Raw genomic sequence first — 71838 nt, 5'->3', positions numbered from 1 at the left:
ACTGGGTACGTCTTTTTATAAAATTTGTATGTGTAAGGAACACGTACTACTAAAAAATGGTTGTTTGCCGAGTGTGACAAGGTTTGCCTAGTGTTTTTATGCGGCACTCGGCAAACAACATCTTGCCCGAGTGGTACGCGAAAAAAACTCGGCAAAATAAAGGCACTGGGCAAAGTAGTTGTTTGCCGAGTGTTTTTTTTTTGCACTATTGGCAAACAAGCTCTTTGCCGAGTGTTTGAAACTCCTAACTTACAAGCAGATTGGATTTTACAGTTTTCTAAAACAACCAATTAGCATATGCATGTTTTGCAAAAGAAGTTGGGAGACTAGGGCACGATGGAGAGGGGGAAAAAAGGAAATGAGTGGAAAAGTGGGTTTAGTTTTACCAAAAAGAAAATCTTATTTGGAGAGAAACCTCAGGATCAGGGTCTGCTACTGCATGCAACTTTGGAATCCGTGTGAGCAAGGTGATGGCAGCTTTTAGCTAGAAACAGATTATATGAATTAGAACTAAATCGTATATATACTTAAACTTGACTCGATGAAGATATAGAGACATACAGCTTATTGCTCCTATGTCAATATTATATCACATACAAGTTCAATAGAGATATCACAAGAGAACATTCTAGATAGATGTGTGGAGTCGTGGCTGCATGACTAGAGATCCACACCCATAATATGGTTCAAAACCTGATCTACACTTATTTATTAGATGCTGTAAGTTTAATGGTTGTGTGCATCCCTATCTAGTTAGGGGAGACAGAATTTTACATGTTTCCTTCACTGAAAAAAGGCACTTGCTTCCTCACTATCTGGAATTAGTAATAGCCGATTGTGTTTTGCAAATTATAAAACCCTTTAGAGAGAAGATTCAGTTAATCAATGTTCCTGCTAGATTTTCTTTGTAATGACTGTAAACAAGTTATTTTGGAGGTTAGTTACATTCATGTTGGTGGAGAGTGCCTCCGGAGCGGCCAGATACTACAACAGCTTCGGATAGCATAACAGTGAACTCAAGATACAGCAATCGGACAGGCGTCCAGCAACCAATTAACTCATTATTCGATGTCCCGTCAATGGATGGTTACACGAGTATTTATAGGCTACTGCTCAACTACCCTAACCAATAATTACACCTTTATATCCCACAACGAATATATTTCCCAAATATTCTAGGGGCTTCTGGTAATTTCATATCCAGACCCATCTTTACAACTCAGCTCAACTTTACCGCGCTACTTTCTCTCGGACTCTTCAGTCCTCCACCGAAGATGCCTCCTGTCGAAGCCAAGCTGAACTTGCTTTCTTTTGCCTTCACCGGCCATCTTTGGTTATCCGGATGTACAACTATTTAGTGAATCCTCCGAAGTCCTGCCTTGGTTGTTGCACGTCCTTGGGTCTCCATCCGTCATCGCCGGTCTTTGACTCTAACCCTTCGGTCAGCTGCCGAAGGGCCGAAGCTGGGTTCCCCAACAATTCATGTGTGCAATGTTATATTATGATTTTGTATGAATCTGGTATGGTACTAGAGTTTGGTCTGAATTTTGTGTATATATAAGTAAGAATACGTACATAGTTCATAGAGTTTTGTTTTTTTCCTTTACAAATATGATTAATATGTCCTCCTTAAGCCCTATATGTTTTACAGACAAGATTCATGTCTTATCTTTCAAGAAGTATTTATCTAAACCACATGCATGCAGCACCTCTACTTTGGTCACTTGTGAAATAAAAACAATAAGTGTATATAGGACTATCGGTAATGCCGGAGAAACTGAACAGTGATCAAGTGGATGGTATGGACAGAAACTAAGTTTTCTTCAGCACAAGAGAATAACACAATTCCAAAAGTGTAAATAGATTCACTACCGGAATTCTCTAATTCGCCGTGTGCCCCAAGCACACGGCGAAGCCTAGTAGGCACACGACGAAGACTTCGCCGTCAGTGGCCGACGGCGAACCCCCGACGACAGCGCTAGGCACGGCAGAGGCCTAGTTTGCCGTGTGCCATCTATCGTACACACGGCAAACACATTCGCCGTATGTATCCAAGGGCACACGGCAAAAAAAAGGCCAGACGTCGTGACGCCGCCGGCCTAACGGCGTGACAGAGGATTTCGCCGTGTACCAGGAATCAGGCACACGGCGAAATTTCCCACTTTGCCGTGTGCCCTTGGCTTTGGCACACGGCAAAGTATTCAGGTTCGCCGTGTGCCCCTGGCTTTGGCACACGGCGAACTATGGTCAGTTCACCGTGTGCCCGGTCTAGGCACACGGCGAACTTGGTGTTCAGGGCTGGCCAAATGGTCACTTTGCCGTGTGCCCCTGTCACACGGCAAAGTGACCAAACAAATCCTATTTTTTTTGGTTTTTCACTTAAAAAGGACCCCATATCACAACATATATATCACAGGCATTACATATCATAACAAACGTCACAGACATTATATATCACAATATATATATATCACAACTAGCCACAAATAACATCAAACACATACAGAAGTCCAATGCAAAGTCCTGCAAGTTCACAAAATATCCAGAAGTTCACAAATACATATCCAGAAGTTCAAGTCCATAAAATATTGAAATAAACAAGTTTATGGCAGTGGGGGTTCGTCGAACGGTGGGGCGCCGCCGAACTGAGGCGGGAACAACTGCTGTGGGAGCGTCGGTGAGATGCCCGGCGACAATTCTGGCGTATTCGATGCCGCCGATAGATTCTACAAAAAAAAGTAAGACAGTAAATTGCAGGTGAGACAAAAACCAAGTTCTCAAGTTATAATTCATGAGAGGAGATATGCTACACTCGTTTACTGAAATGCATTGGGACAGACAGAACAGAAGTTCAAACTTTCATTGAAATACCTGATTTCGAATTCCTATGATAATGCATCTTGTAATTCGAGCTTGAAACTTCAGTTTCGAATTTGATTTGCATAACTAGATCGACCAAATTACCGTAAACAAATCCATGAACCTCTTCTATGAAGAAACCTTCGCCAATGACTTTATTTACAAATCAATTTCAACATTTCTATATGTAGTTTGGGATAGTTTAGCCAGTAACTTTTTTTCAAAATGGAACCTACTTTAAATTTTCTACGAACTCGGATATCCAAATTGAAATTTAGACACACTAGCGCTATTGCAAATGCTTTCCATTTCGCTTACTTATTTTGCCAATAAATAGAGCACTAAAGGATGAGATGTAGGTCCCCTAAATCGTTAAGTGAGTAATGTAAGTCACAATCTCTAAGTCTAAAGTTCTCTAAGTATCTAATACTTCAAAACACACTAAAGGGTTTTCAAGATACTCACCGGAGGAGTAGTAGGAGGAGGAGCCACAGGGAATTGCATGGCTGGGATGAGATTACCCATTTGGACAGAAAGACTTTGAATATAGTTGTACATCTGGGCCATCTCGGCCACCTGCTTCTGCTCGTTCTCTTGTCGTATCCTCCTCTCTTCGGCCAGTGCCGCCTCGTACGCCGCCTGTTGCGCTTGCATTCGATGCTACAATAGTTCATGACAATGTTACAATGCGAAGCAAATATATGTACAAAACGAATGAACTATGAATAAATAACCTGAAGTTCCTGCACTTGGAGCTGCGACGCAGACAGCCGTGGGCGTATGGCCGGGCTATTGGCCGTGCTCCTCGCTCGAATCTGGGAGAGGGTGGGAGTGCTGGCCGTGTCTACAAGGCCATCGCCAATGTAGTAGCGCCCATGTTTCTTGCCTCCTCCTACCCTCATAATGACTTCTCCATCAAAGGGCTGGGAGCTCGGATCCCAGTCTGGCCCATGGACCTGTCTTCCCATCTCTGTGTACGCCTGGATATGACTGTAGACGGACGGGTTGCTGTACGCCGAGGGCGGGTCGTCAGGGTTGTAGGTGATGTTGGATGTCGCCTTGCCCTTGCGGGCCAGAGCCCATCCCACGAACGGGTTGCACTCCTAGCCTTCATGTGAGGACGACTGCGAAAAAGGAAGAAGTTGATTACAAATTATGCTGAATTGAATGTTAGATTGGAGAAATGAGTCTGTGTACTGTGTACCCATCTAGCCCTGTACTCGTCGTTGTTGAGGCTGCCTTGATGGTGCGCTGGACCTGGCATCAGCAATCGCCGCTGCCGGCTAGCGTCGTGCAAAGACTACCTCTCCGGGTCGAACCACTTGTCCACTATGCGCTCCCAGCACACAGTGTCATTACGACACCACCACGCAGGAACCTACACGTGATCAAATGCATGACATGTAAGAAAAGAGACATTTAACGATCTTTTTCATCTTATAATAAATTTGAACTTACCTGTAAATATTGCTCTCGGGTCAGCTTCAAATCCCTCGCCTTAGACTTCCCGATCTTCTGCTTTAGAAAATGTGCACAATAGTTGATGACACACTGGACTTGCGCCTCATAATGCATGTCCTTCACGAGTTTAACGCATCGATTATGAGCCACAATCGCCGCCCGCTCCTCGTATCCCTCATCACACCTATAAAAATCCTGCATATAAAGACGATGGATCATGTCATCATTAACAAAATATTCAATAAATGTGATGTATTCACCATTTTTTGCCGGGAAAAACTTACCCAGAGATCACCCTTTACCCGCTCCGCCTTGTTCTCAAAGGCTTTGCCGCTCCGATCCAACTGATCGTTGTTGGCGGTGATGTAGTAGTCCTACGTCCAGGCTGGCTCGTACCGTCCTTGATAGTGGACCAGGCCTGGGAAGTGCTCCCTGCACAAAAGACCCAGGATGCCATTGACCTTGCATTTGTGAGCACCGCCACTGAGGACAGTCCAACTCCTGCAAAAGTGATTAAGAGAAAATATTAGTTTGTACCTTGATTTTCGAGTTAGGAAATGAAAAGGTAGTAATAACATGTCAAATTACTTACATATCCCCGCACGGTTGAATCAGCGGGCGCAAGGCAATAGGTATCGGCCTATCTGGGAGTCGCGAGGGACCTCGCAACCAGACAGCCGGCGTAGAGGTATCCTCGGCTGTGTCCTCCTCCTCAGACGACTCCCCCTCCTCCTCCTGCGCGTCCGCCTGCCACTCCTCCTCCCGCTCCTGCTCCTGGTCCTGGGCAGGATCCTCTTCCTCCTCCTCCTCATACGGCGGTACAGGCGAAGGCTCTCGATGCCTCCTGCCTACACCCTTCCCTCCACCCCTCTTGGGTCCACCCTTCCCTCGACCCTTGCCTCGCCCCAACTCAGAACCCCTATCGGAGCCCTCACCAGCATCCGAGTGTGGCATCATTCTTCTATACAGTGAGGCGAACGATCGTTGAAGTCCGCCGCCCGGCATATTTCTTCAATCACCTGCAATTAAAAATAGTAAACCAATCAGCTCATATATACAAAACGATCTTATAAAGAGAAAGAAAATAAATGCGACATAATTAAAAAGTAACATAATTAAAGAAAATAAATCAATTAGTACGGATCATACATGTATTAGAAATAATCATCTTCATCGGGATTAGCTGGATCATATGTCTCATCATCACTATCACGCAAGTCGAGAAGTTCAAGCCCGTGCTCTAAAGGTGGAATTTCATCCTCATTATCATCGCCTAATTGTAATCGCTCAAGTAATTCTAGGTCATTCGCATTATGAACCTCCTCACCAGCGTCCTCGTTATCAACCATTTCATCATCGTGTACTTCCATTTCGATCACTCCGGTTAAGTCTATCTCAAAATGCCCTTCAAGCCCATCTTCTTGAAAGAACTCCCCGTCATATGTGTTTGGGTCTATGTTGTAATCCTCATTATTTGGAATAGGTACTTTACCGTGTGGTGATACATTGTACACAACGTCCCAACCCATAAGGCGATCGTCGGTTTTGCACGGATATGAGAGATAATAAACTTGCGTGGCTTGTTGAGCCACAATATAGACATCGTCTCCTAGATACACTGATGACTGGCGAATTTTGACTAGGCCGATATGAGGGGTCCGTCGCACTTCGTTAGGATCAAAACAATGGCTTTTGAATATGACAGGCTTAAGAGGTTTGCAACCATGAAATGTGAGTTCATAGATTTCTTCAATTATGCCATAATACTCGACCCCATCAAGGCCTGTCGTACAAACTCCGGAATTTGTTGTTCTTCGATTGGGTCGACTCTACTCATGGCTTTTTGTGTGAAAGCGATATCCATTTACATCATATCCGGAGTATGATAAGACCCTATAGGCACAACCATTGGCAACCTGTCTCAACTCGGGACACATAGACACATCATTTTGGGCCTGCAGGTAGAAGCATGATGGTTTGTCATACTATTTGCACGGAAAAGGAACTTCAAATGTCTAACAAGCATGATGGTTTGTTATACCTTGTGCTTGAACCAAGAAATGAAATCGGGGGCTCTTTGTCCCGCACCCGACTTAAGAAGGGCGTCAAGTTCCTGCGGGGTTGGAACTCTTCGGCGACGCCAGAATTGTTGAGTAAATTCCCTATATAAATGAGAGGTAACGGGGGTTGGATACAGAATAGTTAATACTCGAGGAAATAGTTTGTTGAGAACTTACTATATATACGGCTCGACTTCCACTAGGTTCGTCAACACATACATCATGATAGTGCGCAACTCTTCATTGACCAAGGCCTTAGGAGTCGTACCACTTGCACTTCCAAGTTGCCCTTTGAAGAGGCTGAGGTTCGTTTCATTTTTGCCTTCATTGTAACGAGTGGGTGGATTATGCACGCTTGGAAGGGTTTCACCGTAGTATTTTGTTGTATAGTTGGAGACCTCGTCTAGAATGTATGCTTCTGCAATGGAAGCTTCTATTTTGCATTTATTTTTACATTTGGTTCGAAGGATCTTTTGTTGTCTCTCAATTGAGTAGCACCAATGGCCCTGAACAGGCCCCCCCATCCGTGCCTCATACGGGAGGTGCAAAATCATATGCTGCATTGGATTGAAGAAGCTGGGTGGAAAGATTTTCTCCAACTTACAAAGCAACACAGGGGCCAATTTTTCCATTTGTTCAACCACAGTCCGAGACAACTCCTTAGCACATAGCTGGCGGAAGAAATTGCTTAACTCCGCCAGGACTTGCCAGACATGGTCAGGGAGATAGCCTCGAACCATCACCGGAAGAAGCCGCTCAATCCATATGTGGTAGTCATGACTCTTCAGCCCATTGATTCGCATAGTAGATAAATTCACCCCTCTCCTTAGATTCGCTGCATACCCATCGGGAAACATTAACGTTTGGAACCATTCTAGTACTTCTTTCCTTTGGTGCTTCTTCAGGATGAATTCATCGCATAAACTAGCTTGATCCACTCGGGCCTTAACATTGTCCTTTGTTTTATCAAGAATGTCCATGATTGTACCCCATAGTGCCTCAGCGATATTCTTTTCCGAGTGCATCATATCAATGTTATGAGGAAGAAGAAGATCATCCATGTAGGGGGCCTCCACAGGCCCGACATCTGAGTCCAGGCATGTTCTTCACCATAACCCACAAAACCACCGCCTTCTTTAACCTTCAACGACTATAACCACTCACGGACCGCGGCACCTGACATCATCTGCGGTGGAGGGTCATCAACCACGACACCTTTCGTAAAGTTCTTGATGTCACGTCGGAATGGATGGTCAATAGAGAGGAATTGTCGGTGCTTGTCGAACGAATAATACTTGCCACCCTTCGCCAACTAGATAAACCTCATAGCTGCCTTGCATACTGGGCAAGGGAACTTCCCGTGCACACACCAGCCGCAGAATATCGCATACACTGGCAAGTCATGCAGTGAGTGCATGTACCACACTCGCATTTTGAAATTTGTCTTTGTAGCTCGGTCATATGTCCATACACCTTCCTCTCAAGCATTAAGCAAATCATCAATAAGAGGCTCCATATACACACTCATATTATGTTCTCCAAATACTCTACTACTATCCGAGACAGAATTTCGGCAGCACCTCCCCGCTGTTCTCCAAATACACGTCCCAACAGGGAGATTGTGTATCCAGAGAACAACAGAGAGATGATACTGATACTCTATCTCGAATCGTAGTAGAGCATGGAAAGTAACCACATCAACACATCCTCGGACTGTCCCAAAAACGGGGACAATTCGAAACACATACGGTTCCATATATGCAAAGAGCTGCATATTTCGAACCGTATCTCTTTCGAACGGGAGACGCCTAGGTTACGTGAAGCACAAACAAGATAAGTAAATGAAAGTCTGTGACGACTCACCTAACTGTCCTGCAAAGTGCACTAGTACAAATGTGCTTTTCTATGACGTATTGAAAGTGATGTTTCTGCAATTCGTCATTGAACATTATTTTCAATGACGAAATTTATTACTTCGTCACAGATGACGAGTGACGCAGCCAACCCGCTTGAAAATAATGACAAAATGAAGACGAGCGTCATAGAAGGCACAAACGATTCGTCATAGATGCATCATGCCACTGCTGAACGTGGGGAGACAACGACGAACAAAAATGGGCGTCACAAAACAACAACCTGTTCGTCACAAAACAATAAAGGCCATGGTACAACAGCGATTTAGTCCCACATGTAAGTGTGGTTGAGACCGTGGGTCCCACATGCAGATCATGGTACTATGTCCACGTGGTGACACGGACCCCACCACCTGGGTCACATGACGCAGTGGCCCACCGCCACGTGGCACGGACCCCACCACCCCAGCCCGGTCCCACTGCCACGTGGCACGGACCCATCACCGTGGTGGGTCCATGACCACATGGCGACGTGGACCCCATCACCTCAGCCCGGTCCCACTGCCAGGTGGCATTCTACAGCAACCGTGGTCCCGCCTGACAGAACCGGCGGGTCCCATCTTGTCCACGTGGCAACGTGGGTCCCACTTGACAGAACCGGCGGGTCCCGTGTCCACGCGGGCCCTCTACTCCGGCACGGTCCCACGACCAGGTGGCACTCCACGTCAACGTCGGTCCCTACGATCCCGGTTCCACTCAACTGAGTATAACACACGCGGCACAGCACTACGTCCGAGCAGCCTCGCGCGGCCCAGCAACATCAGCCTCGCGCGGCCATCGAACGTTCCCAGGTTTAATCGGCAAAAAACCTGCGTTTCCCAGGATTCGAACCGCGTACCGGACGGAAGCCAAGAGAAAGCATTACCACTACACCATCGAACGTTCTTGTGAAAGGAGACTTATATTTTTTATTTGTTTAATTAGCGAATGGTTTCCATATGTTCTTCCACTGCGCCATCGAACCCTACAGACACAAATCGAATCTTGCGGGTCGAGTCGGGCGCACAGTGGCGGCGTCCACGGCGCACGGCGGCGGATCCGCGGCGTTGTCCCCGGCGCACGGGCATTGTCCCTGGCAAACGGTGGCGGGACCACGGTAGTGCCGCCGGCGCATGGCGGAGGGAGCACAGCGGCATCCCCGGCGGGCGCACAGCGGCGGCAGCACGGCAGTGTCCCCGCGGCGGCTTCCCCGGTTGACGGCGGCGGCAAGGTGACTTCTTTGACCAAATATCTCAAGCTTTTTCCTTTTCTCGTTGTGCTGGTAGTGTATGCTGTTACTGTGCTGTTTCAAGATTCTAGGGTTCGGTAGATTAGACTAGTGTCACTTCTGGTAATGATGTGCATTCATCCAGTAAGGATTTAGGGGCCCAAATGATATGACCAGTTACTATTTTTTCAGTATGTTAATTAGTAAATCATTTTCTGTTAAGTTGTATTTGAGGTTCCATTATAGTATTTTGCCTCTGATTTTGCACATGTATGCTAAAACAGATGGATCGAAGTTGGATTCATGGGAGACGTTTCACACCTGCCTACATGGACAGAGTGGAACAGTTCATGGAATTTGTTAGAGGTCAGTTCCCTGCAGACAGCGAGATACATTGTCCCTGCCGCAAATGTCTTAATCAAGCTTTACGGCCTCAGCATGAAGTGAATGACCATATACACATCTTTGGAATGTCACTTTTGTACACTCGTTGGGTTCATCATGGAGAGTCTCCAGATGGCCAATTTGCTGAGTTCAGAGAGGAGGAGGTGCAGCATGATGAATATGATGATGGTGGAGGATGACCAAGATCATGACCAAGCTGATGACCAAGATGATGATCACGGAGTCACAGAGATGATATCAAATTTGTACACAGCAGTAGAGGAAGATGGAGGGACTCCAAGTTTTTCCAAAGTTCTTGCCGATGCCAAGCGGTCACTTTGCCCGGGATCAGCGCATTCTAGATTCTCCTTTCTAGTGAGACTTCTCTATATGAAGTCTCGCTATCGACTTGGCAATAACTTTTTTACTGCATTGTTGAAGTTATTGTCCGATGCATTCCCTCAGTGTCAATTTCCAAAGTCGTATGATGAGGCGAAGAAGTATCTTCGTGAATTGGGCATTGCATATGAATCAATCCATGTGTGCAAGAACAATTGTGTTTTGTTTCGTAAGTCTGAGGTGTTTGACACGGATTATGCCAACCTAGAAGCGTGCCCAGTTTGTGATGAATCTAGATGGGAAGGTGGTGAGAGTGGTAGGCGGGTTCCTCATAAGGTCTTGAGGCACTTTCAACTTATACCAAGACTGAAGAGGATGTTTGCCATGAAACGAACTGCTGAGGAGGCCCAGTGGCACAAGGTGGATAGGAAGCCAGTCGCCAATGAAATGAGCCATCCAGCAGATGGGGAGGCATGGAAGGACTTTGATAGGAATTATCAATCTTTTGCAGCGGATGCAAGGAACTTGAGGCTTTCCCTAGCTACAGATGGTTTCAACCCTTTTGGCAACATGAGCACTCAATATAGCATGTGGCCAGTGCTTGTGACACCTATGAACCTACCACCATGGGAATGTGTCAATTCAGCCAACTGTTTTATGTCTTTGCTCATCCCGGGTCCATCATCTCCTGGAAAAGATTTTGACTTGTTTCTCGAGCCTCTAATTGAAGAATTGCTTGCTCTTTGGAAAGGAGTGTCCACTTCTGATGCTGTTAGTGGTAAAAAGTTTGATCTTCGTGCCGCTGTGTTGTGGTGCATACATGATTATCCAGCCTTGAGCACCTTGTCGGGGAGAACCACAAAAGGTTATTATGCATGTAACCACTGTGACAAAAATCCTTTGCCACAGGCACTGAGGGGTAAGATTGCTTACATTGGCCATCGTCGTTTTCTTCCAAAGGATCATGAGTGGTGGAAAAGCTTGGCTTTTGATGGCCGTCGTGAAACCAGGGATGCGCCGGGCAAATTCAGTAGTAAAGAGGTTCAAGCGGAACTAGAGAAGGTGAAAGATGTGAGGCCAGGAAAGCATCCCGCACCAGCACCCAGGAAAAGGAAGCGTGGGGAGAAAAGCAGCCCCAAAATTTGGAGTCGCAAAGTTGGGTTGTGGAAGCTACCATATTGGAAGGACTTGTTGCTGCCACACAATCTCGATGTTATGCACATAGAGAAGAACATTTGTGATGCCCTCCTTGGCATATTACTCAAAATTGAGGGCAAGAACAAGGACACCGAAAATGCAAGGTTGGATTTGTATGATATGGGCATTAGACACGAATTTCACTTGCGAGAGGATGGAGATGGGTGTAGGATGCCAGAGGCTTTCTATGTATTAAACAAGGAAAATAGAACTAGATTCTGCAAGTTCCTCAAAGGTGTGAAGTTTCCACATGGTTATGCCGTCAACCTAGGCAGATTCATAAGTGCAGATGGTACCAAGTTGTAGGGGCGGCTGAAAACTCATTGTTGCCATGTACTACTGCAAAAGATCATGCCTGCTGGATTAAGAGGATTGGTGAGGAAAGATGTGTATGAAGCAATTGCGGAGCTTGGGGACTTTTTCAGAGAATTGTGTAGTAGAAATCTGAAGATAGATGTTGTGAAAGGACTAAAGGAGAAAATCCCAGTTATCCTTTGCAAGCTTGAGAAAATTTTCCCTCCAGCCTTTTTTGATGTCATGGTGCACCTAGCTGTGCATCTACCTGATGAGGCATTGCTTAGAGGCCCTGTTCAGTATGGATGGATGTACCCAATAGAGAGGAGATTGGGTACTTTGAAGAATTTTGTGAGTAATAGGGCGAGGCCTGAAGGATCAATTGCGGAGGCCTATGGCGCAAGTGACACCTTGACATTTTGTTCGAGGTATATGGCGGATGTCGACACCAAATTCAACAGTAATGATGCCATCAATGTAGATGAACCATTAGATAGTGACCCTAAAATTTTTAAGCATGGTGTCAAACTCGTAGGAGCCGACAGGAGGACATACATCGATGATAAGATGTATTTCAGACTAGTTTGGTATGTTCTAAACAATTGTACAGAAGCTGAGCCATATGTGGAGTAAGTATCGTTTTTATTTATTTGCAAAATTGTCTTATCCTGAATTGCAAGTGAAGCTTTGCTGATGGTTATGCTTTTCTGGACAGCATCTACAGGGCAGAGTTATTGCAAGAAGGGCCACATGATGTTGAAAAAAGGCTTGAAAATGGTTTTCCTAACTGGTTTAGGAGCCATGTAAGTGTCCTGCAGTACTTGTATTCTTTGTTTGAACCCAGATCGCCAAGAAGCGCACAGATCGTCCAGAAGAGGTTACTGATGGATTGTATGCTTTGTCTTGTTTTCCTGATCTTCGAGTGGGGTTTTGGTCTGCTTGCATTGTCAATGGAGTCAGGTATAACACAGTGCACCGTGAGAAATACTTGCAGACTCAGAACAGTGGTGTAATGACTCCAGGTACTCATGGTGATGCTGAAATTGATTTTTATGGTGTCCTTAATGAGATTATTGAGCTGCAGTATAACGCCACTGCACCAGCCACTCGGTCTGTGGTTCTCTTTGGATGTGATTGGTACAATCAAGTAGTAGGCAAGACAACAGGCATCAGAGATGATGGACATTTCAAATCCATTAACATTCAGTCATTGTGGTACAAGTCTGACCCTTACATTTTGGCAACTCAATCCAAAAAGGTATTCTACATGGAAGACACGGCTTTGGGAAAGAATTGGCGAGTAGTGCAGAAATTTGAGCATAGGGACGTGTATAATGTGCCTGAAAAAAGTGACCTTATTTACCAAGAAGACTGCTGTTCTCATATAGTGCAGCAAGGTGAGGCTGATGGCGAAGTGCAGCAAGGTGATGGTGATGAGGTTGAGGTCAATAATCAGGATGGCGAATATACTAGAATTGATGGTCGTTTACATGAACTTATAAGAAACAAGAAGGGAGCCAACATTTCTGTAGATGCAGAGGAGGCGGAAGATGACAGTGTGATGGAATATTTTAGTGATAATGGCAATGAAAACGCTGAAGATGAAGATGAGGAGGTAGATGGAGATGATCCCTGAAATTGCTAGAACCAACAAAAGGTGAGGAACACTTCACCGCTGTGTTGTGCCTAGATGCTTAGTATGTAAATATTTGCACTGAACATGCTATTTCTATGTAAATGCTGAGATCTGATTTTTTCCCCATACAGTTCAAGCACTTGCCATAACATTAGGTATAATTACTGATTCACAATCCTATCATTGTTTTGGAATATATGCAGTTTGCTAGTTATAAGCATATTTACTTACATCTGCACTGCTGATTTAGGTACATGAGATTTTGACCATGATTTAGTTAGCAGTGGCTTTTCCATTCTTGATGCATTGATGTAGTTTTTCTGACAGGAAAGAGAATTAAGACTCTTCGTTTTAACCATTCAACAGGGACCTATAAAGTTCAAGGGACGAGCAGGGAGGAAGCACAATTGCAGCTGGACATCAATGCCAAGTTTTGAGAAGGAAAGGTGAGCAAACTACTGCCGAGGGGTGCTATTGAAGGAAATGTTAGAAGCTTCTGGGAAAAATTGTTTCTACAAAAAAAATGATCTCATTCAACCAAAGGTAGTATACATGCTAAATTTTGCATTGGCTGTCTTTTATTTGTTTGAGTGTATCTTTAATATTTAGCAAACAGGCAGTCAACCACTTATTTGTTAGAAGCTGACATATAGATATCAACTCAGCTTCAGGTATTCAAGGATATTTCTTACTGATATAAATCTTGATTTTAGTGTATCTTTTGCTCCATTTATTTATTTTTGGTTAAGTCGGTTTGGTATTGTCTGAGCTCTAGGCTCCCATCAATTTTTCTCTGTTATGCTAATGAACTGATATAGCTAGAGAAGTTGTTGAGTTTCAGCATTTTTATTCTTGTTGCTAGATTAGACCAAGCTTTAATGCTTGTTTTGTGCTGTTGCATGGTAATAGTCACAACCATTCTGTATGCAAAGGCAAAGGCCAAATCTCAGTAACTAAAATATCAACCTTGGCTGTATTTCACAGCCAGCACCAGCATTTGATTAGTTTAGTGGCAAGTATCATTCGTCAGTTATTAGTACTACAGACGATTTCTAGCCCACAATTTGCCAAAATGGCTTGTGGTTATAGAGCTGTAATGGCATTGATCAATAACCATAAGACAACCTTGTCCATGAGGCTCAAGGAAATACATGTTACTGTGCCATCCAACAAATGCCAGTTTCTGTTGGAATGCCATTACACGAACTGGCACGGGGCAACTTCTGTTCAGAAAATGGCAACTCCTAGTACAGGTTTTAAATGGGCTTTACAACCATTGGTTCTTTCTACAGAAACTAATTGATAGTTTTTTGCCCCTATCTCTCCTCGAAATCTCTACTTCTTTCTGTCTATTATAAACTAACATGTACTATTATAAACTCACTAGTTTTATGCAAGCTTTTCCAGAACCCATACTGAAGGATGCAGGTGCCCCAATCCAGACCCGAATGAATGGGTCGACCAAGAAAACATCTGTGAATGGGTAACCACAACATTTACAGATTCTCTTTTACTTCTTGCCTTTTTTGTTGGAACTTGCATTTATGTAACTGACATCCTTTGGTCAGTCCTGGAGGAGGGAGAGCTGAGCAATGTACCACCGTTGGGCAGTCCTGCAGCTCGTGGACAGCATCAAAGGACGGAAGACAAGCTACCTGCTGTGAAACCTGAAGCGGACTCCCAGTGCGGACAGCCAGACGACTCACGTCCTGCAGCCAGGCATAATGCTAGAACTCTTCCACCAAGAAATTCCTTCCCGGGACTGCACCTCCGGCCTTGATGCAATGCCTCACGTCAGTTCCTATCGCAAGGCATGGGCCATCCGGCTGTCCATCAAGGGCTGTCAAATGGTTGGATCAAAGATGATGATTATTAGATTAACAAGAAAAAAGATAGGCCTCTTCTGCTTGGGTGATTGACCTGCCTGTGATATGGTTGCTGTGTAGTGTAGGTGATAGCTGCTAATGTGCCTGTGATATTGTCGCGTTGCACTTTTTTTATAACTGTGGCCTTCATGTCCTGATTTTTCTTTGGACAGTTTCGTGTCCTGGTTGCTTGAGCTGGCGAGTGGTAACTGTGTCTGAGAAAACATTTTACCATGAACATGATTGCTGTGAACCTGAGACAGCAAAAATGAGAAAATCAGTTCTTTTGGACAGTTTTATCTTTACTGAGAATCCCTGATGGCTGGTTCCATGTGATTAGTAGTATAATAATGCATTTTTCTGTTTGATTTACTTGTCCATCAATCTTATGAGGATGGTGGTGAATAGTGATCATGATGAATTTGCCATACTGTCTTTGTCACAGCAGATTGTGCAGATGGTGCAGACACGAGTTCAGGTGATCCCTGCACTAACCACACTGCTGTAAACAAAAAAACACCTGCTAACTGCTAGTCAAATGAGGAAGAATAGGAGCCACCATCAGCCTGTAATAAAAACATTTTACTGCAACAGCCTTTATTTGGTAATAATTAATCAAGCCCCAAACCTGTATGCCACAAAACGACAAGACTATCCAACCACACTTTTGGTTCAAGCATATGGAGACCCAACATCAACAACTATGAGAATCTAACGGTCACTGATTGGCACTGTCTTCTTAAGAAAAAAAGCTGATTATACCAATTTTGGGGGACTAAGTAATTTCAAACGAAAAAGTGATGAATAACAAGATTGTATAACTCATCGAGACCGACAAACTTTATTTGGGTCATTTGTTCATTTGAATTAGTTTCGATGGGTTGACTTTTGAATTTTTGAATGTTACATATTCAAACAAAATTTTGGGGACTAAGTAATTTCAAATGAAAAAGTCATGAATAACAAGATTGTATAACTCATCGAGACAGACAAACTTTATTTGGGTCATTTGTTCATTTGAATTAGTTTCGACGGGTAGACTTTTGAATTTTTGAATGTTACATATTCAAACAAAATTTTGGGGGACTAAGTAATTTCAAATGAAAAAGTCATGAATAACAAGATTGTATAACTCATCGAGACCGACAAACTTTATTTAGGTCATTTGTTCATCCGACGAAGTGATACTAAAGTTGTTCACAAATCCTACACATCACCCTCATAGTGTAAGGAGCTATGTTAGGGGTTTGTCAGATTTGTACTGCATATTGTAACGACTTTCTCAAATAAAAAATGATCTAAATAAAGTTTGTAGAGCTTGTTGAGTTACAAAACTTTGGTATTCATTCCTTTTTGATTTGACATCATTTAGTGTTAAAAAACTTGAATCTACTTGTCATTTTTTGAAATTCAAATTTCAATTTGTTCAAACAAAGTCGGATGGAGAATTAACCAAAATAAAGTTTGTACATCTTGACTAGTTCTGCAAGTTTGGTTTTATTGACTTTTCCATTTGAATTCATTTACTCACTCAAATTGTTGTTACAAATTGTCAAATTTTGAATTTCAAAATTTGAATCATTAAAAAAGACTCGGACGGAGAAATGCCAAAAATGAAAGTTGTAGATTTTGATGAGTTATACAATTGTCTAGTTGATGACTTTTTAATTTGAAATCGTTTAGTATTTGAAAATGTTGTTTGAAGCTATCTAGCTCTAATTTCAAAACTGGGGCCACCTGCCAGTGAGCCATCTCCCTCTCGGCGGCAAGCCAAATATCCTCCCACCCTCTCCCGCTGCTAACCTCCCGCTCTAATTTCACTTTTTTTATCTCTCCCGATCTAATTTCATTCCTGGGGCCACCTGCCAGTCGCGCGACACCCCGGCCGGCTCTAGATAAATCCTCTCTCCCTCATTTTGTCACTCTCTCTTTCTCATTTCGTCCCTCTCTCTCTCCCTCTCTCCCTCTCCCCCTCTAAACCCTAGCCGCCGCCGCGGCTGTCTCTTCGTCGACGCCCACCGCGCCGGCCAGATCCGCACTCGACGACGCCCGACAAGCCGGCCGGGTCCGCACCTCGCCGACGCGCGACACCCCGGCCGGTCCGCACCTCGATGACGACGACACACGACGCCCACCGGAAGCAGCTCTGCTTCCTCGCCGTCGCCGACCTGGTCTGCTACCTTACCTCACCACCGGAACCGGCTCTGCTTCATCGCCTTCGCCGACCTGATCTGCTACCTCACCTCGCCACTGGAACCTTGCGGATCTACTACGCCGACGCCGCCGCCGACCGGATCCCGTTAGCTCTTCAACGAAGTATGGTAAAGACTAGACGCGGTGCAGTAGCAGGTAAGCCAAATACCTACACCCTCGATGATGGTTCCAGTTCTTAGGGTTTGGAGCTCGAGTTGGATTAGGGTTCGGAGCTCGAGCTGGACGAGAATTAGTTGGATTAGGATTTGTATCTCGAGCGGGATTAGAATTTGGACCAATTCGTGAATGATGTTTCAGGATTAGGGTTCGGATTTGTGAATGATGTTTCTGTATATGTACCTCCAAAATTATACTACTACTGTCGTGATTAAATGAATCAAATTAATCTAGATATGATTAGCAGGTGATGGGTTAACTTCTGCATTACAAGATCTGTGTTAACTACTGCTGTGTTGATAGATATGATTAACTACTGCTATGTGACAATATGATTAACTACTTCTGTGTTTAGATATAATTATCTACTGCTGTGTTTACATATGATTATCTACTACTGTGTTTATATATGATTATCTACTGCTATGTTTAGATATGATTATCTACTGCTGTGTTAAATCATTATACATGTGTTAAAATGCATTACAGTTCATGTATATTGCTCAGATCACACCAGGTGCTATTTTTTCATTGTATGCTTCCTGCCTTACACCAGGTGCTGTGTAGAATATATGATTCTTGATATGCATTGTTGTTAAGGATTTAGAACCATACTTGGTTTGTGTCACCAACCAGCATTAGGCAATTAGAATTGAGGTAGTCAATATGTTATGAATAATTAGAATTTCTATGAATGCAACATCCTCACCTGTCGTATTATGTGTTTACGCGTGTAAGAAACTGCAAAAACTGATTACGAGAGGCAGCGGGACAAGAACATAGCAGAGAATAATGCAAGATTTGAAGCACTTGGCCTCAACAAATTTTCAGCAACTGTAAATTCATTTGCAAATGCATCTGCAAGTTCAACGGGAATAAGGGAAGGGGAACAGGGTAGTCGTCCTGGAGATACATATGATTCAGATTATCTCCCTGAAACTACGGAGCAGGTTCAGGGAGACACCGATGATGATATGTCATTAGACGAGGAGCTAGTCGACGAGCCTGTTCCTCTAATGATTATTGAGGTACCTGGGGATGTGATGAACACTTGCATTTCTTACTTCTGGTAGCAGTTCATTATTTGACTTGTTTTTCTAATTCATTCATGTGCTAACAAGATCTTTTCTCTCCTACTATAGCCTCCTAAACATTTTCGAAAGAAAATCAATGCAAGGCGCCGAAAAAGGAACTGTAGAAATGCCACCTGGAGGTGCAAGAAAGAGTAAGCGATTGAGGTCTCAAGCTCCAAATTAGAGACCTGCTGAAGCTGAAGATGTAGCTGTTCAAGGAGGAACCCAGGGTAAGAGAATCAGGCCAAGTCCTTCCAATGAGAGGCCTCCAGGTGTGGCAACAAAATCCTCCTCCACAAGGCAACAGCCAACTCAACCAAGTGATGAAGATCAGCAAGGGCGCCAACAGCCAACACAACCAAGTGATGAAGATCAGCAAGGGTTAACTCCAATGTCAGAAGATCACGGTGTTGTCTGGTCCTACTATGGGGCTTATGAGAATGATGGTTTTGGTGGTGAAGGAGAGCAGCCTGAGGGAGAAGAAGAGGTGCACCCTGAAGAAACGACACAAGCAGGAGCTGAAGGCAAGTGGCATTTGCTAACACTGCCTCTTTTTTTACTGTTGCTGCTATGTCACATGTTGCTGATGCTGCTATGTTACTGTTGCTACCTCTTTTGTTGTTGCTGCTGCTATATTACATGTTATATGTTGCTGATGGCTCTTTTTTATATTGTTGATACATATGATTAGCAGGTGTTGTATTAACTTGTGCATTACAAGATCTGTGTTAACTACTGTTGTTTATCATTTATGTGTCACATGTTACTGCTGCTGCTATGTTACATCTTGTCATTTTATTAGTACTAACATTCTCAATTGGTTGGTCTTTTGTAGAGCCTGCCCCAAGAAAGGCTAGGACACGAACAAAAGGGATATTGCTTGACAAGATGACACGATCGATGAAGAGCAAGTTGCCTATAACTGTTGCAGATGGATTCAAAAGACCCCATGACCCGGTTCAAGCGGCGAAATTTGCTTCCAAAGCTGGTGTCGTTGTTAGAGATCATGTTCCTGTCTTCACCCATTGGAAACATAACAAGGAAAAGGAGAGTAAACCCATTTTTGATAACTTCATAGGAAAGCTAGGAGTAAGTTCCTTTATACTCAGTACATGTTGCATTTGACTATAACAGTGTTCATCTTTTGCTGCTAATGACAGATCTCTCTAAAAATGTTTCAGTTAAGGCTGCGTGTGGACACCAGAGAAAAGGCAGTTGAGGAGGCTTGCTACAGTGTGTTCCAATCTTCTATAAGACAGAAGCGCTACAGGCTAAAGAAAAAAAATACTTCACTGGGATTCCAATTGATCAGATCAGAAGAACATCACCTGTCTCCTACATGACTGATGAAATGTGGAACAAACTGGTTGAAAAGTGGATGAATCCCAAAAACTTGGTATGTTATCTTAGTGCAATTCTTTAGTTCTCGTGTACATGTTCTTGCAGCTATGTTGGATGAATTATAAATTTATTCATTCATATGTGACCTGTTGTAGCAAACAGCAGAGAAGAACACGCAAAACCGTGGCGAAGTCAAGTTCCACCAGACAACGGGTTCTCGTTGCTATGTTGCACAGCTGCATGAATATGTATGAGGAGGGTCACTTTTTTTACTGCTGCTGCTATGTTAGATGTTTCTGCTGCTGTTATGTTATTACTGCTTCATTTTCTTTCGTGTGTCACACATGTTGCTGCTGGTACATTGTTACATGTTGTTGCTGCTGCTATGTTACTGCTGCTACTATTTCGTTCTTGTGTCACTTGCTACTGCTGGTGCTATGTTACTTCTTAACTCCACTGCCTCTGTGCTACTCATTTTAACTACTTCGTGCATTCCATGCCGAACAGACACAAAAGAAAATGGCTGCAGCACGTGCAAATCAAGAAGATGCTATTGGAGAACTTGAAGACCCCGCTGATGGGGACCAAGAAGATGCCTCTGATGAAGAACTTGATGTAGTGGAGGTCTTCAAAGAATGCCATACCAGCCGCAAGAAAGGACTGAGTGAAACTGCAAAAGAAGCAGTAGTAAGTACAATATGACTATACTAATAAGGCAACTTGGCTTATGCTGTTAGTAGGCATGAATTCTTCATCTTCCAATGTTAACACATAAATTTGCAGCAGGCCAGTGTAGTTGAGGCTCTGCCATGCTTGTAGATTGCATTTTCTGACTGTTTGCAAGAACACAGGGGAGAAATATCTCATAGTGCTGCATTTGGTAAATCTATGAGTCTTTTTAGGCTAGCACAGTCGTTTGCTAGGTAAATGGACTATTTTATGGTTGTAGCATAATCTGATTTGTTGTTAGTATTTCCTTCAGTTCTGTATGCCATTGCTCCTGCTGCTACGTTACTTATGATTTGTTGGCATTGGTGCATTTTAACTATTCGTTCCTGCATTGAATAGCAGCCAACTAATTGACATTTGGTTTTAGATTATGTCAGGCTGACATGGAAGCCCTTAAGGCCATGCCTCCTGCCGAAGGCAATGCAGTAGTCTCAAGTGCAGAGGTCGTCTCCAAGGTGCTCCCCAAGAATAGCAGCAACATCTTCCTGAAGAACATTGGTGTGCAGCCCATAAGCCCGACAAAAGCACCCACAGCCAAAGAAAGGGTGCTCGAGGCACAGCTATCAGCTGAAAGACAAGGTTCTGCACTTCTCCAAGAGGAAGTGATTGTGCTAAAGGAAAAATCTCAGAGCACAGACGAAGCGCTTGAGAAGACCCGAAGAGAGTTGGAAGAATACAAGCGGCAAGTGGAAGAGAACAAGAAGGCGACGGAGGAAACCAATGCGCTGATGCACCGGTTTTTTATGATCAACAGTGGAGCCAATAGTGGTCCTTCAGTTTGATGAGCTGCAGTCTGGTGGGTTGGATTTTGTCTGGTGAACTTCTCTGGTGATGGGTGTATGGTGAACTTGTGTCTGGTGGGTGCTGGGTCACGTTCGGTGGGTTCTGGGTGAAGCACTTGGTGCTGGTTAAACACTTTGATGCCTGTGTGAACTTTGTGATGAATAGTGTTTGAACTCTGTGATGAATAGTGTTTGTGTGATGAACTAGACATGATCAGCTGTTATTTTGTGCTATATTTTGGTGTCTGTTATTCTGTACATCTTTAAGAATTGCCTCTGTGTGGTGCGTGTCGCAACAGGAAGCGTCCACGTGGAGCAACTAGAAGCTACCACGTGGAGCGAACAGAAAGCGACATGTGGCACGACCAGAATAAAACATGTGGCGCGACCAGAATACAACACGTGGTGCAAAAAAGAACAGGACAAGTGGCTAGACCAGAATAGAACACGTGGCTCGACCTGAAGTAGACACATGGCGCCACCGGAACACGACACGTGGCACGACCAGAAGCAGACACGTGGCGCCGCTGGAAGCAGACACGTGGCATCCCGGGAAGGCGACACGTGGCTCTGCCAGCGTGGCAGCTCGTTACGTCAGCTGCCAGCATGGCGTGTGCCACGTGGCAGCGTCTTCCATGACGAAATTAATGACGCCTTGCATTAGTCATAGAACGAAAGCAGTTCCATGACGAATAACCAGTTCGTCACTAAAAAAACAGTTCTATGACGAATTTGGCCGCTTCGTCACGAAAAATCAAATGTGACGCTCCCATAGTGACGATTTCAAATTCGTCATTAATTCGTCACAAAACACTTTCTGTGACGAAAACGGTGTTTTCCATGACGAATATTGTTTGTCATAGAAAAGAGGTTCTGTACTAGTGGTGATGAGTCAAGAACGGTGCCACAACCTCTCCTACAAACAAAAAACAACTACATAGTATCAATAATTGAACATTTCAGTTTGAAATTCTGCAAAGATAAAACAGCACAGTGGTCGACAACCAACAAACATGCCTTAGATATGTTCCCTTTCATTTGACCTTGAACTTGAAGCATAAGAAACCTATAATAAATTCATGACCGTCATTAAACCATGAGACACATCCAGCCCAATCTTAACATCATCGCACCCGAGTTGTTGCTTGGGCATGGATGTGTCACATGGTTTCATGACAACCATGATAAGCATATCCATAGAACAGAAATAACACACTTCGACAAACACTCATGCTCAAGCTCAAGGTCAATATATATAGCATATATCATCACAGGCAATACAATTTTCTATCCAAAATACTCTCCAGCGATGGCAAGAGCGGCAAAGTGAGATACAACTACCTACTAGGCAATCGAGTTTTCTATCTAAACTAGTGACATACAACTACCTACCAACAAACTAATTAAAAGCACTACCAAAATATAGGATGTGAAATTTTTGTTCAAGTCCTCACCTCGAAGCTTAACGGCGAGCGACCTTCTTCTTCTCCTGCAAGACGCCGTGGGGCAGGGCCGCGACGGAGCCGGGGCGCCGGCAGGGCGGGGCGGTGCGGGGGGGCACTGGGCCTGGGCGGCACCGGGGCAAGGCAGGGCGAGGCCGGCGGAGCCGCACCGGGCCGGGGCGGGCCGGGGCGCACCGGGCCTGGGCCGCGCCGGGGCAGGGCCATGGCGGAGGGGCGGTGCCGGGGCGGGCCGGGGCCGCGCCGGCGAGGCGGGGCCTGTAACATCCCAAAAACTCACCAAAATAAATCATGCGCTAAAGTTGTTTTTGTCGTTGAGCTCGACTCAAACCCTGAACCTTAATTCCCAGAACCTCTCCCGAACAACCCGACATCCGATTTCAATCCGCGTCCCATCCTTTCCCATCAAACGCAACGCGTCGTAACCGGCCACCGCGAATCCCGCCCCCTCTTTTTCCCCTCTCCTTTTTCCTCTCTTCCTGCCGACCGCGTGCCCCACCTTCCGCGGCCCGCACGCCGCGCGTGGCCGACCGCGGCCGCGATCGCCGCTGGCGCGCACTGCCTCCCCTCCCTTCTTTTTCTTTTCCCTCCCTCCCATTTTCTTTCCCTCTATTTCTTTTTCCTTTTTCCCATTTCTTCTTTTTCTTTTCCCTTTCTCTTTTTCCTTTCTCTCCCTCCCTCCTTCCTTTCTTCCCCCTCCCCTCACTCCCTGCTCCCTCTCCGGCCTGCCCCGGCCCTCCCTGGCCACGACGCCGCCCGCCCGCTCACGTTCCACTCACTCCCCGCGCGCACACGCCGCTCCCCACGCACGCCCACGCGTGCGCACCCGCGCGCACCCGCACGCGCTCGCCGCACCGCGGCACACCGAGCGGCGCACGCCGTCGCACACGCGCGCGCGCCCCGCACCCCGGCCACCTCCACCACGCCACGCACGCTGCCTGGCCGCACGCGCACCAGCGCTGCGTCGCCTGGCCGCGCGTGCCCGCTGCACCAAAGCAGCCGCTGGCGCTGCCCCGGCCCCGCGCACGCCGCTGGCCCCAGCGTCGCTCGCGCGCACGCGCCGCACCGCCCTTGCCCCGCGCGCCACGACGCGGCCGCCTGACCAGCGCCCCACCATCACCGCCCCGCCATCACCGCCCGCCACTGGCACCTCGCCCCGGCCCTGCTCAGCCCGCACGCGCCCACGTGCGCCCGCCGCGCCGCTCGCCGTGCCCTACCTCGCCACTCGCGCCACCGCTGTGCCCAACAGCACTCCCCCACATGCTCGACGATGGCCTCGGCGCCCACACCCTCGCCGCACGCCGCGTCGCGACACAAGCACGCCATTAATGGCCGCCGCAGAACTTGCGACGCCGGCCACCTACCCCGCCGCACCACCGACCTAATCCAGCTATAAAAGGGCCCCCACGGTGTCGCCGTCGCTCCCCAATCCCGGCCGCCACCCCCAGCACCCTTCCCTGCTTCCCTAGCACCGCCGCCAGAGCTGCCTAGCGCCGCCGCCACCTGCCCTCGTGAAGCCGCCGCCTCGCTCCACCATAGCCCGAGCTAGGTAGGGGAATCGGAGCTCCTCCCTCCCCTCTCCCTTCCCCCTCTCTCCCCGGTCGCCGCCGTCGCCCAGGCTGCCCGAATCGGGCCGGCGCCGGCGAGCCGACGCCCCTCCCCTGTTCTGCGATGGGAGGAAGGGGATGGGTGGCTGTTTTGCGTTTAGGCCCTCCCTCTCCTCCCATTCTATTACAGACCCTTTTCCATTATAACCCTTTTTCTAAAAACACCCTCCCTGTTCTCGTATTTTACAAACAAACCCTCCGTTATTTAAACTTAATAATAACCAGACCCCTACACCATTCTAATAAGCCCAAATATTCTTAGGAATTATAACCAGGCCCTTTCTATCCCAGAAAAATTTACAAACAAGTCCCTGAACTACTGACTGAACCCTAACCACCTCGTTGCCCTATCATTTTATGTACCAAACAAACTCTGCTCGACCCGAAACTTTACCATGCCTGTTATAACTCAACTTCAGCCGTGCCATTAAGAAACCACTCAAAAAAATGCCACTTCTATCTCCATATTTTATGTGTCCCCGATTCGAGCTCAACGATGAATCTTTGTATTGATTGGACGCTTGTTTGTGTGTGTTGTAGACCGCGGAGTGAACGAAGGAGAGCCCGCCATCGAGCAGTACTGCGAGCAAGGGAACGAGGATCAGTTCCACGACCCCGAGCCCGAAGGACAGGACTTTCCCGAAGGCTACGAAGACGGCAAGTTCAATCCCATCCTTTGATGCATGTTTCTGTCCTAGTTTTTATGAACACAACCCAATGGCCCGTTTTATAAAGTTGCATATGTTTTGCTTGCATGAAAACACGGTTGGATAGCCACCCCTTGATTTGTTATAACCAATCCTTGACCACCTAGATTAATGTCTGATTCTGTTTGGACGTTAATCGCTGCTAGAACGCTTAGGACCTCATACTCATTACAACTTGTTTTTATAAAGAAAATGCGTGTGTGTGGGAAGGGATAAAATGTGGATTTTCAAAGGATGAGTATGGACGGGATGGACGGCATTTCTGTGTGAATTGCCGATTGGTGTGCTTATGCCTGTGTGGCAGGGCAAAGAAGGGAGATATCCATCTTGTCGTGACTAAGGACCGAGTTGGTGTGTCATCTCACCTAACTCCACTATCGTGCAAACCACTCGACCGTTGAATGGGCAACGGCGTAGCATAAATCCCACTAGTTGGTGTGGTAGCCATCAGGAGAGCTAAGAGCAACGGGTGACTAAGGAAAAGGGATAAGCCCCGAGTGACTTATGCCCGGTTATACCAAAGTGAACGGTCGATGACCCCCTTGGTACATCCCGTGATGGCTAGTCAGGCTTAGCTATGGTGGGTAATGGCTATGTTGGGATCTACACCGACACGACGGTGTTCGAGTTGTGGTATCCTACTTGTGGGTAAAGTTGCACACCTCTGCAGAGTTAAGAATCTATTCGAATAGTCCGTGCCCACGGTATTGGGAGAGTTATGGTGTGGTCACATAACTAGTGTTTCATTGGGTTGGGCTAGTGTGAGTTGTTTTGGAATTGTGTCCGGCAGTTGTGCCGTGTGCTACGACGGACGGGGAGTCCGGTAGCAGTTTAAAACCTGGACTCTGTGTTACTGCAAAAACTGATTTCTAAAAAGGTTTTCCGTAAAATAAACCCCTGCATAAAATGTCGTTTTTCTGCAAATTAAACCATAACCTTATCCTTGATTTATCCATGCATATTATTCTGTTATAACCCCTCCGCGGGTGTGGTTGGACTTGCTGAGTACGTTTGTACTCACCCCACTCTTGCTTTTTACAGAAGAAGACCCAGACTTCATTCCGGACGACGCCGAGTAGGGTTATCGTTCTACACCCAACCTTGCCTGTGGTACCGGCCCTGTCGAGATGCCTCCGCTGTCGCAATACTCTGAGCCCGTGGTAGACCCTATGTGGTTTGCGGTCTGGTGTTACGTTGTAGCTTGGTTAATTATTATTATCATCTGTATCGAGTGTCCTCCAAGGTTTGTACGGTTTTGAACCATCTGATGTAATAAATGTGGCATCAGCCTCCTGGGACTGGTGCTTTGTATCACATTTAAGTCTTCTCTTATGAGGGGACGCTTCAGGTGGTATCAGAGCCGTAGGTTGGCCGTAGGACGTGACCCTAGGAGCGAAACCCGTTTTTAGACCCTTTACCTTAGGATTTTTCTATCCTTAATCCTTTCCTCACACAAACACTTACCTTTGGTTCTTGCCCTGTTCCAGATGGCTGACAATGGATGGATTGGCGGAATCTGTTTCGCAGAGCCCGGCCTTCCCAAGTTGTTGATACTCAGCCTGGAACGCATCGGAGTTGTGGATCCACCAGAGTTTCTCTATCGGGAGTACGACTCCAAGGGTACTCTTCGGTGTGACCTGATGATCTTCATAGCAAGAAGCACCCGCTATCCTGATGTGGACCCTTGGTTCATCTCCACCACTGGATTCCGTTTCCCGGACACCTATCGGAAAGCCGCCCGTAATGCCCTGCGACGGCTCCGAGTGATCTACAAGCATCACCTTCAGCGGACTCCTATGGGGTTCTTCCCGCCAACTGAAGGAAGAGGACGCACCTAGATTGCCCGGATGAGAGGACTCGGAATGGAAGAAGAAGATCTGGAAGACACTGTATCCCACCTGTCCATCTATCTCACCGGCCTGGATGAGCTCTACCGCGAGCAAGCAGCACAGCTAAAGCAACAAGTCCACAGAGCAGAAAAGGCAACCCAGGAGCTGGAAGAACAACAGACGAGGACCGTACACGCCGAATATTCCCTGGCTGCCCTCCAAGTCCAAATGGATGAAAAAGAGGCAGAACTGGAAGAGCAGCGGACAAGGGCCGCACGTGCCGAGAACTCGCTAGCCGCTCTCCAAGCTCAGATGCGGAGGTACGAGGCTCGCTGGGGAATAGGTGGATGGATAGAGGAAGATGAAGAAGAAGAACCCATGGAAACCCATTGGGACGTAGGTACTCAGACAGAGGAAGAAGAGCCCGAGGAAACCCATTGGGATAAGGGTACTCAGACCGATGATACCACGGATCAGTATCTTCCACTAAAGAAGCGCTCCCTTAGGATTGAGGAAGAATCCCCATGATAGGAGTAGTCTCTAAGCTAGAACCTTTGCTCTAATAATCATGTACCCATGAAGTTGTACCCCACCATGATGCCATAAATAAAAACCATCTACCCCCTTTGTGTACCTCAAATAATTGTCCAAGTTTTTCACCATATCTTTGTTTTCAGATGGCTGAGGAAGGTTGGACCCAGGGCGACTGCCAAGCTGCACCTGGCTTCCCCAGCCTATTGATCAACGCCCTGGAGAGCCTTGGCGTTACGGAGCGCCCAAGGTACTACAGCAGAGAGTACGAGCATCATGGCACTCTCCGCTGCAGGGTGATCATAGTCATCGCCAGAAGTGATCGCTACCCCGATATCCAATCCTAGCGAGTGACCGCTACGGGATTTAGGCACCATGACACCTACCCCTTGGCTATCAGGAAGACACTCCGCTACCTGTGCCGGATTTTCGAAGAACACCTAGCACCCACACCAATGAGGTTCTTCCCGCCGGCCATCAGAACCCCCGTTTGGGAAGCTCGCATGAGGAGTCTGGAACGACGCCGCCATGAAGAGGACCCTCTGTACCAAGTGGCTAACTACCTTGCCGCTTTGGATCAACTCTTCGATGAGCAGGCCCACCTGCTGAGGGAGCAGACCCATCGTGCTGAGCAAGCTGAACTCGCAGTGAGACTCCAACAGGTCCGAGCAGCCCAAGCCGAGGCAAGAGCCGCGGCCGCGATCAGCAGTGAGGCAGTTGCACAGGAGAGTCTCAGACAAGCCCGCGACCGGCGCATGCGAGAATGGACCAGAGGTGGGACCCCAGTTCCGGCCATCGGAGAAGACCATGTTCTACTTGGGACACCCATCATAGGATGGGGAACGCTCTTTGGAAGCCCTCGAGCTCCACCCGAGAACCCCGAAGGGTCTGCTGCTGTCAGAGAAAGAGAAGTTGCTGCTCAGCCCCAAGTGAACGGGAACCCGGAGGACGACGAGTCGTTTGTTTCCCCGGAAGCACGTACCACCCCAGAAGAAGACTCGCCCCGCGAGTAGAGTGTCCAACCCTACCCTGTTGTTGTACCCTTCTAGCCCTTCCAGTTTAAGTTGTATTCCTAGTTTGAACCTATACCCGGACGTGTAGTACGCGTTCTAGTCTTGTTCCTGTGTTGTACCCTACCTCGCTTTAGTAAAAGTTGCTTGTTTGCCTTGTTGTGTGCTTGTTGTGTGTGTGCCTTTCGGCAGAAGGTTAATTCTGCCTTTTTCAAAAATATGAATTAAATAACTTAAACATCACCTAATCCCAATCTCACAAAAACCCTACCAAATCTGTAGATGGTTTCCCGAAGCGTCACGAGGGCCTCCCGTGTCAGGGACCCTGCAGCTGCTGATGCAGGAGTACGCCTTAACGGGCAAAACCATCCTCAGGAAGAACAAGAAGTGAGTCAGGGCAGAGGAGAAAATCAGGATGCACAGCTACCACCACCACCACCCTTCGTGGACCTGGCACAAGTGATCCATAACCAGACTCTCATACTGGAGACACTGGCCAATGCTCTAATGAACAGGCAGCCACGAGAGCAGACCTTCAACGACAAGCTAACAGCTTTTCTGAGGGCCAAGCCACCCACTTTTGCCGGATCCAGCAACCCCTTGGATGCAGATGATTGGCTTCGCGTGATCCAGAGGAAGCTCGAGCCGTTTGGGTGCCAGGATCGAGATAAAGTCCTCCTGGCAGCACATCAACTCACCGGGACTGCCTTAGCCTGGTGGGAAAATTACTACGCTGCTGCCAGAGATGCCACCACCATCACCTGGAATGAATTCGTGAGGGAGTTCCGCCGTTATCACATCCCCTCGGCCACCATGAAGCGCAAGGCAGATGAGTTCCGCGCACTTCAACAAGGGAGTATGTCGGTGGAGGAGTACACCCACCAGTTTATGGAGTTGGCTCGCTATGCACCCGAAGAAGTGAACAACGACGAGAAAAAGCAAGATATGTTCAAAAAGGGACTAAACCCAGAACTCAGGACCCTGCTCACCCCTCATATCTATCCTGACTTCAACACCTTGATGAACAAGGCAATCCTTACAGAGAAGGCCAAGATTGATGAAAGAAAGGATAACAAGCGCAAGTTCCTGGAGAGCAAGTCACGCCAGCAGGATCGTTTCCAGAAGCCCAGAAGCTTCAGCTATAACGCACCAAGGTCCCAAGCCTCAATGCAGTACAGAACTCAGTCTCAAGTGACAGGACCACGGGCCCCTAACACCCAGCCCAGAAGCCAGAACACCATGAGGGCCCCTCAGAGTAATGCAAGCCAGGTCACCAACAACAATAGCAATGTAAGGGCCTATTTCAACTGTCGGGAGACGGGTCATTTCATCGCCGACTGTCCTTATGCCAAGAACAAGCCAGCTACGTCAGCTTTCTCCAACACAGTGAACGGACCCAAGCCTGTGCTGACCGGTGCCAACCGAGTGCCCCTCCGCGGCAACGCCAACAACAGCAACCAGCAGAGGCAACCCCGGCAGTCTTTTGGACGAGCCCGCGTCAACCACATCGACGCGCAGGAAGCTCAAGGAGCTCAGGGCATAGTGCTTGGTGAGTACCTAGTCAGCTCAACTCTTGCAACAGTACTGTTTGATTCCGGAGCATCACACTCATTTATATCCTCGAATTTTGTGGAGAAACATAAAATACCTACAGTACTACTAAAAACACCCCTATTAACCCGGACGCCCAGAGGAGACATCAGGTGTCAACTGGGTTGTCTACGGGTGAGGATCAATTTAAGTGCGGTAGAGTTTCTAGCAGATCTAGTAGTACTTAAGTCAGAAGGGATAGATGTGATCCTTGGTATGGACTGGCTGAGCAAACACAATGGCCTCATAGGTTGTACGGATAAGGTAGTGCATCTAACAAACCCAGAGGGAGTCCGAGTGACCTGTCATACCCGAGAAGGTGGAGCAAACCCGATGGTATTCAGCAAGGAAGCCAAGTCCTTGGAAGAAGTCCCAGTAGTGAACGAGTTTCCAGATGTTTTCCCGGAAGAACTTCCTAGTATGCCACCAGATAGGGATGTAGAGTTTGTTATTGACCTTGTCCCTGGAACTGCCCCTATAGCCAAGAGACCTTATAGAATGGCAGCCTCCGAGCTGGCGGAGTTAAAGAAACAACTGGAGGAGTTGCAACGGATTGGCTTCATCAGGCCAAGTTCGTCGCCTTGGGGAGCCCCGGTTCTATTCGTCAAGAAGAAGGACGGAAGTATGAGGTTATGTGTAGATTACCGGGCACTAAACGAAGTCACTATCAAAAACAAGTACCCTCTTCCCAGAATCGATGACCTTTTTGACCAGCTAAAAGGAGCCAGGTACTTTTCCAAGATTGACCTAAGGTCCGGATATTTTCAGCTCAAGATTAGGGAAAGCGACATTCCGAAGACAGCCTTTGTCACCCGATACGGACAGTTTGAGTTCACAGTAATGTCTTTTGGACTGACAAATGCACCTGCCTATTTCATGAACCTCATGCACAAAGTGTTTATGGACGAGCTAGATAAGTTTGTCGTAGTCTTCATTGACGAAATACTTATTTACTCGAAGAGTATTCAGGAGCACGAGCAGCACCTGAGGGTAGTTTTGGAAAAGCTAAGAATGCATAGGCTATACGCCAAATTCAGCAAGTGTGAGTTCTGGCTGGAGAAAGTAGCTTTCCTTGGTCATATCTTGACCGCGGAAGGAGTAGCGGTGGATCCCGAGAAGGTTGAAGCAGTCTCCAATTGGCAGCAACCAACTAATGTCAGTGAGATCAGAAGTTTCCTCGGATTAGCTGGGTATTATCGGAGATTCATTGAGGGATTTTCTAAGATAGCCCGGCCCATGACAGAGCTGCTCAAGAAAGAAAAGAAGTTCACCTGGACGGAGTCGTGTGAAAGAAGCTTCTAGGAGTTGAAGCAAAGATTGACGACAGCCCCAGTGCTAACCCTGCCGGATATTCATCGGGATTTTGTCATCTATTGTGATGCGTCCCGACAAGGATTGGGTTGTGTGCTGATGCAAGATGGGAAAGTCGTTGCATATGCTTCCCGTCAGCTCAGGACCCATGAGCAAAACTACCCAACTCATGATTTGGAACTTGCAGCCGTAGTGCACGCACTTAAGATTTGGAGGCATTATTTAATTGGAAATAAGTGCGAAATCTTTACCGATCATAAAAGTCTGAAGTATATCTTCAGCCAACCGGACTTAAATCTGAGGCAGAGAAGATGGCTAGAATTAGTCAAGGATTATAATTTGGAAATTCATTACCACCCGGGAAAGGCAAATGTAGTAGCTGATGCCTTGAGTCGGAAATCCTATGGGCCCAAGAATGACCATTTACAAGAGGAAATGGCGCGATTAAACGTGCACATTGTCCCTCGAGGCTCCAGCCAAGTGCTGAACGTTCAATCCACTCTAGAAGAATGAATCAGGAAAGCCCAGAGAGCGGACAAGGGACTGATGGAAATCCGGAGGCAGACCGGAGAAAATAAGGCACCAGACTTTAGAGTGGATAATAGGGGAACGTTGTGGTATAAAGATAGAATTTGTGTGCCCCAGAAAGGGGATTTCAGGCAAACAATCATGGATGAAGCCCACAACTCGGCCTACTCCCTTCACCCAGGATCCACTAAAATGTATATGGACTTAAAACAGAAATATTGGTGGAAAGGGATGAAGGCAGATATTGCACGATTCGTCGCCCATTGCGATACTTGCCATAGAATCAAAGCGGAACACCAGAAGCCGGCAGGATTGTTGCAACCCCTACCCATTCCGATTTGGAAATGGGATGAAGTAGGAATGGATTTTGTGGTAGGGCTGCCCAGAACCCAGAAGGGACATGATTCCATATGGGTAATAGTGGATCGACTCACTAAAGCGGCTCACTTCATACCCGTACGGACCAACTACGGCGGAGAGAAGCTAGCCAAGCTCTATGTGGAGAATATAGTGAAGCTGCATGGTGTGCCCAGTCGAATTGTTTCAGATAGAGGGACCCAGTTCACATCTAGATTTTGGAAAAGCTTGCATAAAGCCATGGGCACCAAGCTGGACTTTAGCTCCGCTTATCACCCACAGACAGATGGTCAGACAGAAAGAGTGAATCAGATTATGGAAGATATGTTGAGAGCATGTGTTCTCACCTATGGCAAGGATTGGGAACAGAGTCTACCCTATGCCGAGTTCTCATACAACAACGGGTACCAAGCAAGCTTGGGCATGTCGCCGTTCGAGGCTCTCTACGGAAGGAAATGCAGAACCCCTCTGATGTGGTCAGAAGTTGGAGAACGTGCTCTAGTCGGACCCGCACTCATAAAGGAAGCAGAAGAAAGAGTTGCCGAGATTAGAGAAAAGCTGAAAGCAGCCCAGTCCCGACAGAAGAGTTACGCCGACAAGAAAAGACGAGAAATAAGCTTCAACCTAGGAGATTTCGTGTATCTCAAGGTATCACCCATTCGAGGAACCCGAAGATTTCAGGTACAAGGAAAGTTGGCCCCTCGGTACATTGGACCATACCGAGTTCTGAAGAAAGTTGGAGCAGTAGCATACCGTTTACACCTACCAGAAGAAATGTTCGATATACATCCAGTCTTCCACGTCTCGCAGCTTAGAAGATGTTTGAGGGTACCCGAGGCAGAGCATGTGCCAGTAGAAACGATAGATCTACAGCCAGACCTACGATATCAGGAAGTTCCGGTCAAGATTCTAGACACTGTCACTAGGAGAACAAGAAACTCCGAAGTACGGATTTGCAGAGTTCAGTGGAGCAGACATGGAGTGAAAGAAGCCACCTGGGAACGCGAAGACGCTCTAACGAAGGAGTTTCCCCACCTGTTTAGGAATTAGCCGAATCTCGAGGACGAGATTCATTTTAAGTGGGGTAGGTTTGTAACATCCCAAAAACTCACCAAAATAAATCATGCGCTAAAGTTGTTTTTGTCGTTGAGCTCGACTCAAACCCTGAACCTTAATTCCCAGAACCTCTCCCGAACAACCCGACATCCGATTTCAATCCGCGTCCCATCCTTTCCCATCAAACGCAACGCGTCGTAACCGGCCACCGCGAATCCCACCCCCTCTTTTTCCCCTCTCCTTTTTCCTCTCTTCCCGCCGACCGCGTGCCCCACCTTCCGCGGCCCGCACGCCGCGCGTGGCCGACCGCGGCCGCGATCGCCGCTGGCGCGCACTGCCTCCCCTCCCTTCTTTTTCTTTTCCCTCCCTCCCATTTTCTTTCCCTCTATTTCTTTTTCCTTTTTCCCATTTCTTCTTTTTCTTTTCCCTTTTCTCTTTTTCCTTTCTCTCCCTCCCTCCTTCCTTTCTTCCCCCTCCCCTCACTCCCTGCTCCCTCTCCGGCCTGCCCCGGCCCTCCCTGGCCGCGACGCCGCCCGCCCGCTCACGTTCCACTCACTCCCCGCGCGCACACGCCGCTCCCCACGCACGCCCACGCGTGCGCACCCGCGCGCACCCGCACGCGCTCGCCGCACCGCGGCACACCGAGCGGCGCACGCCGTCGCACACGCGCGCGCGCCCCGCACCCCGGCCACCTCCACCACGCCACGCACGCTGCCTGGCCGCACGCGCACCAGCGCTGCGTCGCCTGGCCGCGCGTGCCCGCTGCACCAAAGCCGCCGCTGGCGCTGCCCCTGCCCCGCGCACGCCACTGGCCCCAGCGCCGCTCGCGCGCACGCGCCGCACCGCCCTTGCCCCGCGCGCCACGACGCGGCCGCCTGACCAGTGCCCCACCATCACCGCCCCGCCATCACCGCCCGCCACTGGCACCTCGCCCCGGCCCTGCTCAGCCCGCACGCGCCCATGTGCGCCCGCCGCGCCGCTCGCCGTGCCCTACCTCGCCACTCGCGCCACCGCTGTGCCCAACAGCACTCCCCCACATGCTCGACGATGGCCTCGGCGCCCACACCCTCGCCGCACGCCGCGTCGCGACACAGGCACGCCATTAATGGCCGCCGCAGAACTTGCGACGCCGGCCACCTACCCCGCCGCACCACCGACCTAATCCAGCTATAAAAGGGCCCCCACGGTGTCGCCGTCGCTCCCCAATCCCGGCAGCCACCCCCAGCACCCTTCCCTGCTTCCCTAGCACCGCCGCCAGAGCTGCCTAGCGCCGCCGCCACCTGCCCTCGTGAAGCCGCCGCCTCGCTCCACCATAGCCCGAGCTAGGTAGGGGAATCGGAGCTCCTCCCTCCCCTCTCCCTTCCCCCTCTCTCCCCGGTCGCCGCCGTCGCCCAGGCTGCCCGAATCGGGCCGGCGCCGGCGAGCCGACGCCCCTCCCCTGTTCTGCGATGGGAGGAAGGGGATGGGTGGCTGTTTTGCGTTTAGGCCCTCCCTCTCCTCCCATTCTATTACAGACCCTTTTCCATTATAACCCTTTTTCTAAAAACACCCTCCCTGTTCTCGTATTTTACAAACAAACCCTCCGTTATTTAAACTTAATAATAACCAGACCCCTACACCATTCTAATAAGCCCAAATATTCTTAGGAATTATAACCAGGCCCTTTCTATCCCAGAAAAATTTACAAACAAGTCCCTGAACTACTGACTGAACCCTAACCACCTCGTTGCCCTATCATTTTATGTACCAAACAAACTCTGCTCGACCCGAAACTTTACCATGCCTGTTATAACTCAACTTCAGCCGTGCCATTAAGAAACCACTCAAAAAAATGCCACTTCTATCTCCATATTTTATGTGTCCCCGATTCGAGCTCAACGATGAATCTTTGTATTGATTGGACGCTTGTTTGTGTGTGTTGTAGACCGCGGAGTGAACGAAGGAGAGCCCGCCATCGAGCAGTACTGCGAGCAAGGGAATGAGGATCAGTTCCACGACCCCGAGCCCGAAGGACAGGACTTTCCCGAAGGCTACGAAGACGGCAAGTTCAATCCCATCCTTTGATGCATGTTTCTGTCCTAGTTTTTATGAACACAACCCAATGGCCTGTTTTATAAAGTTGCATATGTTTTGCTTGCATGAAAACACGGTTGGATAGCCACCCCTTGATTTGTTATAACCAATCCTTGACCACCTAGATTAATGTCTGATTCTGTTTGGACGTTAATCGCTGCTAGAACGCTTAGGACCTCATACTCATTACAACTTGTTTTTATAAAGAAAATGCGTGTGTGTGGGAAGGGATAAAATGTGGATTTTCAAAGGATGAGTATGGACGGGATGGACGGCATTTCTGTGTGAATTGCCGATTGGTGTGCTTATGCCTGTGTGGCAGGGCAAAGAAGGGAGATATCCATCTTGTCGTGACTAAGGACCGAGTTGGTGTGTCATCTCACCTAACTCCACTATCGTGCAAACCACTCGACCGTTGAATGGGCAACGGCGTAGCATAAATCCCACTAGTTGGTGTGGTAGCCATCAGGAGAGCTGAGAGCAACGGGTGACTAAGGAAAAGGGATAAGCCCCGAGTGACTTATGCCCGGTTATACCAAAGTGAACGGTCGATGACCCCCTTGGTACATCCCGTGATGGCTAGTCAGGCTTAGCTATGGTGGGTAATGGCTATGTTGGGATCTACACCGACACGACGGTGTTCGAGTTGTGGTATCCTACTTGTGGGTAAAGTTGCACACCTCTGCAGAGTTAAGAATCTATTCGAATAGTTCGTGCCCACGGTATTGGGCGAGTTATGGTGTGGTCACATAACTAGTGTTTCATTGGGTTGGGCTGGTGTGAGTTGTTTTGGAATTGTGTCCGGTAGTTGTGCCGTGTGCTACGACGGACGGGGAGTCCGGTAGCAGTTTAAAACCTGGACTCTGTGTTACTGCAAAAACTGATTTCTAAAAAGGTTTTCCGTAAAATAAACCCCTGCATAAAATGTCATTTTTCTGCAAATTAAACCGTAACCTTATCCTTGATTTATCCATGCATATTATTCTATTATAACCCCTCCGCGGGTGTGGTTGGACTTGCTGAGTACGTTTGTACTCACCCCACTCTTGCTTTTTACAGAAGAAGACCCAGACTTCATACCGGACGACGCCGAGTAGGGTTATCGTTCTACACCCAACCTTGCCTGTGGTACCGGCCCTGTCGAGATGCCTCCGCTGTCGCAATACTCTGAGCCCGTGGTAGACCCTATGTGGTTTGCGGTCTGGTGTTACGTTGTAGCTTGGTTAATTATTATTATCATCTGTATCGAGTGTCCTCTAAGGTTTGTACGGTTTTGAACCATCTGATGTAATAAATGTGGCATCAGCCTCCTGGGACTGGTGCTTTGTATCACATTTAAGTCTTCTCTTATGAGGGGACGCTTCAGGGCCGGAGCAGGGCCGCGGCGGCGGGGCGGTGCCGGGGCGGGCCGGGGCCGCGCCGGCGAGGCGGGGCCGGAGCAGGGCCGCGGCGGCGGGGCGGCACCGGGGCGGGGCGGGCGGGGCCGCGCTGCTGCGCAGGGGCGGCGGGCCAGCTGCGGGACGGCGGCTGCGGGGCGGGGCCGGGCCGGCGCGCAGGGGCGGCGGCGGGGCGCGGGGACGGGCCGGGCCGGCGTCGGGGCGGGGCAGGAGCCGGGGCGAGCCGGCGTCGGGACGGGACGGGCCGGCGTGAGAGAGTGAGAGAGCGAGAGAGTGATGTACCAGAGCTAACGGCTAAGTGTTGCAAAGTTCGCCGTGTGCCAGATGCAGGACACACGGTGAACATTTCGCCGTGTGCCAGATCTAGGACACATGGCGAACTTAGGAGGTCGCCGTGTGCCCTGGACCTAGACACACGGCGAAGACACTATTTCGCCGTGTGCCATATATAGGGCACACGGCGAACATTTTTTAATTTTCAATTTCAGATGATTCTTTTACAAAAATAGAAATTACATGTAATATCAGCGATTTGCCGTGTGCCTAGATTATGGCACACGGCAAACCTAATTTATTTTGTCCACATTTTGTTTTCCAAACATGTTTCACTAAATTTAACGAAATATACATTGCAAAGTATTATTAAATTAAATAAACATATCATATGAAGTGCTTATTTCAAAATTTTGTATTTTTTATGCATGTTTATCTCAATTTGAATATTTCCACTTTAATTCTAATAGTACTAAAAAATCAAAAAAGGGCAAACAAATTTAGAAAAATATCATAATTGCACATGAACTACTATTATGTGGTGTGTTACTCATAGAAATAGTTTAGAATCCAAATTATTACTTACAAATCGTTACACATACACACGTAACTAAAACCTTTTAAGGTATATGGATCTTTTGCGGAGAAACAACAGTTTATAAGCAGCGTTTGTGAAACAAGTGAATAATCCAACCAAATTTTTACTAGAGACTCGATACATGATGACATGAGTTCATGACAATTTTCATAATTTTTAGTTCACATTTCGATTTCATATAATTTGTAAACGATTATCCATAATATTTGTATTCATGGCCTTGCTTGGAGGATTCGACCGGTTCCTTTTATTTTGCCGTGTGCAAAAGGCTCAGCACATGGTGAACATTCTTCTTTGTCGTGTGCCTAGAAGCAGCACACGACAAACCCTTACGTTTACCGTGTGCCTAACTCCAGCACACGACAAAGGCGACGACGTCCACGGCCGTTTGATATCGGTTAACGGGGCCATGACTTCGTCGTGTGCTTCCCCAGGGCACACGGCAAAGATGAAGGTTCGCCGTGTGCTGGGCTGTGGGCACACGGCGAATGCTGACGGCATTGAGCTGCAGCGAACGGCCGTTAACGTGGAGCCCATTTCGCCGTGGGCTGTCTGATGGGCACACGGCGAAGTCTTGATTCGCCGTGTGCCGGGCCTTGTGCACACGGCGAAGTCTCGATTCGCCGTGTGCTTTCTGTTCGCCGTGTGTTTAGTTCTCGGCTCACGGCAAAAGTTCTGTTCACCGTGTGCCCGAGGAAAAGCACACGGCAAACATTGAGGCACACGGCGAACTCGCGGTTTCCGGTAGTGATTAAAATATTTCCTGCTGTATGGTAGTGGCTATACAGACAATATGTCTCCATCGTAATCTAACTGGATATTGATATTTATGAAAATAAAAGTGGGGGTGACCATAGAAGTGTAAATTAACCCGGATATTAATTTCTGAAAGGCATCTTGATTTCATGCAATTGATAACTAAGGCGGATTCATATTTGAACTGAGCTTGCATGCTCCCACAGAAGGTCCCACTTGTTTGAAAATCCTACCATTTCGCACTATCCAAATGCTTCACTTCATCAAGATGATCTGCATGCAAGAACGACAGGTGAATTTTAAATTGGTACTAATATATAGCACAAGTATGCATACTTGTAGTCCATTGGCATTGCATCAAGCCTAAACAAAGGGCAATGGAAGAATAAATGTTCAACATATTCTTCTGCCTGGCGTTGAAGACCAGCAATTAATCGTGCATCATATGCAGGAATTTTGCATTAGGAATGCACTATGTGGAATAACCTGTGATATACCAGGGGGGAAACAAACTCTCCCAAAACAGAAGATGATAAAAATACAAACACTGAACTAACTAAAATATTCTTAGGTGAAGAACTAACTGAAAATGCACAATTAACATTCAGTTATTTAACTTTGAGTGCCTGATCAGTATTCCACAAGAACCTTATATATATAAGTTGTCCAGAAACAGAATTTCAGAAACCTTATTTTCAATTGCTTCATATTACAGATCAAGTATCCAGACATATAATAATCAAGATTTTACACAATCAGGTGGAGGAAATTATTTGATTTGAGAACAGTGTCGGAAAACATATACATTCCATTTCAGAAAATAACAATTCCAATGGCTAAGCTAAAGATACAGTATTGCAATTGTCAGGTCAATATGGTCCAATGGAAAAGCATGTTCAAGTTTCTGGCGATTAATTAAGTCACAAACTTCGAAAATAATATATTTGGACCCCATGATAGAAATCATCAATTAATAGTTGTAGAATATTTCCCTCTCTCCAAGACAGTGCCAAATCGTTGCATACTTCCTGCAGGTTGGGACTTAAATCACCTGACAAAGAATTCCTGGGAACTTATAAAATTATTGTATACACATTGGTAAGTACATTTCCTTGAAGCTCGATATCTAACGAACCCCAGGCATGATTCAAAAAAATACCACCAATTTATGTAGCTCTAATTTCTAGGAAAAATTCAAAACCAATACAGTATCCAATACATTCCATGGCAAAATGAAATAAAGTACAAGCAATGATCTTAAGTTCAGTACTGAAGAATCTCGAAACAATAACATAATTGATGACATGGCTTAAGGGCATGAAATGCTTCACAGATTGAGAAGTTCAAATGAAAAATCCGTACAAGGTTTGATCAGTGTAGTTTCCATCAAAATAAATTGAGAAATGTTACTTCTTCTACCTGTTATCAATTGTGAATTTCGAAGTATATAGCATTTATTTTTTTCAAACATTACCTTAATTTTTATGAAAGCATTGAATACTTGGGTGTGAATTGCAAATATTTGGATCACTTATAGGTTTCCAATAATGTTGATTACTGCAATAAATTTTGAAACTTCATACATTTTGGTCTTCAGTCGAAGTAATTTTGCCCAAGAATTAAAACTGACAATTATAAAGATAAAGTCAAATATATATAACTTAAGCTTTCAGTTTGATTTAGACCTATTGGAAATAAACTAGCACTCAATGAATTTCGACAGCATTATCATATAGTTGAAAAATCAAAACAATTTATGTCATTAGGAGTTCACTGTCAATATGTTTTCAACTAAAGCACAATACTATAGTCTATACAGACTGTAATTGTTTCTTCTTTTCTGTTTGCTTTGTCACTGCATACTGCAATATTCACCATTTCATTTTGGCTGCTGTGACGATGGAGTGAGGAACAGAGGGGGCAGGGAAATGTGAAAAAGCTAGAACTGCAAATGCTGAGTAAGCTAAGGGGTGGCAGAAGACAAAAACTGTTAATAATGACCTATATTGACAGCTGATTATTTCTAGTTTTCTGCCATCCCTAGGAAATATAGTTTGTTTTGATATCTGGCAAAATTCATGGGGGCGTCCAAAGACGACAGTATCACATTAGGGATATATAGTATTTGCATACAAATCAATGCTAAATCATTCTTGATTAGAGAAAATCATGTAAAGGGAACGAACAGTCCAGCATGAAATTTGTAGGTGAGAAATAGGACATATGATTGTATGAAAATTATAATGGGATTGAAAGATATCTAAAGAAATATAATGGATAACTAATCAGCTCCTATTCCTTTTTATGGCTGATCTAGTGCGACCTTTTTCTCTTAGACAATACTCCCTCCGTCCAAATGTTAGGAGCGCCTAACCAAAAAATTTTTTCCAAGAATTGGAGACGTCTAAGCATGGGAAACGATTTGCACATCGTCCCAAGCGCACACAGCTAGTCCCAGGCGATCAGCACCATGCCTCCGTTGGCTTAAATACCCCGTCCGTTCCCTCCCGTTAGTATCCAAACCGCCGTTGTGCACAGCATCCGTCGCGGAGCCTGCACTTCACCACGACGCTGTCATGTTGCTCCAAGCCACCCTGCCGCTGAGTAGCTCCAAGCTGCCGTGATTAATTGCAAGCGTGGCTCCGCCGCCCCCTCCTTGGTCACTGCGCACGACCGTAAGTCGACTCCAATATTTGGACGGAGGGAGTATCACTGTTATTTTCATGATCACAAAGAAATTTTTCGAGAAGGTAACTTCAGTTTAGAAGAATTTAAAAGAAGACAACATGAGATATGCCTAATCAAAACTATGAAGCCATATAATTTTATATGAAACTTATAGAAGGAAAGGGTTACAGCTTGTATGATTTGATCATGCCAGTCAATATAACAAGGAAAGATGTGTATAGTCATTTCATATTGTACGTGGCTTCTCATAACTGTCTTTTTTTTTGATGAAGTGATCACGAATTCTTCATATTTGACCATGCATGTAGTCAAAGAAGAGAAGGCCAACCAAGAAATTTCTGTATGCTAATGAAGCATATAGAATCAAATCAAGATGCAGTTTGCATAGCTGTATCAACTATTATAGGAGAAAAGACAATCATTTGCAGATCATTACAATCAATAAAACTCATCCGCTCTCCTACATCATATCATCATATCATAGTAAGACTCTTTATTCTGCTCAAAATGCTCTTATAGTTTTCTCCAAACCCACAACAGATTTATTTTAGCATCCATCACTGTAGACTATAGAGATAGGCTCAATGGAAAAACCAGATTGCTAGCTGGAGGGCTTTTGGATGATGGCTCCAGCATGAAACGCTGGATAGTTCCTTTGATCTCCACTTCAACAGTTCTGTCCCCAACATATGCCCGTAATTCCTCCAAATTCTCAAATAGTTTGATTTCCAGTTCTCCTTCATGTTTTATGCAGGCCACAATTTTGTGTGCACCAAAAAGGGACACTACCGGAGTCGTCTAGTTTGCGGTGTGCCAAAAGCACACGGCAAAGGCTTTGCCGTGTGTAACACACGGCAAAGCGCACACGGTATTGTCGGTGTCTCGACCCGGGGTCCGGATCCCAACTAATAAATGTTGCGTGTTTCCTCGTCCCAGATGTTGATGCAAGAGGCAACACAGTAACGCACGGATTTATCCTGGTTCCGGCCGCGGGGCCGTACGTCCAGCAAGAGGGTGTGCGAGGGCACTGTATTATCTTGCACCCCGGAGTGCTTGTAGTAGGGGGTACAAGCGAAGTGAGAGAGGGAGGGAGGCTCCCAAGTCTCTGCTAGAAGAGGGGTTGAGCGTGGCGAGTAGCGATGTTGGGGCTAGAAGCGAGAATGTGCTCTGTGTGCGGTGTAATGCCTAGAGAGCCGATCGACCCCCTTAAGGGAAGCCTGCCTCCTCCTTTTATAGACACGAGGAGGGACGAGCACATGTACAGGGGATCGCGGAAGTCGTCGTTTCTCCCCGAGCTGTGGGGATACAACAGTCGAGTACTGTGGGAAGTACACTGTGGGGTATGGCGTCGGGTGTGGTGGTCGTCCTGGGCATCGTCTTTGGCCTCGCGGAGATCGCACTGGCGTCCTGCCAACCCCAGTAGGCGGCGTGGTCGTTGCTGTAGGGTGTACAGTCCTCCAGATGTGGCGTGATGGCGTTCTGTGGGCCATGCAGGTCAGGGTCTTGCGTGCTCTAGTGGTAACGGGGCACGTGGCGATCCCGGACCCCCCTGGACGAAATGTTGGCGTGCGCACTAAGGAGGTCCGAGGGTCGCGTGGAGGTCCCGGACTCCTCGAGGGGGGAGGTCCGGGCCCTCGGCTGCTAGTGATGGGCATCCCTCTTCGAGGGGGCGCGTGGCGACACCGGACCCCTCCCCGAGCAGGAGGCAGGTCCGGGGCCGGCCATATGTGTGATGAGGTGGAGTCCGGAAGGCCGGAGTTAGCGGAATAGTAATTGGAATAGTGTCGAGCCCATCTCGTCCCACGTTGCAGGTTCGACAGTGTCGCCACAGCGTCCGGGATGGCAGAACAGTGACCGGAGTTGGCGGATGGGACTCTAGTCACAGCCACTGTGGGGAATGGCGGCCTGACACCGTCTGTCCTAGGCGCTGAGGAGGAGTGGTTGGCACTTAATGCCTCCGTACGACGGGCGGGTGAGCGACAGGGTCGTTTGTCCCTTACGCCGAGGGGTGGCCTCTAGCGAGGCGGAGATGCAGCGCTACCCTCGAGCGAGGCGAGGGATGATTTGCCCGCTCGAGGGCAGATTCGCTACCCTCGAGCGAGGCGGAGATGCGTGGCGCAGTCGAGGGTCTCAATGAGAGCCCTCGAGCGAGGCGGAGATCGCTCCGCGGGTTCGAGGGGGGATGCGAATGGGCCGCATGGTGGGCTTCTTTGAGTCCTTTCCTTTCTTCCAGATTGGAAGGAGGCCATGGGCCTTCGTGGGCCTAGTTGCCTAATGTGTGTTTGCGTTTTTTTGGGTGACCTTAGTACCCCGGTTAGGGTGTCCCTAATCGTGGTACCCAACAGTAGCCCCCGAGGCTTTGGTCGAGTCAAGGGATTCGGCCAAAGGGTATTTCAGCGATTTTCCCCCTTGACGTGATCAGTCGGTGCTGTGCACCTGCCAGGCGCACCTGGGTGCCAGCCCAGCGGATGTGACAACTCGTCGGTCGGGGTAGTGCACCTGCAGGGAGAGTACTTCGAGGCACGTGCCTTTTTTGGTTCGTTCTGGGAATGAGACACATCCGCGTGCTGAGTGGGCCAGGGCGACGATGGTGCCTGCTGCTCGGCAGCTGGTGCTTTCATCGCGCTGTCCCGCGTTCAAGGCCTTGGCCCCGCTTTTCCTGGTTGCCTTGCGATGTGTCGTTCGAGGGCGGTCGGTCTTGGCCGATACTGTGCCGCTCAGCGTCCAGGGACTCGGCTTTATTTTGTTCGGTCATGTCTCGGCGTGATAACCGAGGGCATCTTTTGCTCGTGGAGTGCCGCGCCGTCATGGGCTGCCCAAACCTTCGCCCTTCGACAGGCTTGAAGCTTGGTGCCCGATGCAGCTATAAATAGGGGTCGTGGGACTCCTCTTCCTCTCCAAATTCCATGCCTTTCTTCTAGCATTGCCTAAGTCTTGTAATGTTTTCTTTCGCCTTTCGTGACCGGCCCCCAGATGGAGTGGCCTGGCCTTTTTTTTAGGCTCTGGTACTAGAAGAATGCTTGCGAGCGGCGGGGGAAAGCCGGAGAGGGTGTGCGCACCATCCCTTAGCTTCAGTGGGATCAACAGAAGAGCATTGGGCCCGTGGGGTCCTGCTTCTATGATGTCCCCTAGCCTGAAGGGGGATGGAGACGCCTGATCATGGCACTGGTGCCGGGTTTGGTGGCTGTTCTTCGCATCGTCCCCCCCCCCCCCCGGCGACAAGGTTGCTCTCGTGGAGACGGTGCGGAGGGTGCTGTCCGCAAGCTCGATCCCCTGCATGGTCTTCGGTGGAGGAGGAGGAGATGCTAGAATAAAGCTTGCGAGGAGAGCATCCCGCTGGACCCGTGCGGTCTGGGGACTATTCCTCGCATCCCTAGCAGCCTGGCCGTCGCGTCAGCCAGGGGCTTGGTGCTTTTCTTCGTTGCTCGCTCCTCCCCAAGACAGGGAAAATTGCCACGCAGGTGGCGACGTGTTTGTACCTTTCGACGGCTTCGCGCCTGTAACCCTTTGTAATCTTTATTTGCATCGAGTAATAAAATCTCTTTCTCCTTCACGGGGAGGATGACCGAGGGTATAGGGGTATACAGAGGGTTTCAGCCCTCGAATTTGTGTGGAGTTTCCTCCGTGGGGGCGCGTCAGCGCACCCGCGGGTGTGGCCTCCGAGGCCTTGGAGGAGAGTTTGTACTCGTCCAAGGGCTATAAACGTCGCCCTACTGGGTTGCTTCACTGTGGTGGCCGTCCAGCGTCTTTTTCAGCCGGCATTGGCACTCTTTTAGCCGCCCTTGGCATTCTCAGTGCTGGTACTGCGACCGAGTGTTCAGCCTAACCGTCAGGTGGGCGCGCATTAATAGTAGGGGATTTGGTTAGACACGCGGAGCTTCACAATCGACGGTTATCCACTTATTCGAGGGTGCGGCCTGAGCTGCGGTGTGCGAGGAGCCCCCGAGCCCAGGCCCTCGTGAAGGCATTCAGGGAACTCTCAACTTTGATTACGACCCTCGTCGCCTTTCTGCAGGGAGGAGGGGTGAAGCGCACCATGCTACCCATACCCGGGCCGCGAGCTATGGCAGCTTCAGTGAGCTATTAGCGGGTAGTTCAAGCGGACGTCCGTGCCCCGTTCGATAAGGGTCGGCTCGTGGTCCATGGACACGTCACATAAAGTGCTTGCAAAGGTTCGCTAGGCGGGGCTCGGACCCGTTCGATAGGGTCCGAGGGCTCGATGCTCTCCCTCAATGGGATCCCCCTACTAGGCACCCTCGACTGGCCTTGAACACTGCGTAGGATGTCTCGAACTCCGTGTTTGAGGGTAGCTTGTATGACACATCCATGCAATCCCTGACTCGGGCGATCTAGGGCGCCTGTTGAACCCTCGACGGGCCAGGCTTCGAACCCCTGATCAGTAAGGCCTCGGAATGTGATTCCTTCGAGGATAAAAAGCCCCCGGGAGGAATATTCCGTCACAATTCGCGAACGGCACGGAGTTGTGGGTCACGCGAACGGGTTTTTCGCCGGTCGTGGGCGACGTGGCCTGATTCGTGCGGTGCAATGCGGGCGTGCCTTTTTAGGCGTCTACCTCGGGCAGGCGAAGCGGCGTGGGCGGCGGCTGACGGATGGAACAGCGCAACAGTCGCGCCGCGCCCGTCGATTACCGCGCCGTAATTATTGCCGAGTGCGCGCGTGTGAGACTCCGCGGTCGTGGGACCCATCCGTCAGTGACAGCCAAATCTACCGCATTCAATGCGGTAGACTCTTGCCGTGGCGGCAAACCCGTCCGTGGCGGTGAAATAAAGCGAGGAGAAAGGGGTTGTTTTGGGCTCACCTGGCCGTTTGCCTTCTCCTCCCCTGCCTTCTTCGCCTCCCCTGCCTTCTGGTCACGTAGCCGAGAGCGAGAGTAAGTAGAGGAAGGAAAGTGAGAGCGCACCTTAGCCACTGCAGAGCTTGCCTCCCTGCGTCCCCCCTTGGTCTGAAGCAATGGCGGACATCCAGGAGTCGTTGCCGTGGGGGAGATCCACTACCACCGAGGCGGTTTTGGAGCGGCTTGTCGAGGACAGGCTGCTCCCGCTGAACCCCGACTCAGGGGTGTCGACGTGGATCTCCCCACGACCGGAGGAGATAGAGCCGAATCCCCCCGCGGGCTACGTCGTGAGCCTCGTGAGGCTCCACGAGCGGGGATTCGGCATTCCCGTGGGGCGATTCATGCGGGCGTTGTGCGACCACTATGGAGCGGAGCTGCACAACTTCAGCCCCAACTCCATCTCCCAAGCGGCGGTCTTCGTTGCCGTCTGCGAGGGATACTTAGGGATCAAGGCGCACTGGGATCTGTGGATCCACCTCTTCCGTGGCGAGCTCTTCGTCGAGCACGTGCGGAACCAAGCAAAGAGGTACGCGCGCGCAGGCGGCCTGATGCTCCACTTGCGCCCAAGCCGGAAGAATTTATACATATCCAACAAGATGAAAACAAACAACGCTGGGTGGACTCAAGGGTGGTTCTACCTGCGCAACGTCAGCAGCAAGCTCCCGGCATTCACCAACAGGGTGCTCTGGGAGAGGCCCGAGAAGTGGGACTGGGGGGTTTCGCCCCCAGCGCATCAAGCCAGGCTCAAGGCCCTCACCGACGCGCTGGAGCACCTGGATCGAAGAGGGTTGACGGAGGCTGCCGTCATCGTGAATTTCCACCGGCAGAGGGTGATCCCTCTCATGGAGAGGGTCCTGCCGATCTTCAAGCTCACCCCTGAGGCCCGGGCCTCGGGCTCGAGGACGTCAGTCGAGCTGCTCCCCCAAGACATCGCTGCCTGGAGGGCGAGGAGCACGGTAGCGGAGTTCCCCAGTGACCCCGAAGATCTTTGGAGGATCAAGATGCGCCCCGAGCCGGGGTACATTTCTCTGGTGAGTCTCGATTCCGGATTCGTTGTTGTCTTGTGTTGTTCCTTTCCCCGCCTCCTGACTTCGACTTGGTTGTGTTTTGCAGGGGTTGAAGTGCCACCCCTCGAGGCCTCCGGTCCCGGAAGAACGCCAAATCAACCGCCTGCACGCAGAGGCGGCGAAGAAGCGGAAAGATGCGGTGGAGGCGACGACCGAGAGGAAGAGAAAAGAGAGGCATGACAAGGCGTGCAAGATTGCACGTGAGGAGGGGAAACCGCGGCATGCCACGCCCGAATCCACGGATGACGAGGAGGAGGCCTCGGACGCCGAGGCTCATCCCCCGGGCAACGACGAGGCGGCAGCGGCGGGTGCGAGTTCCCCGCCGGTCTATCAGGGGGATGGCGATGAGGCGCCAGATACGGCGGAGCGGAGATCACCCACGCCGGTGGCGGGACGAGGGTCACCCGCGCCGGCGGTGGGTGGAGAATCGTCTGCGCCCACGACAGAGCAGAGGTCGCCCCAGCCAGCGACGGGCGAGGGGGTCCCCGCGCGCATGATGTTAACGGGCGGCGATGGGTCCGCGGCGAGCGCGGGGGTGTCTGCGCAGACGGCCTCGAGGCCTCAGCCTGCTCCGAGGGTGACACCCTCGGATCAGGCATCGAGGGATGTCGGTGTGCCGCGGGCCTGAAGGAGCGGCACGGGCAAGTGCAGCATGGGTGCCCGGTCTGGGTAAGCGTCTCTGGTTTTGTTCTTTTGCGTTCATTTAGTTGATTCCCCGTTCCTGCTAACCTCAATTTTTCTTCCATGATTTCCAGCCCCGGGGCCGTCGCTAAGGATACAGTCCCACTCGCGCCAGTCATAGCCCTCAAGACCAGGGCACACGCCACGCCGCACATGGCGCCGCAGCCTCTGCCCATTGTAGATATTGTGGCGGAGGCCGCGAAGCTGCGGGTGGCGATGGCTCGAGGGACTTAAGTGGCGCAACGGGCTCTAACGCAAGGGAACGGATGTGACGCCGGCCAGAGCGGAACCGAAGCAACCGCTCCGGCTGACACCATGGGGGAGGCCGGCCGGGGCGGCGCAGATGACGCCGCCCGGTCAGCCGTCGAAATCGAGGTCAGTCGGAGTGGTGCGGATAGCGCCACCCGGCCAGCTGCAGAGGAAAGATCTGGTGGGGGTGCGTAGGAGCGCCCTGCAGGTCAGGCAGAGGTGGAGACCCTCGTCCCCGAGCCCCCGAGGGCTGGGGTCGAGGGAGTCATAGAGGAGTCGGTGCAGAGGGCGCCGATGGTGGAGGAAACCTGCGTCTTGGCGCCCGGAGAGGCCCAGTACGTGGGTGTTGCTGCGGTAATGATGGCGCCGACGATGACGGCGCAGGCGGCGACGGACATCGCGATCCCGGTGGTGCAGCTGCCGGACAGTAGCGGGGAATACGGGGATTCGAGAGACATCGACCCCGCTGCTGCGGCGAGCGCCGCCGACAAGATCGCCGAGTTCAAGTCGGCCTGCGCGGAGGTGCTCGATGAGGGGACATCCGGGGGGCCAGCATGGGGCAATCGTCCAGTCCGTGGTCCCCCCGGAGCTTCTCCGCAATGAGCAAGAGGAGGAAGCCATCTGGCAGGTGCAGTTCGAGGCAGGTTCTCATATTCAGAACCACCTCGAACGCGCCCTGGAGCTTCATCGGACAACAGATTACCAGATCAGCCAGGTAAGCGGCTCCTCCCCGAGAATTGTTCGTATTTTTTGTCCTGATTTTGCTTGCTTCACCCACGCCTTTCCTTTCGCAGCGGCTCAAGGATATCTCGCGCAGAAAGAGCGCCGAGATGACCCGGCTGCACTCCCAGATAGGCTGGCTCGGACAACACAATGCTGAGTTGGTGCTCAAGAATATCGAGGCCAACACCAGGATGACGGATCTGGGGGCGCGTTAGCAGGCGCTGGAGGAGGAGTTAGCGCGGGTTACTGGCGAGCGTGACGTCCAGAGGGCCGCAGTAGAGCAGAAGACTCGGGAAGCTGAGGAGCAGACTGCCAAGCTACAACGCCTTAGGATGGAGCTTGAGCAGAAGGAGACTGAGCTTCTCCAGAAAGAGGTGACCATCGTCACACTCTCTGGGACCCTCCAGGAAAAGGGCAAAGCCCTCGAGGAGAAGGAGGTGGCTATCCAGAACGTGGAGGCCGCCCTCAGGGAGAAGGAAAACTCCTTGTCCTCGCTCGAGGAGGCCACCCGAGTCCAGAGGGAGGAGGCACAGAAGAGCATCGTGGGTAAGTACTCGAAATTTCGCTATAGTTGGGTTTTACTTTTTCACAGCTGATCTTGATTTCTTTGATCAGAGCTGAGACAGAGAGTGGCGGACGAGACCACGGTGAATGAGGCAGTAGGCACCGCGCTCATGGCGGCTCAAACAGAGTACGCTGACCTCGAGCGGACCGTCGTGAGCGTGTGCTAGGAGCTCGAGGGGGAGGGCGCTGTATCTAGTAGCTCAGTGATCAGTCGCCTGCGAGTGCTAGTTTGCCGGATCGCTGAGCACGCCAAGAGCACCTTCCGCCTCGGTGTCCTTCGCGCCCTCGCCGTGGCCTCGACGCACTACCTCATGGACCTGCAGAGAGTGTCGTCGGGGTACGTGGTTGCAGACGACGCTGATGCGGGTGCCGCTTCAGCCATCATGGACGACGCCGACGCAGCCGCCGAGGAGTTCGCCGTGGTGCTTGCCGAAAAGCTCGAAGCCGACATCCCCCCGATAGCTGAATTCGACGCTGTCGCAGATCCACAGAGGGGGGATGACAACCTGTAGATAGGCTGGGCCTCGAAGCCCATGTAATAGATTAGTGTTCGTTGTAATCGTACTTATGAATTTATGAATAAAGAAATTTGTTTTCATTAAATCGTTGAAATTGACAGTGTGGCCTATCGAGGCCTTGTGCGTTCGAGCTCGCGTTCTCTTTACTTTATTTCCGTGTTCTCATATGCGACTTAGATAGACTTCTGCGAGGAATTTCGCGTTCATAAGCGACATAGGCGTGGGGTGGTGAGGGGGGTGCCGTATCCCGGAGGCGTAGGTAGCCCGATGACTCGGCCGGCCCCGTACTGTAGTTGCTTACGCCTCACGTCTGTTTTTCCCAAGTATACGAGAAGCTTAGAGACGAGACGGAAATATTTCGAAAAAATGTTGGCGATTTTTGGGGACTACGGGGGTTCCCCCGTGGTAGCCCCCGAGGGAGGGTTGGCTTTGCCAAGGGTAAAGCCAAGCGTTCCTCAGTGTTCGTGCGCGTCCGAGCCCTCGAGGGTCCAGAAGGTTCCCAAAAATAAACAAGTAAAGCATACTTCTTTATTATTTTGGGAAATCGAAAATGCGAGTACAAACGATGTACAAATAGCTCGGAATTCTAATTATAGAAGCGATGTAGCTGCTGTATATTCCAAGCGTTGGTGAGGACTTCGCCTTTGTCATTCGCCAGCTTGTATGTGCCAGGTTTGAGCACCTCGGCGATTATGTACGGGCCCTCCCATGGCGGTGAGAGCTTGTGGCGGCCCCTGCTGTTTTGTCCAAGCCTCAGCACCAAGTCCCCTTTGTTGAGGTCTCGGCGCCGGACTCTCTGCGCTTGATATCTTCGTAAAGACTGCTGGTAGCGCGCAGAGTGTAGGAGTGCCACGTCTCGAGCCTCGTCCACTTGATCCAGCGAGTCTTCGCGAGCTCGCTGGTTCTGCTGCTCTTAGTATGCCTTGAGCCTTGGCGACCCATACTACAAGTCCGTGGGGAGTATGGCCTCGGCGCCATAGACGAGGAAGAATGGAGTAAAGCCCGTGGCTCTGCTTGGGGTCGTCCTCAGGCTCCAAATGACCGAGGGTAGCTCCGTGAGCCACCTCCGGCCGAATTTGTTCAACTTGTTGAAGATTCTTGGCATCAGTCCTTGGAGGATCATGCCATTAGCATGCTCCACTTGCCCGTTTGTCTGTGGGTGTGCAACAGCCGACCAATCCACACGTATGTGGTAGCTGTCGCAGAACGCCAAGAACTTCTTGCCTGTGAACTGGGTGCCGTTGTCGGTGATGATCGAATTCGGGACCCCGAACCTGAAGACGATGTCGGTGAAGAATAGAACCGCTTGCTCGGATTTGATCCTGCCGATGGGTCGAGCCTCGATCCATTTGGAGAATTTGTCGACCGCCACCAGCAAGTGGGTAAAGCCCCCGGGCGCCTTCTGCAGCGGACCGACGAGGTCCAGTCCCCACACAGCGAAAGGCCATGTGATGGGGATGGTCTGCAGAACGTGCGCGGGGAGGTGCGTTTTTCGAGCATAAAATTGGCAACCCTCGCAGGTCTGCACGACGTCAGTGGCGTCGGCGACTATGGTGGGCCAGTAAAAATCTTGCCGAAACGTGTTACCCACGAGGGTATGTGGCGCAGCATGGTGGCTGCAGACACCAGCGTGGATGTCGCGGATCAGCTCCTTGCCCTCGGGGATGGGGATGCATCGCTGCAAGACTCCCGAGGGACTGCGCTTGTATAACTCGTTGTCGATTAGGACGAAAGACTTGGCCCGCCTGGCGAGGCGCCGTGCCTGAGCGCGGTTCGAGGGTAGGACCCCTCGAATCATCCAGTCAAGGTACTGGGCGCGCCAATCTTGTGAAGTTGGGGCCTCGTCGATCTCTTTTGCTTCGGCCTCGTCCGCAGAGGAGGTCCTGAAGTCAATGTCCATGGGCTTGACCTCGTCCGCCGGGGGGTTCCCGCCGGAGGGCCCAGCGGTCGAGGGAACCGGCTCCGCCGGATCCTTGAATTTGACGGAGGGCTTGTTTGCGGGGACGGTGGTCCACCCCGATGCGATCTTGGCTAGTTCGTCGGCATCCTCGTTATACTTGCGCGGGACGTGATTGAGTTCTATGCCATCGAATTTGTCCTCGAGGTAGCGCACTGCTTTGCAGTATGCCTCCATCTTCGGGTCGTGACAGCTAGATTCCTTCATCACTTGATCGATGACGAGTTGAGAGTCACCGCGCATGTCGAGGCGCTTGACGTCGAGCTCGATGGCGATGCGGAGGCCACTGAGGAGGGCCTCGTACTCTGCCATGTTGTTAGATGCAGGGAAGTGCAAGCGTATTATGTATCGCACGTGATCTCCGAGGGGTGAGATGAAGAGGAGGCCTCGTACTCCGCCATGTTATTAGCTGCAGGGAAGTACATGGTCCAGCATTCGGCCTGGATTTGCGGTGGGGGCAGCTGAGTGTCCGTCCACTCAGCCACGAAGTCATCCAAGACTTGGGACTTGATGGCTTTGCGGGGGGCGTAGGTGAGAGTTTCTCCCATCAGCTCCTCAGACCATTTGGCAATTCTACCCTCAGCTTCCCTGTTGCGGACTATCTCTCCCAAAGGGAAAGACGAGACCACGGTGACGGGATGGGCCTCGAAGTAGTGGTGCAGCTTGCGCCGAGCCAAAACCACTGCGTAGAGCAACTTCTAAATCTGCGAATAGCGTGTCTTAGTTTCAGACAACACCTCACTGATGTAGTACACCGGCCGTTGGACGGGCAGAGCATGGCCCTCCTCTTGTCTCTCGACAACGACCACCGCGCTGACCAGTTGGGTCGTCGCAGCTACGTATAGATAGAGGGGCTCGCCATCCGTGGGTGGTGTGAGAATGGGGGCGTGAGTGAGCGATGCCTTCAGCCTGTCGAGGGCTTCCTGAGCCTCGGGGGTCCACGTGAAGCACTCGGTTTTCCTCAAGAGTCGATACAGGGGTAAGCCTTTCTCGCCGAGGCATCCCATGACCCTCTATACCCCCTTTAGGTCTCGTATCGGTCCCATCCGAGCGATGGCCGAGACTTTCTCAGAGTTGGGTTCGATGCCCCGCTGGGAGACAATGAAGCCCAAGAGCATGCCTCGAGGCACCCCGAACACGCACTTCTTGGGGTTGAGTTTTACCCCTTTAGCCCTTAGGCAATTGAATGAGATCCGGAGATCAGCAACTAGGTCGTCTGCCTTCCTAGATTTTACAACGATGTCGTCGACATATGCCTCTATGTTCCGCCCAAGATGGTCCCCGAAAATGTGGAGCATACACCGTTGGTATGTAGCTCCGGCGTTTCTAAGGCCAAAAGGCTTCGTAACGTAGCAGTACATGCGAATGGTGTGATAAAAGAAGTCGCGAGCTGGTCGGACTTTTTCATCTTAATTTGGTCGTAACCGGAGTAAGCATCAAGAAAGGATAAAAGTTCACATCCCACAGTTGAATCTATGGTTTGATCAATACGTGGCAAAGGAAAGGGAACTTTCGGACATACTTTATTTAAACTAGTATAGTCTACACACATCCTCCAGTTTCCGTTCTTTTTCTTCACTAATACAGGATTAGCTAGCCACTCGGGATGGAATACCTCCTTGATGAATCCGGCCGCCAGAAGTTTCCGCAACTCCTCGCCGATCGCCCGGCGCTTGAGCTCGTCAAAATGTCGCAGGCGCTGCTTCACCGGCTTGGAGTTGGGTCGGATATCAAGGGAGTGCTCGGTGACCTCCCTCGGTATGCCAGGCATGTCCGAGGGTCTCCACGCAAAGATCTGCAATGCCTTGTCGTCAGGGTGGCTCGGGTCGAGGAGCACCTTCTTGATACCCTCAGCGGGTTCGAAACTCCCCGCGTGTTAGTGCGTGGAGTCCAAAGCCTCGCTTGCCATTCTGTCGAGGGTGGCTGTGGGGGCCTCGTCCTCCGCTTGAGCCTCCGCGTGCTCAACGCACTCAACGTCGCACTCGTAGGCATGCTCGAACGAAGAGCCGACGGTGATGACACCCTTTGGACCCGGCATCTTTAGCTTGAGGTAGGTGTAGTAGGGGATGGCCATGAACTTGGCGTAGCAAGGACGACCAAGAATGGCATGATAGGATCCCTGAAACCCCACCACCTCAAAGGTGAGTACTTCCTTACGGAAGTTGGCTGCCGTGCCGAAGCAGACAAGTAGGTCGATCTGGCCAAGGGGTTGGACGAGCTTCCCCGGCGCAACACCATGAAATGGTGACTTGCTGGGGCGAAGCTTGTTCAATCCAATCCCCATGAGCTCTAAGGTGTGGGCGTACATGATGTTTAGGTTGCTGCCTCCGTCAATGAGCACCTTGGAGAGGCGGGTGTTGCCGAGGATGGGGTCGACAATGAGCGGGTACCGTCCCGGATGCGGGACGTAGTCGGGGTGGTCCTCGCGGCCAAAGGAAATGCTATCCTTCGACCAGTCGAGGTAGGATGGCGTGGCCTTGGTGACGGAGAAGACTTCCCGGCGCTCACGCTTGCGCTGCCGAGAGGTCATGTTCGTCGTTGGTCCTCCGAAGATGAAGAAGGCATTCTCCACCGGGGGGAACTCGTCATCTCCACCTTTGTTGCCAGCATCCTTCTTGTCCTTGTCTCGATGCGCGACGCGGTTGTAATACTTCTTGAGCATCTCGCACTGCTCGAGGGTATGATTGACTGAGCCCTTGTGGTAAGGACACGGCTTCTTAAGCATGTCGTCGAACAGGCCGCCACCGCCTCGAGGGGGGCCTCGAGGTCCTTTGCGGTCCGGGGTGGCAGCGAAGGCCTCCTCAGAGTCCTCTGCCCGCCCCGATCTATGCTGGTTCGGTGGGACCAGCCTCTTTCCTTTCCTCCCCCGCTTCTGTTTCTTGGCGGGGCGTTAGGCTTGGAATTGCTGCCCTCTGCGGGCGCATCTTCCTTGCGCTTGTTCGGTTTATCGTCAAAAATGGCACCAACAGCCTCCTCGCCGAAGGCGTAGTTGGCGGCGGCGTTGAACAACTCGTTGGTGTTGGTGGGTCGGCTTCTCACAAGCTCGTGCACCAGGTTCCTGCACGTCGTACCCTCGAGGAAGGCGTTGATGACCTCGACGTGGGTGACGCTGGGGAGCTCGGTGCATTGCTTGGAGAAGCGCCGCACGTAGTCGCGCAGGGACTCGTTGGGCTTCTGGCGACACCCTTTGAGGTCCCAAGAGTTCCCAGGGCGCACATATGGGCCCTGGAAATTGCCCACGAAGATCTTGACTAAGTCGGCCCAATTGTGGATCTGGTCCGCGGGCAAGTGCTCGAGCCACGTTCGTGTGGCGTCAGCAAGGTGAAGAGGAAGGTTGCGGATGATGACCGCGTCGTCTATTGCACCGCCCAGCTGGCATGCTAGGCGATAGTCATTGAGCCAGACTGCAGGATCTGTCTCGCCCGAGTACTTGATGAGGGTGGTGGGCTGTCGAAAGCGCGGGGGGAAAGATGCAGTACGGATCTCCCGGCTGAACACCTGGGTGCCCGGAGGCTCCGGTGACTCGCCCTGTCATGCTCGGGGTCAAAACGTCCACCCCGTCGAGGGGTGTATTTCCTGCCGCCCACGATGTAGCAGGCGTCGCCATCGTCGATGTGCCCGCGCGTGTCATGGAGTCGATCCTTTGCGGGAATCTTTCTGAAGCGGTCGTGCAGCGAGGGTGCCTTTGCACCGGGCGCCACGGCTGCCTTGCCCTTCCCTGCTGGTGGAGTGTGCACAGAAGCCTCATGGTCCTGGCGTGTAGTCCCACCGGGCTGCTCCGGGGCTTTCGAGCGCGTACGAGATGCAGAGCTCTCGGCCTGCTGCACGGCGGCTTGCTCGATAAGCACCTGTGCCTCGCGGCGCAAGTTGCGGCCGGAAGGCGTCGATGGCTCGGGCATTGCTTGGAGTAGGTAGGCCACAGCGACAAGTTTTTCGCCGGCCGTCTTCAGTTCCGGAGGTTTGTCGACGTTGTCGTCGACTAGGATGCACTCCTGGGCAACGCGCGCCGCCGCCTAGGCATGTGCACCACATGCGGTGCGCTGCTGCTCGATCGCGGTGCGCAGCTCCTGTGTCTGCTAGCGTTGCTCGTCGAGCTTGGCTTGAAGCTCTTTGAGCTATGCCAGCTGTGCTTGCTGCGCTGCCGAGCTTGACGAAGAAGAAGGGGCCGCAGGTGGCACCACCGGTTGGTTCGCCTGTGCGTCCGCCCCGCCGTCCCCATCGTCGCCCTGGGTATTGTCGTTTTGCTCGTCCGCAAGATCGGCCATGAAGCACTCCCGAGTGGGATTGTACTCCCCCTCACTGGAGTCCTCAGAGCAGGTGAGGCAATAAGCCGTCGCGAGCTGGAACGAGCGGAAAGCATCGGGGTCACAGACCCCAAAGTAATCCTTGGCCTCCTCAGCCGTGAAATTGTTCATGAAGAAATTGATGTCATCGGCGATCGAACTCGCCGTTTTGGGGTAGGATTCGTCAGGAGACGACGTGATGAGGTTGCGGATCGACAGAAGATGATGACCCGACAGATCCTCATACTCGGTGAAGTTAGTGCTGATTGAAGAAGCGTAGGTGGCAGCGTTGCGCATCCCGAAGGGAAAGGGCGGCGGCGAGGTCGAGGCCCCCCTGGGAGGCGCTGGTGCTGCAATAGATGATGATGCCGGCACAGACGACGCCGAGGCGTGTGATGACGAAGCGGTGGCCCCGTTGGCCGCGATGATGAGTTGCGACATGCCAGCCTCAACCCACATGGGGGGAGCTGTGGCATGCCGCACGGCGCCGCTCCGCGCGTGCTTGTCGCGAATGCTGGCCCGAGCGCCTGTTGCACCGGGCTGGTGAAGTCGGAGTGACGGGGTTGCGTCTGGACGAGAGGAGCTCCATGAGGTAACCATTGCCGGTTGCTCTGAACTCGAGACTCCCGAACCAGATCACGTATCCCGCTGGGAGCGGATCCGAGAGGCCCATGGGATATGGGTTGGATCTGCCCGCCATCCCTGGAGATCAAATGAGAACAAGAGAGAAAATGTCACGCAGCGAGCCCCTACCTGGCGTGCCAACTGTCGGTGTCCCGACCCGGGGGTCCGGATCCCAAAGAGTAAATGCTGCATGTTTCCTCATCCCAGATGTTGATGCAAGAGGCAACACAGTAACGCACGGATTTATCCTAGTTCCGGCCGCGTGGCTGTACGTCCAGCAAGAGGGTGTGCGAGGGCACTGTATTATCTTGCACCCGGAGTGCTTGTAGTAGGGGGTACAAGCGAAGTGAGAGAGGGAGAGAGGCTCCAAGTCTCTGCTAGAAGAGGGGTTGAGCATGGCGAGTAGCGATGTTGGGGCTAGAAGCGAGTATGTGCTCTGCATGCGGTGTAATGCCTAGAGAGCCGATCGACCCCCTTAAGGGAAGCCCGCCTCCTCCTTTTATAGACACAAGGAGGGACGGGCACATGTACAGGGGATCGCGGAAGTCGTTGTTTCTCCCCGAGCTGTGGGGATACAACAGTTGAGTACTGTGGGAAGTACACTGTGGGGTATGGCGTCGGGTGTGGTGGTTGTCCTTGGCATCGTCTTTGACCTCGCGGAGATCGCGCCGGCGTCCTGCCAACCCCAGCAGGCGGCATGGTTGTTGCTGTAGGGTGTACAATCCTCCAGATGTGGCGTGATGGCGTTCCGTGGGCCCTGCATGTGTCTTGCGTGCTCCAGCGGTAACGGGGCACGTGGCGATCCCGGAGCCCCCTGGACGAAGTGTTGGCGTGCGCACTAAGGAGGTCTGAGGGTCGCGTGGAGGTCCCAGACTCCTCGAGGGGGGAGGTCCGGGCCCTCGGCTGCTAGTGATGGGAATCCCTATTTGAGGGGGCGTGTGGCGACACCGGACCCCTCCCCGAGCAGGAGGCGGGTCCGGGGCCGGCCATATGTGTGATGAGGTGGAGTCCGGACGGCCGGAGTTGGCGGAATAGTAATGGGAACAGTGCCGAGCCCAACTCGTCCCACGTCGCAGGTTCCATAGTGCCGTCACAGCGTCCGGGATGGCGGAGCAGTGATTGGAGTTGGCGGATGGGACTCCAGTCACAGCCACTGTGGGGAATGGCGGCCTGACGCCGTCTGTCCTAGGCACTGAGGAGGAGTGGCTGGCACTTAATGCCTCCGTACGACGGGCGGGTGAGCGGCAGGGACGTTTGTCCCTTACGCTGAGGGGTGGCCTCGAGCGAGGCGGAGATGCGGCGCCCGCTCGAGGGTAGGTTCGCTACCCTTGAGCGAGGCGAGGGATGATTTTGCCCGCTCGAGGGCAGATTCGCTACCCTCGAGCGAGGCGGAGATGCGGGGCGCAGTCGAGGGTCTCGATGGGAGCCCTTGAGCGAGGCGGAGATCGCTCCGCGGGTTCGAGGGAGATTCGAATGGGCCGCATGCTAGGCTTCTTTGAGTCCTTTCCTTTCTTCCAGATTGGAAGGAGGCCGTGGGCCTTCGTGGGCCCAGTTACCTAACGTGTGTTTGCATTTTTTAGGGTGACCTTAGTGACCCGTGTAGCGAAAATGGCCTCTCATGCCATATTTCAATATAATGTTTTGGCGATTGATGACACACGCAACACTTGAACTAATGTGTTTGCTTAGATGATATACTCAGGCTTTTAGGTTCAAGTGATGACAAAGAGAAGAGAGGCGAAGCTAGGCCCGAAGGGCCGCCCCTACGGGGGTTCCCGACGCCATTAAGAAATCAAGTCACCGGTTGAACCGACGCCAAGCAAATTACACACGTCGGTGCATTGACTTGAGCACGTCTGGGAGTTTTAGTATCACCGGTTAAACCGACGTAAGGCAAAATGTACTCATCGGTGCAATGACAGAGATGGCCTGCGGGCTAGGGTTTGGCACCGGATGAACCGACGATAGGAAGTTTGAATACGTCGGTGCAATGGCAGAAGCAGACCAAGAAAAATGCATACATCGGATGAACCGATGATGCACCGGTTAATGGCGTCGGTGCAGTTGTCCAGAGAGTTTGTTTTTCAAGGATCAGAGGACAGTTGCACTCACCAGTTAAACCGACGCTAATATTACATACACCGGTCGATTGCGTCGGTTGATTGCCCGTACACGTAACGGCTAGTTTTCAGTGGGCAGTTTAGTATCACCGGTTAAACCGACGATGACAATTTGGGGAGCATCGGATTAACCGGTGTTAAGCACATTTCTGGCAGCTTTTCTCCAACGGCTATATTTGCTTGTGCTGCCTATATATACCCCCAAGGCCGGGTCATTTGAGTGTGCTGGAGTTCAAGGAAGTATACAAGAGCTAAAGATCATCTCCAACCACCATAGAGCTTCATTGTACATCATATAGGCTTAAGCACACTTGTGAGAGTGCTTAGTGCTTGTTTAGGCTTAGTTCTTGAGAGAACTAGCTTGAGAGAAAGTCTTGCTGCGGCAAGCAACTTGTGTACTCGTCGTGTGACCCTCCGACTTGGTGTGGAGTGGCAACGACACTTTGTGCGGGGAAGGAGGCCCCTACTTGGTGTTAAAGCTCCAAGATAGTGAAGACGGTGCCGTGGTGACGCTTCGAGATAGACGGTGGTGGTGACCTTGTCTTTGTGACTTGGCGTCACTTAGCCTTTGCTTGTCGGGAGCCTTGGAGGCGTGGCAAGACGGTGATCAAGCGAAGAGACTCGGCATCCCACTTGTTCTTTGTGAGCAAGTGGCCGTGGACGTAGGGAGGGACTTTGGTGTCCTAACCGAACCACGTTAAATCGTGTGTCTTGGTGTCTTCACAGGAGTTTGCATATCCTCTCCCTTACCGCTTTACTTACCGCATTACGTTTCCGCATTTACTCTTTCTTGCTTACCTTTACTTTCCTAGTTAGTTTGATTAGGATTGTCTATAGGTTGCAAGTCTTTTGGGGTAAGTAGAGGGTAGCATAGATAAACCTTAGTCATAACTAGCATGTGTAGGATGTGTTAGGTTTATCTTATGCAATTAGATTGAGCCCTAGGATAGAAAAGCGATTAGCGACCCTATTCACCCCCTCCCCCTCTAGGGTCGGACACCCCGGTGATCCTTACACCCCGGTTAGGGTGTCCCTAATCGTGGTACCCGACAGGTATACAACTGTCGGCAAAGAGGTCGTTTGCCGTGTGCCTTTTGTCGGGCACACGGCAAAGAGGTTGCCGTGTGCAATTTCTGACACCCGGCAAAAAATGAATAGCAAATAAAAAAAGGAAATCCATGCGGGCCCGGCAGCACTCCCGCCGCCGCCCGCACCCCCGCCGCCGCCGCTACTGCCATGCCGGCCGATGTCGCCGTTCGCTCCCCCGCTGTCGCCGTTCGCTCCCCAGCCGTTGGAGCCATTTGCGCCTCCACCGTCAATGTCGCACCGCCGCCGCCGCCGCACCGCAGCAGCCCCAGCCACACCCCCGCTCCGCCGCTCGCAGGCCGTTGATGGAAGGCCGGAGCTGCGCCGTTGCCGCTGCTCTCGGGGAGAGGCAGTGCCGCGCCGCCACAGGCCAAGGAGAGGCAGGGCCGCCACCTCGGGTCGAGGCTAGGGGGCGCGCTATAGGGAGGGGGCGACGGCGGCGGCGCACACGGCCATCCACAAGCGGGAGCGATGGCGGCCATCCACTTCGCAGATCCGGGAAGGGAGCAATAACGGCGGCCATCCACGTCGCAGATCCGGGGAGGAGAGGGGCCACACCATCGCCGGTGAGGGAGAGGCGGGGCCACGCGGCTGCAAGTCGAGGATGGCGAGGGCGCCGCCGCAGCTGCTCAGGGAGGGGCGAAGGCGTGCCGGCGCTGCTTGACGAGGGGTGGAGGGAGGGAGGGGCGCCGCCTTGGTAGGGGAGCGAGGGGTGCCGCCTGGGCCACGCCGGAGGGAGGTAGGAGCGCCGCTTCAGCCTCGCCGGAGGGAGGTAAGGGCGCCTCGCCGGAGGGGATGGAGGGGAGGGAGGGGCGGCGGCCGACGCGGTGTGGGAGGGGCGGTGGACGGTGTGTGGCGTTGTGTTCGTGTGTGAGTCGGCCCGGGAGAGGATAAGTAGTGGGGCGGGACGGCTTTGATGTGTGCTAAAGATCTGGCACACGGCAAACTAGTCTACTTTGTCGTGTGCCCATGATATGACACACGGCAAAGCAAACTAGTTTGCCGTGTGCCAGTACACGGCAAATGAGTATTTTTCCAATTTTATGCCTTTTGCACACAACTAAATTATAATTATCAAACGAATTCAAAAAATAACCAAAATTTGGCACGAAAGAATCTAAATTATGTGTTGCATATACAAAAAGTTTTGAAGTCAAACCCCAATTTGTCCGTCACTTTGACTCAAAATCTGAACGACTCCTTCTCAACTCAATGGATTTTCTCCGGAGATGCTTCGATTTGTAGGGAACGTACGTGATGTAAAACCTTGTCGATTTTTTACCACAGCCTCGATGTATGAAATCATGATATCATGACAAAATTTATGTTTTTCGGACTTTGTTTGCTTTTTATACAATTTTAAAACGATTCAGCCACATGTTTGTGGTCATGATTCGTGAGCAAGATGTTCGAAATTCCCTCCTATTTTATGGATGCGGCCTCACACTGGACTCAATAACATGAATATTATTTTTTGATTCATTATATTCCGTTATTCAAAACACTTGTAGTTGAAATTTGACTTATCCCCAAAAAATATGTTTAATGAAATAAAATGATTACATATAGAAAAAAGACCAAGAAAAATACCACAAATTAACATGGAGTACCATGTACAATATGTGGATAGCAGAAAAAATTCGGAGTGTGGAATCAAAAAAATTTTAAACACTTTGCCGTGTGCTAAACTTTAGACACACGGCAAAAAACTATTGCACACGGCAAAGTTTCTGATTTGCTGTGCCAAGCCAGGCACGGCAAAAAGCCTCTTTGCCGTGTGTTTTTATTTTTGCCGTGTGTTTCGCAGGCGGCACACGGCAAAAAAGACCTTTGCCGTGTGCCCAATTTTGTGCACACGGCAAACCCTTGCACACACGGCAAACTACCATTTTCCGGTAGTGGGAGGAGCACGAGCCAGGGTGCCAGGTGGGAGCAATCAAACAAGGTTACTCTGGTTCTTGCATGGAATATACACCCATGTCCATGCAATTGTAGCGGCTGCTGTCCTGCATCTTCAGTGATTCATTGCACCCAACATCATCTATGAAGTAGATTCTCCCTTCTCTGATCCCACTGTTCTGAGGCAGCTCACAAGCGCTAGAACAACCTCGCCCTAGGAAGAGTGCTCGACCATCCAAGCGCTCAAGCTCCGCCCATGAATATATTTCGAAGCCGTGATGATTTAACTTGATTTGGCATTCGAACACCCTGAAAAGCAGGGTCTGGCGCACATCACTTCCAGACCAAGTGAAGTACCTGCGCACCATTAGCAACCTGCCTCGTGACACCACGAGGTACCGGATTATGTAGACGGAGTCCGGCAGGGTCGAGAACACGTCGTCGTCTTCTTGCCCTTGCACCTTGGACCAGTACCCGTGTAGAGCCCGGACATCACTGGTGCACGCCACCGAGATGTCTTCTTTGTTGTTGATGAAGTGGAAGCCAGGCACCACGCCACCCTCGAAATACACTACATCTTCAATGCCGTAGAGGATGGCGCTCTTGGGCACAGTCCAGCGGGGTGTTCCATGCCCGTCGATTTGCAGGCGGCACAAGGCGATGCCGGGACGGTGGCCACACGTCATGGCGGCTGCGACTACGACGCAGCGTGCCACGGACGAGGGTGCTGCTGAGACGAAGGTGATGGCACGAATGAGCACGTCCTCCAACTGGCACCGCATCTGGAACATGGGGTGACCGTCCAGATGAAATCCCGGTGGGCATAGAGTGCCTTGGCGGATGAGCTGCTGCTCGCTGGGAAGGGGAACCTTCTCGCGGGAGAAGATATTGGCGGCCACGTTGTTCCCACCGCCCGGAACGTGTGCGGCCGCCGCCAGCCAGCCGCCTGGGTGGGATCCGCACAGGTGCGCGCCCGCGAGGTCGGCCGGGAGACGGATCCGGTGAGTTGTGCCTGACAGGAGGCAGAACACGGTGGTGACCGCGCTTCCGACGCCCGGGGATCAAAAAACGAGCCACGGGATCTGAGCTGGCGGCGCCTCCATTGAAAGACGTGCGGCGGCGGATCGACCTCCAGTGGCGGCAGATGGTGGCGAAGCTGGCGCGGTCGGCGATGCAGGGGAGGTGGAAGAGCACGAGAACGAGGAGATCCAGCGCCATGCTTTCCCAAGACCGGACTGCCTGCGCCGCCGGCGGTGGTGGAGACATCAAGCAGACTAGCAGAGAGAAGCAGCAAGCGGCTGCTGCGGTGTGTGGGTGTGAGGGGAATGAATGATTAGGGCACAAAGACTAATGATTGGATGTTGTTTGACTATGGTTGGAATGGGCCTCGATCCCCGTGGGCTCCAGTCATCATTTGCCCGAAGGGGGCCACATCCTCGCCCAGCCCATTTCCGATCTCTTGCTCTTCAATGTTTTTACCCACTAAGCGTTCTCTGCTTTTTGGAAGGCAATAACTAAGCATGTGTTTAGTTTCGACATATATTGAGTTCACCCGTATTATTTTTTAGATTACAACCAACATAATGTTTGGTTAGAGGGACGGATCTACTCTAATTTTTTTATTAAAAAAAATCTATATCACCCCCATTTATGGGGTGGACTACATAACACCCAACCTATGAAACGGTCTATATTACCCCCTGAACTTTCCAAAACCGATCAAATTACCCTCTAAAGCAGTTTTGAAAAATCATAGTAAATCACAGAAAAATCATAAAATAGAAAATACAATTGTGTTAGACTCCAAATGAGTAGATCTACACAGTAAACATATAATATGGTATATTTTAGTATATATTTTTTGCTGTAGCTTAAGATGTATGTTTTTTTATAGCTGTAAAAAAATGTACTAAAGTATACCATATTATATGTTTATTGTGTAGATCTACTCATTTGGAGTCCAACACAATTAGATTTTTTATTTTATGATTTTTCTGTGATTTACTATGATTTTTCAAAACTACTTTAGGGGGTAATTTGACTCGTTTTGGAAAGTTCAGCGAATGATATAGACCGTTTCATAGGTTTGGGGGTTATGTAGTCCACCCCCATAGGTAAGGGGGTGATATAGACTTTTTTCTTTTTTATTTAGTGCGGAGGGATTGTAGGGTTGGGATGGATGTCATTCCGCTAACTCCGTTAAAATCAATTACTCATAGGACCCGGTGGTCATTACGTTTTTTCATTTTCTCCATTGCCTGCTCTTGTTCTTCCTTGGCTTGACCGCTCCTCTGCTGCTCCCTACCTCCACCCTAAGTTGGCCGCCCTACCCTATCCTCTCCCTCGATGCGCCAGCCTCATTTGTGCGCCGCCTCACCCGCCCGCCCAACGCTGGCCACCGCATGCCAGCTCCCCTCTCCACCTGCTCCTCACAACATCCCCTAGCTTGCTCCCACCGGGCGTCCTCTATTTGCAGCCCAACTTTGCCGAGACCGAGCTCGCCCCGACGAGCTGCCCCTTCGTAGCAGCAAGCCCGAGCTCGCCCCGATGAGCCGCCCCTCCGCAGGAGCACGAGCTCTCCCCAATGCGTCGTCGCCCCTCCACCTGATCCCAATCTCCCCCTACCACACCTCACACTTCTCGCACACCACTGTAGCTGCAAGAGCGGGCTAGGAGCTCGGCCGCCGCCTGTCCATCCTCCGGTCACTCCACGTTGCCTCCACCCTACATCGCCTCGTGTAGACACCTCCTGCCCTCCTCGCCCGCGGGCATTTCACCACGGCCCTGCCTCTTGCTCCGCACGCCGTTGATGGGGGAAACCTGTTGACGGCCAAAATTGGCGGCAACCGGTCTAACCAGTACTCCCTAACAGTCTGATCTGTCCAGTCTCTGTAGACAAGCTGGCATGGACCGACCGGTCTGACCGGTGGGTCCGACCGGTCTGAATGGTCTATGAGGAGTCCCAGTGCAAATAAGGATTTTTTTAGATTTAGATATGTAAACATGATTTCTTGCGGGGTAAGTCCTCCCCACTCTATAAATATAAAGGATCATGGTGGACTGAGAAATCCAATCGATTAAAAACAAATACAACTACTACTTTTATCTTCTTTTGCCTTTTTCTCAAATCCTAGCTTTTCCAACATCCATTTGCTATTCTTCCTTTGTCTCTGTGACGTCCGAAGGCATTCTAGGTGGCCTTCCAATCATAGAACAACCATGCGCACGCTTGCCCTGATGGGGTCCCTCCCGGGCGAGCATTCGTCAGCGTTCACTGGTTTTCCTGGTGAACCGGTCTGATTAAGATGTCACATACTATACCGCCACTTAAGGTGTTAAAGCAGCGAGCTTATTGTAAATTTCATAATACTTTCTGGAATGCCACCAATGATTGTAATGTTTTGGGTAGACAAATTCAATCGGTCGTAAATGAAGGATGATGGTTCTTCATACCATGCAAGTTGATCAGAATCCTTTTCCAGTGCATACACTTGAGTTGAGGAATCCCAAAGTGTTCATTCGGCCAAGTCAAGACGAATCAACAAAAGGGAAAAATGTAATCATTGTTGATGAAAGGCCTGAGAAGAAGATGACGCAAAAGAAGGTCCCTCCATCTCTAGCAAAGGTCTCAACACTCAGGGGGCAAGACAAGAAAAAGAAGACCGACAGCAAGTCAACTGGTCTGACTAATTCTGATGTCAGTCTGACCGGTACCCCAACTAGTCTAACCAGTACCCAGACCGGTTTGACCAGTGCATCTAGAGAGGCTGGAAATTCTTCTAAGGCCATGAATAAAGCAAAACTGGGTTTTAAAGAACTCTTGGCCAAGTACCAGAGAGAAGGGGCCACTCAGAAGAAGAAGCAGCCAGATGAAGCCAAGGATGCCAAACCAGCATCGAGACATCAAGAACAATCGGTTTCTTGTTCACACCATGGTAATTGTGTTGCTGCGCCTTATGGGCCGGTTGCTCCCTTGTTTTGGTCATATCCTTTTTTCTATAGTCAACTCGCTCTTTAATTAAGCAAACCCAGGATCAGCACGTATCCTTATTTTTACATGACCAGGGATTATAGTAGGATGCATATACGGCCATATTACTTTCAATATCCTCCTATGTATCCAAATCATGCTTCATTACAAAGACCGATTGTTGCTAGCAATAATCTGGTCAAAAAAGATCTTGATTGCAGAAAAGAGGACGGGAGGAGTGCGAAGCAAGATTCAAAATATTTACAACCGAGGTGGTGTCCCTCAAGCTTGTCTCATACTCAAAAATGAAGGCTGCAACGTTTGCGAGAATAGGAAATAATGGAACAGCAAGTAGGCGCTGTGCCAGTGAAGTCAGCTATCATGACGAAAGTGTGGCGGCCGAAGCAGGTTGTTTCAACACCAACTTGAATAAAGCAAGTCATGGCCGATAATTGTTTATCACCCTTAGCACAAATAAATGGCCAATGTATTGTTAATCATCGCCCTTGGAAAATTTTGATCCAGAAGATTGTTTTTTGGAAACCAAGCTTTACAAAAAAAAATAGGGGGGCATATGTTGATAGCAAAAACTAGTAGCAACTGGTCTAACCGGTACGCCTAGGCGGTCCGACCGGTCTAGTCTCTGTAGATGGTCTGGCAAGGACTAACCGGTCTGACCGGTGGGTCCAACCGGTCTGACCAGTCTATGTGGAGTCCGAGCGCAAATAAGAATTTTATTAGATTTTGATATGTAAACAGGATTTCTTGCGGGGTAAGTCCCCCCCACTCTATAAATATAAAGGGTCACGACAGATTAATAAATCCAATTGATCAAAAACAACTACAAGTACTACTTTTATCTGCTTTTGCCTTTTTTCTCGAACCCTAGCTTTTCCAACCTCCATCTGCTATTCTTCCTTCATCTCTATGACGTCCGAAGGCATTCTAGGTGGCCTGCCGATCCTAGAACAACCCTGCGCACGCTTGCCCTGACGGGGTCCCTCCCAGGTGAGCATTCATCAGCGTTCACTGGTTTTCCTGGCAAACCAGTCTAACCAGTCCGATTGCCCCATGTAGGAAGTGCGAGCCCTTCCTCATGCCGCACATTCTATTGTGATCGTGTGTTGACCTAAAAAAGGCTTCAACAAAACCTAACCAAACATGAGTCGAAGTGGGTCGTAGTAATCCCGACCCACTTTGACCCATTGTTAGTGTCTCTTATGCTCAATCTGAATGGGTATTCTGCAAGCGCATAGAATGACCGGTGTAGCACTTTACCACGGAGTATTCCAGGGTATCGTGAAAATCCTTAGGGAAGCACTATGGTAAAGTATATCATAAATTGTAGTGACAACCTTTACTAAATCTATCGACCGACTAATTCAATAGGGGTAAGCCAGATAACGAATAGGATAAGTGGCCAGTCTATGACCGTCTGACACACAAGAGACTCTATACCTTAGAGAGGTAGCAACTAGGAGGACAACGAGCGAGAAAGGACACCTGATACACTTCTAGACTACTGAGCTAGCCTTACTAGAACTAATCTAAGTTTCTATCTTGATGCCGACAACCTAGAGCTTACTTCGGCGGCCTAAGAGAAGGACTCAAAAAGGGATGAGAAGGGAGTCCGACGTCTTTTGGCAACTACTGCTATGAAAGCACCAGAACGTGGTGGGCTACAAAGGACAGACAAGGCTATCACCACTTGCCGCCTACTACTGCGGTACCGTGGGGTGGAACACACTTCCTAGCTAGCATTGAGTCAAAAAACCACGTCTACTCTCGGTACTAGGATTTCTCTTAAGGCCTCCAAGAGAAATCCCCCTCGACCTAGCGAACTAACTTGAGTTCCCTAGTCTGGGCGAGAAAACCCGTAAGACAAGCTCCGACAAACAAGAAAGATAACTTAAACTGAAGTAGAGGTAAACTACTTCCGCAGACAAGTACTCGTAATTGAAAGGATAAAAGACTTGCAAAGAGTAAAAGCTGACCCAAGTAAATAAAGAAGATTACTTATATTAATAAAGTCGAAGCAAAAGGTACAAGAGCTTATACCGAGCTCCGATGATGACTCCGAATCCCCGACACAAGCTCGACTTGACTCTAACTCCCAACTACTAATCCTACTCTAGAAATGAGAGAGTGAAGAGAACTCCTTTGGTGTGTGTTACAAGTGAGGATTGGGGACCTATTTATAGCAGCTCAAGATTGGTAAAAGGGTAATCGCTACAAGAGTATGCTACCCCTAACTTGGCTTGAACTTCACACCAAAGGGGAGCCCCGGAGGCTGACAAGTGGGGCCGGGCGGCCTGGCCCTACTGCCATTTGTCCACAAACTTCACGTGGACATCTTTGATCAACTCTAGGACGTCGGTAAGTCGGGTACTTTTTTTTAGATGCCAGAATCTCAGGCCGCGTGCCTGGGGGAGGCTGGGCGGCCTGGTCTCAGGGCCTGTTGGCCCTCCGTTTCGCCAACATTGTAGATCAACGCTCCACATTGGCTCTGAGTTGAGTAACTTCCCCGTTTGACGATTTGGGCATGTGTGTTTGCCCGGTAGTTTTGGCATCGGTTTTTGGGCTGTTTTGGATTTCAGGCTGTCACGCCTCTTCCTAATGATTTGGATTTCTTTATGTGGTGGCAGCTGGCTGGTGATAGGATAAGTGCTAGTGTGTTGCAGGGGTTCAATACCGTAGTTGTTCTGGGAGCATGGTCTATTTGGAGGACTGGAAATGATACTGTGTTTGATAGGATCGCTCCCAGTGTTGATAGAGCCCTCTTGCTTGCACGGGATGAAGCTGAACTTTGGATGCTTGCAGGTGCAAAGGGGCTGAGTGCGGTGGTCGCGGTCGCATTTCCTGATTAGGAGTCCTATATAGCGACGGACTAGTGGTCACAGTGGTTGTTTTATTGTTTTTGTTTATCGGCATGTCTGTAACTTTCAAACAGTGAACCCAGGGGCTGGGGAGGTGGTGTGTGTCTTGGGTGCGTAGTGGTGTGTGTACTTTGGCTATTTTGGCCTTTTTTCCTCTTCTTAATGCAATGATATGCAGCTCTCCTGCATATTCGAGAAAAAAACGATTTGGGCGCTGACTTGTGGGTCTTTTGCTTGATCCCCATGCCTTCCGAGTCCACCAATTGAATCAGAGATAATTCCCTCATTCAGAAGCATTGTGAGCATGTCATGTTTCTCATGTAACAAAGGTGCACCCCTGTATGTTGATGTGTTATGCCGACCGGCGCGGTTGGGGTCGAGCGGCCTGGATTTTCTCCGTTTTCGACCATCTTTGGACTGTGATCTCCTGTAGGCACAACTCATCCAAAACATGTGGAACTTATTAGAATTAAATAAAACATGCATGGAACATGGTGCAAAAAATCAATTTATTCCCGAGAAATTGACTGTCAGAACGTGAAATAGTGGCCGTCAACACACCCCGCCCAGCTTAAACTTTTGCTCATCCTCGACCAAAGCTTAACGCTGAGGCTCGGTAGATCAGGAGTTGCATCAATATTTGCCCTCTGCAGGTACCCTACGCATAGCATTTTACTCTATCCATATGTATGTCGAGTAAGTTGGCTCATACCTATATGCTCTGGTCGATGGGACTTATTCACATTTCATCCCTTGTCTTGGGCGGTTGGAGGACTGAGCAACCTTCAACGGAATATTTTTTTGTTCTCCTGTTTAGGTTCATTCTTGGAATATTTACAAGTATGCACAAGTATGGTTAAGATTCTCTGAAGGTGCTCTCAATTGCTCAAGGTGTATGATCCTCACACGGTCGAAATTTGACCAACTTCTTCCTATTTTAAGGCTGATATGTGGAGTTTTAGGTAGGAAGAGTTTGGCATACCTTGATTACCTATATTCCCGAGCCGAAGAGTGGTTCGCGAGAGGTAGGTACTTGATCAAATTCCGATCTTATGGAATTTCAAATGACTAGGGGAGAGGGAGGAAATGGACTCACACTTTGAAAATGTTTTGGGTCATTTTATTTGAACTCCTCTTTTGAACTCTTTTGCTAAGGATCATGGGTACTTCTTCTTTTCATTATTTTTTTAGAAGATTGCTCCATGTCCTTCCTGATATATATTTTTTCCAGAGGGAATTTATGAGAAACTTTTGACCCTTTTGAAATGAATAGGCACATAGTGGAGATTTTGGGCTGAAGTTGTGGTGGAATTGTCTGGCGAAAGTGGATGGCAATACCCGGAGTAGGTGATTGTCATACTAGACATTTTGAGGCTAGCAATGAAATGGGTACGCGAAGGACAAAGGCCGGCAGCTGACAAGTACCTTTCCTCAAGCGCGAACTCACCATTCCACAAAGCACAAAGAAAATCAAGACAACCTATGGTAGCTCAAATAATAAGACATTGTTGACGGTCCTTAAGTGCTAATATGAACCGTCAACTCTTGCAGCATTTCAGAACTTTTCAGCACCAAACTTAGATATAGGGCTTATAGCTAACCAATTCCACGAGTTTTGGTGAATTGTGATCTGCAGGCACCCATTGTTGCATTCGGGCATAAACAGAAGTGAACACGCAGAGAAATACACAGATGATCCAGTCCTGCGTTTAAAACATACAAGAAGAACCCACAAACCATAGGAAATGGGCGTGCCACACAAGATGCATGACATGGACAACACAAGGAGCCCACAAGGAGTGCGTCCACCAAAGATGGGCCCAAACGGCCACGAAAAGGGGCCGGCCGACCCCTGGGCTTGGCCAACCCCCAAGTGAGCCCAATCAGGCCAATCTTTGACGTAGAGTGGCCCCTACTCTTCCTCAAGTCGGTGCCGTGGTGCATCATCCTTATCCCGGGAGATAAGGTTGCCATACAAAGGGTGACATGGAGTAGCCCCTACTCCTCCTAAACCAGTATAAAAGGGGGCCTCCACCCCCCTCCCACATTCATCATCCATCCACCATTCACATCTCATCCATTCAAGGAGGGAGTTAGAGTAGAGAAGCTCCACTTGTATCCTTAGTCTAGGGAGTGTGTGAGGAAGAGTACGGAGAAGAGTCGGACTTGTCGGGGTCTCTTCGGCTTGTACCTCGACGGATACAGTACGTTTGGAGTACAAATCCGGGTGCTTCTATTCAGTGAGTCTAAGTTAACTTATTCTTTTGTTCTCATTAGTTTGCGTGATCATCATTCGTTCTAGTAACGGATGCTCTAGAGGAGGGCCCCTAATAAAGACGGGATAACCCTGATCGACTCTAGAGTAGTAATCGACGGTGTAGACATGGTGTCTAGGACGGAGATTACCTTTGTTTGCTCTAAGCTCCACGGTGTGAAGGGGGTAGACGGCAGGTGGTGACAACCCTGTCCATCCGGCATAACAACAGTTGTTGCGTTTAGCGAAGTACCCGACGTTCGAGTCCAGCAGTAGTACAATAGCCGGAGGTCCTTGGCAGACTAGGGTCAGACCGGTGCCCAAAGTGAACGAGTGATAGCATGAGTTTATCTTTCTTAAACCCAACCTTAGACTAGAACCACACTGCCCTAAGGCCTCTCTATCTCTCATCTTCCTCAGGGTAACCTAGTTAGAAGATAGTTGCACTCCTATTCTCCATGGAAATTACGATACCCTGAATACTCCCGGGTGAAGTGCTACAACGGTATTTTCGTGTGCTCGCAGACTTCTTTGTGAGAGTTAAGAAATACTAACAGACATTATGGCTCTGGTTAGGACATGTAAACCAGCAGGTAAATGTTTCACCATGTTTCAACATTTTAATATAATCCGAAAATTTCCCTTACTAAGGTACACAGTTTTAATTCCAATGTAGGCCATCTCGAATCCCACAACAACTTAGACTTAGAAATCAAGTTCATTGTTGACGCTCCTTAGCGCCCCCGATTTATATACCACAAGCGCACGGTTTCGTGTAGCTTTTCCCTTAGAGTATTCCCCCAAGGTTTATCAATCCACGGAACCAAAGAG

The 71838-nt window shown here is 50.0% G+C and overlaps 2 protein-coding genes across 2 annotated transcripts; one reads left to right on the top strand and one right to left on the bottom strand.

Annotated features, from left to right (window-relative positions):
• Positions 1–11732: 11732 nt before the first annotated feature.
• Positions 11733–13350, top strand: LOC120674756. Its single transcript, XM_039955885.1, has 3 exons — positions 11733–12343; positions 12430–12517; positions 12559–13350. The coding sequence occupies exons 1-3, from the start codon at positions 11772–11774 to the stop codon at positions 13348–13350; spliced, it is 1452 nt and encodes a 483-aa protein (XP_039811819.1). The 5' UTR covers positions 11733–11771.
• Positions 13351–61927: 48577 nt separating this feature from the next.
• Positions 61928–63195, bottom strand: LOC120676697. Its single transcript, XM_039958027.1, has one exon. It carries the CDS (start codon positions 62696–62698, stop codon positions 61955–61957), a length of 744 nt encoding a protein of 247 aa, XP_039813961.1. The 5' UTR covers positions 62699–63195; the 3' UTR covers positions 61928–61954.
• Positions 63196–71838: the final 8643 nt, after the last annotated feature.

This window comes from Panicum virgatum, chromosome 5N (genome assembly GCF_016808335.1).
Source record: "Panicum virgatum strain AP13 chromosome 5N, P.virgatum_v5, whole genome shotgun sequence".
In the NCBI taxonomy this organism is placed as follows: domain Eukaryota; kingdom Viridiplantae; phylum Streptophyta; class Magnoliopsida; order Poales; family Poaceae; genus Panicum; species Panicum virgatum.
The sequence above is the reverse complement of the archived record's forward strand: the minus strand, read 5'-3'. Positions and strand labels throughout refer to the sequence as shown.

Excerpts from the sequence above, each read along its gene's own strand:
- LOC120674756 (XM_039955885.1), top strand. The coding sequence starts at position 11,772 with ATGCCTGCTGGATTAAGAGGATTGGTGAGGAAAGATGTGTATGAAGCA. Across the intron at positions 12,344-12,429 it reads GAAGCTGAGCCATATGTGGA|CATCTACAGGGCAGAGTTAT; the intron begins GTAAGTATCGTT and ends TTTTCTGGACAG. Across the intron at positions 12,518-12,558 it reads CTAACTGGTTTAGGAGCCAT|ATCGCCAAGAAGCGCACAGA; the intron begins GTAAGTGTCCTG and ends GTTTGAACCCAG.
- LOC120676697 (XM_039958027.1), bottom strand. The coding sequence starts at position 62,698 with ATGTTCCAGATGCGGTGCCAGTTGGAGGACGTGCTCATTCGTGCCATC.